Below are 72089 nucleotides of genomic sequence, written 5' to 3'. Positions count from 1 at the left end.
TCCTGTTTGGTATCCTTTTCCTTTTCAATTTTGCTTCTCTTTTCGATTCTGCCTCACTGGTACTTTCCACTTTTGTCAAGTCTTTTCCTTCACTTAAGGTTGGTACCACGACAGACACTTCCTTTCTTTTCTCTTTCACTTTTGGCCTTTCTCCGTCGTTCAAACTTTCTTTAGTCCTTTGTTTTATTGGTGATATACTTAGTCTCCTCTTTGCACCGTGTCCATTTGATGGACCTGCGACCTTTTCTGTGGAACCTTGAACTGTTTCGTTCTGTTCTGCCTTGTCCCCTCCTCCTGGGGAATCAATCACGTTCTCTTTTTCTTTTTCTGTATCGTCTTCTTCTGGGAAAGCCCTCCTCTGATCAGGCTCTCCTGCTTTTTCACCTTTTTTGAGCCCTTCGCCACCGTTACTTTCGTCAGGCTCTTTATCGCTTTCAGCTGCTTCAGGTTCTTTGTCACCTTCAGCTGCTTCAGGCTCTTTGCTACCCTCAGCTGCTTCAGGCTCTTTGTCACCTTCAGCTGCTTCGTCGCTGTCCGAGGTTTCTCCTTGGTCTTCCCCAAGTGAGTCTGTTTCTTCGTCCTAAGAGAATATTTCTCTCTCTTCTGTTCCTGCCTGTTCGCTTTCCGTTCCGTTTTGCTCTGTCTCAGCACTCAGCACTGTTTTATCAGGCACTGGCAGTTTCAGCGCTTCAACTTCCTCATCTGTGGGACACAACACTTTCTTTGTGTGACTGGCGTGAATCCAGTTGGGAACTCCCGCACACTTCACAGCGGTAGTTGTCGTCAGGATCACTTGGAAAGGGCCTTTCCAACGGGGTTCCAGACACGACTTCCTCACGTGCTTCTTTACCACGACCCAGTCACCTGCTTTCAGTGTGTGTCCTGGACCTTGTATCGGTGGCAAGGTGGTTGCTTCCACCTGGTGAGAGAAAGAGCGAACCACGTCAGCCAGACCTTTGCAGTAGTCTAACACCATATCATCTGTAATATTCAAAAGCGCGTTTGCGGTTACTGCAGGAAGTCTCATGGCCCTGCCCATGAGAATTTCGTGCGGGGACAATCCAGTCTTTCTGTCAGGGGTGTTTCTCATTGACATTAACACCAAGGGCAATGCGTCAGGCCATTTCAAATTTGTCGATGCACATATTTTCGCCATTCTTGATTTCAGTGTACCATTCATCTGTTCCACCAGTCCTGATGCTTCAGGGCGATAGCTACAATGCAATTTTTGCTCAATGTTCAGTGCTGCGCAAAGTAACTTTATCACCTCGTTATTGAAGTGACTTCCCCTATCTGATTCTAAAGAGATCGGGAATCCGAAGCGTGGTATCAACTCTCTCAACAATAGCTTTGCAACTGTAAGGCTGTCATTTCTACGTGTGGGGTATGCCTCAATCCAATGACTAAAAATGCACACAATCACCAACACATACTTTAGACCTCCATGCACAGGCATCTCAATGAAGTCTATCTGCATCCTACTAAATGGGCCACTGGCCCTGCCAATGTGGCTGGCGTTCACAACTGTTCCCTTTCCTGGGTTCATCTGCTGGCAAGTGACACATCGATGGCAAACTGCTTCTGCAGCTTGACGAAATCTGGGGTTAAACCAATCAGTTTTGAACAATCTTATCATGGCATCTCTCCCTAGGTGAGCTTGCCCATGATAGAACCGCGCAAGCTGCGATAAGAGACCATTTGGCAAAACAAATTTTCCCTCATTTGAAACCCATAACTCGTCGGGTCTTTTTATACATTGTGATTTAATCCAGGAATCTCTTTCATCCTCCCTGACGTTATTCTGTAATGCTTTAAGTTCATCTATTGTATCTACGACCTTCAAGGCAAATGCTTCAGCTGGTTCGAGTTCTGGTTCACTTATTGAATTCCATTCATCTCTGAATAATATACAGTTCAAGGCACAAAATCTTGCGACTTGATCCGCATATGCATTTCCCAGAGAGACATAATCCTGTCCTTTTGTATGAGCACTACACTTTACCACTGCAACTTCGGCTGGCATTTGAATGGCGTGTAACAATTCCCTTATTCTCTCCCCGTTTTTCACTGGGGATCCTGAAGAAGTCAGGAAACCTCTCTGTGACCATAGTTGGCCAAAGTCGTGCACAATCCCAAACCCGTACTGACTATCAGTGTAAATGGTGACTTTCATCAATGCAGACAGTTGACATGCTCTTGTAAGGGCTACAAGTTCTGCTACTTGTGCAGAATAGACTCCTTGAAGCCAGGACGCTTCCAAGACACCTGTTACAGTACATACAGCATATCCTGCTTTCAAAATTCCCATCCCATCTCTTAGACATGAACCATCAACAAAAACAATTTGGTCATTTTCATCAAGCTTAGTATCCTTAATGTCAGGTCGAGGTTTTGTGCAAAATTCAGTCACCTGAAGGCAGTCATGCTCGACGTCTTCTGCGTTCTCAACTTCAGCATTTTCACCAAGAAGCAAGGTTGTTGGATTCAACGTAGTGCACCTTTTCAGCTGCACATTCGGTGAGCCCAGAATTACCGTTTCATACCTTGTGAGTCTTGCTCCGGTCATGTGTTGCGTTCGGGAGCGGGTCAAAAGTATCTCAACTGAGTGAGGGACCATGACTGTTACTGGGTGTCCCATCACTATTCCTTCACTCTGAGTGAGGCTGATACCAACTGCTGCTACGGCGCGCAAACACCCTGGAAGTGCTGCTGCGACCGGATCCAAAGTAGCTGAAAAATACGCTACTGGTCTGTTTATGCCACCATGGGCTTGAGTCAAGACAGACAAAGAACATGCATCACGTTCATGACAAAACAATGTGAAAGGTTTTGTGTAGTCAGGCATACCTAAAGCTGGAGCCCTGCACATGCATTCTTTCAATTCGATAAAAGCATCCATCTCATCTCCTTTCAACTCAATTTGATCCAAGGCATCCTTCTGGGTCAGCTTCAGTAAAGGCTTTGCTAGAGTTGAGAAGTTGGGAATCCACTGGCGACAGTAGCCCACCATTCCCAAAAACTTCCTCACCTCCCTCCTTGTCTTTGGTGGACTCATTTGAAGTACACTTGTAATTCTTTCCTTCATTATTCTCCGTGACCCTTTCTCTATTTGGTGACCCAAGTATTTCACTTTCTTCTGACAGAACTGCAACTTTGAAGGAGACACCTTGTGTCCATTCCTTCCCAAATGGTTCAGTAGGGCAATGGTATCGGCTGTGCAGCCACTTTCTGTCTTTGATGCAATCAGTAAGTCATCAATGTACTGTACTAGGGTTGACTCGAATGGCAATTCTAATGCTTCCAAATCTTTCTTTAGAATCTGATTGAAGATTGACGGTGACTCAGAAAACCCTTGAGGAATTCGACACCAACTGTACACTCTGTCTAAGAATTTGAAACAAAAGAGAAATTGGCTGTCCTCATGAAGAGGCACCGAAAAGAATGCTTGTGACAAGTCGATGACTGAGAACCACTCGGCATCGCAAGGGACTTGAAACATTATCACAGCTGGATTTGGTACGACCGGGCAACACTTGACTATGATGTCATTTATTTTCCTCAAGTCCTGCACAATTCGGACTTTTCCACTTGGCTTTATTAGTCCCATGATTGGTGAATTACATGGACTGCTTAACACTTCTTTCAGTACTCCCTGTTTTACAAATTCGTCAATGAGTTGGGCAACTTTCATGAGGGTGTCTTGTGCCATGTGGTATTGTGGGGTCTGGGGAAAGATTGCATTGGGTTTTACAGTCACTTTCACTGGTTCCACTCCTTTCATCAATCCCACCTCTTTCCCTGTCATATCCCACACTTCCTTTCCGACTGTTTCCCGTAATTCAGCTGGAATATCTTCTTCAGTTATCATCGGGAAAAGACAAATCAGAGGATACTCTTCATCGACAGTTTCCATCTCATCCCCCTCTACACTGTCCTCTTCTTCCCCATCACTGCTCGTCTGAATTTTAATTCCCTCGTTCGAACACATAATCGAACATCCCAATTTGCACAATAGGTCTCTCCCTAACAGTGCTATCGGGCTTGAATCACATACCACAAATTTATGTAACCCTTGATAGTTACCAATGCTGACTGGTACCGGATCTGTTATTGGGTTCGTCAGGTGCCTGTTTGCTACTCCCACCACTTGAACTGTTCTCCCAGAGAGTGGCAAATTCGGTACTTCAATGCTCTTAACAGTTGAACGTGTGGCTCCTGTGTCAACCAAGAATGAGACACGATGACCCATTACTCTTCCCTCCACATACGGACCCTTTTGATCAACTTCCAAGGATGCTGCAAGCACACAATCTCCTTCCTCTCCTGAACTTTCACTCTCCCATACATTGTTTATTCCACTCTCACTGTGTAATGGGAACTGTTGTACGGTGCCATTTGTATTCATTACCTGACCCGAGACCTGTGGAGGAACCATCACTTGCTGCTGACTCATTGGTGCCAAAGGTATTTGCATTTGCTGATTAGGTACCATGGGAAACTGCTGTTGCATTGGCTGCATTTGCGTCATCTGCATACGGGGCATCTGCATCTGCTGCGGCTGCATAGGTTGTAATCCCTGCAGCTGATTTACGGTATGAAAATTTGGGTTTGGACCTCTCATTTTCGGTCCCCTCATTGTCTGAAATGCATTGACATCATTGTTTTGCTGACCAACACCTGCACCTTCCTGCACCACCATCGGGCACTCGCATTTCCAATGACCGACAATTCCGCACACGTGACACGGCATCACCTTTTTCAATGCCTGCACACCATTCGGAGTCACAACAGTGTTCAAATCCGGACCATTATTCACAAAACCCCCTCTGCCTCTGCCTCTCGCCTGGGGCTGAAATGCCATATTTCCCTGTAACTGCGGCTGCGGTTGCGGTACCTGCTGTTGGAACCCTTGCATCCCTTGCAAACCTTGCAGACCTGTCTGAGCTGCTTTAAGTTGCATCATCATCACCTTCTCTTTCAACTTTTTCTGTTTCACTTCAATTTCGTCGCTACAGTATTTCGCATAATTTAACACCTCATCAATAGGTTTCGATTGCCAACAAATCAAATGCGACTTTATCATCTGACTTAGCTCTGGTCTCAGCCCTTCCACAAATCTAAACACAAAATGAAGCATGTCCTTCGCCTCTATTGTCTCCGTGCCACTGTAGTTCTTGAACGCCTTCAACAACCTCTCATAGTAACTGTGAATCGACTCTTTAGCCTCTTGGGCAGTTCGATCTATCTTCTGCCAATCCACATTTTTCGCGGCCACCTTCGTCTTCAAATGCTCAATCACCTTATAGTACAGGCTCATCACCATAGGTGATGGTGCACCCGTATCTCTGTCTCTCTCTGGTTCACTTGTCGGCCAACCTACAGCTCTTTTGCAATCTTCCCACAAATCTGCCGGAACCACAATCTCAAAGAGGGTGTTCAGATCTTCCCAAAGACATTTTGCAAGCTTCACAAACCTATCAGTCTGTTGATACCATTCAATCGGTTTCTCTCTCAGTTTGGGGAAATCATCCGTAAAAGACTGAATGTCGCTTCTGTGCCATGGTACATGTATTAATTTTCCCCCTGCTGTCTCCCTCATTGGTAACATGGTTACTGCATCACTACTCTGCGGTCTTTTCTCGTTGAGCTCTGTGACACTGTCTTTCCTCTTTTCCTTTCTCTTTACCCACCTGCTTTCCCATTTGTCTAAGCACCTCCACACTTGTGCACTCTGCAGCAATTCTCTAAGGTGCGCCTTCATACCTGCTGACCTCATGTGTTCAAAATCTGTGGTCCCGAAATCCAACCTATAGCTCCTGCTCAAGTGTTTTGTCTTGTCTATATCAACCCCGTTTTTGTCAGCTATTTCCTGCAAGCTTCTATGTACCTTGTTCACTTCTTTCGTAATCCTTGGACATAGATACCTCAACTCTTCTTCCGAGTAGGACTCTAACCTATTCACACCCATAGTCCCTTCCACCAATTCTTGTGCTTCCATGTTCAACCTGACCCTATTCAGATAGTCTTCTCCCTTCCCACTGGCTGAGCTTTGTGTGGAATTCAGACTGTTGAACCACTGTGTCAGCTGTTGTGCATTCAACCCCATCAGTGTAGCATTCACATCGACTGCCATTGATGGTTGCGGCAACTTTTCAGTATTCGATGACAGCGGTATCACCAGTGGGGGACTCGACCTCACCAGTGTTGACTGAGCACATATGGGACTAAACTCCATCAAGGACCCAGATCCAGTTGGCTGAGCCGCTATCGGAGTTATCCCTGGAGTGTTTTCTATGCACCTCCTTTCTGTCCCATTCTGCAGCAATGATCCCTGACCGCTCATACCTAAGTTAGGCTGACTGTACAAAGGTACCGGTGGACCTACAGTAATGGGTAGCGATATCGCATCTGGATTTTGTCCATTTCCCATGCTCTGAGACATGTTCATTCCCACACTATGGGTCATCATTGCCGGCATGCCCATCTGACTCCCCGTCATCTGAGCATGTGCTGTCCCCCCCTGCATCTGCTTTTGAGGCATCAAAAACTGGGTTGATTCGGCTTGTGCCAATGTCGGGTTGTGACCATTCTGTACTCCCCTTACGGTTGGATCTAGAATCATTCCTGCACTGTTGTCACTGCTGTAGTACCCTGGGATCTGCGGCTGATAATTTTCTGCTGGTTTCAACATGGGCACGTCTGGATATATTCTCCTAACCTGCGGTATCTGCGGGGTGAACAGTAAACTCGGGTCCTTAGACCCCGATGATGCTCCTGAACTCTGAGTTTCACTGTTCTGTACCGATGCCGGAGGGGCAGAACTGGTACTTGGACCTTGTCCACTCTCTGCATAAGGTGGTGGACGGTCGTTCAGCAATTGCATAATTAACTCCTCATCCTCTAACTCCTCTTCTCTTCTCAACTTTTCCTCGTCCTCCCTATCCTTGGAACACCTCCTGTTTGTCTTACAGGTAGCTTTCTTACCTGTCTCCTCTTCTTCCTTAGTAATTGCAGGAAACAATTTTATCCCCTGCAATACATCTGACCTCCACACCTTCTGTGCATTATCCCACCTAGCGTCCGCTAGTGTCTTTTCTACCTTCCTTATCCTGGTCTCGAACTTATTTTGCTGTTGCTGTCTAGCCATCAGTTCCCAAATCGCTAGAGCCTCGAACTGTGCTGGCCTTGGAGGTACCTTCATGTCGTACATCGCGAATCTCAAATTCTCTAGGATCCTTATATTGAATGTCCCATGGATCGGGAACGCTACGCTCCCATGTTTCTCTGTCAACTTGTGCCATTGCTTTAGCCAAAGGCACGGAGCTACCCCCTTTTCCTCCATTACAATGTACGCTGGTGTGCCTTCGGGTGGCGTTTCCTCTCCTACGCTCGCTTTAATGTAAGACTCCCCCTTCATCGCACTCCTTAATGCTTTAAAAAATTTCATTTTTCTCGTCTTTTATTTCACAAAGTTTGTAATCAATAGGTGACTTTAATTCCCAGAATACTCTTCGCTTGCCTTTCCCCTTCCAATCGAGCCCCACGGACTGCGTCCAATCCGTGCGCGACCCTTCTCTACAACCAACCTATCCCAGCGCGGCTCCTAGTGATGTCACACTCACACACTGCGGCTGACAAAGCCTCGCGGTTTGTCCTCCTTCACTCAGCTCCTCTCATAACAACTTCTGGCATGTATCGCGAGCTACCAAAATAAAACAGATCTGTCAGTTTACTACAGGAAGGGTAACACAATCGCTTCAGGACCTTAGGGATTTTTCACTAGCCTCAGCAGTTATTCCATCTTTCTCGGTCCCCACTTTCGCAAGCAAATCTGACCCGCAGACTGCTCTCAACTTGTCAATGATCTATTCTAGTGCACTTAGAATTTTGTCAGAGCCCGAAGTCGAAGTTTCTTTCACTCCCTTAACACACGTACCGACTTGTTGACCACGCCCGATCAACCTACTAAACCGACCAGACCACAACATAAAACAACATACTCCGGAGTCTCTTGACCTCGCAGGGCCCGTCTCAACAACAACAACCACGTGGACCTTTTTATGCACGAAGCGCCCCATACACATGAAGTTCGACGACTTCCCTACTCTCACACTCGGAGTCGCACCTCCGCTATTTCTATGAAGTTCGACGACTTCCCTACTTCTACACTCGGAGTCGCACCTCCGCTATCCTCTAAAATCCTCGCAACCTTTTCACACAATCTGCGGCAATAAGCTGTGCAAGCGCAAAACCCTAACTTCTCTCATACCTTCACTAGTACCGCCAACGCCGATCTCACACCTCCATTCTCTCCATTCGCAAGCTCCGAGATCCCGGGAAAGTCGCGGTGGACCTAGCCCATCATCATTCTGTCAATCTATTTTACCCAAGAAAAATCTAATTCAACTTCTCGAGTGGAATCTCAAAAGTCGAAACCGTTAATTCAACACCATGTACTTTAACGGTACGGAGTCCCAAAAGGCGAAACCGTCCTCTGCTACCATCTACTGATAGAGCGTTCCGTACTAATAATTTACCTGTATTTTGGACGCTCTTTAGGCCGATGAATCTTTTGGCTAAGTGGGACTCTTCGCCCGAGATCAGTCAATTTAATGTAATCAACAATCAATAACGAACGTAAGCAATACCCTGATCAACATAACATTTAACAATTAACCCAGAATACATTTCGGCGAACCCTGACCTTTCAGTCAGGAATAACCACACCAGTTTATTCAAAGTTAGTGAATTTATTTCCCTATATTAACAAAGCTAGCACAATATATATGTGTCTCAACACCAAATGATAAACATAAATGAACATTAATAGCTGTCCATAACGACGGAACAGATGCAATCTATGCAGCATTTGAATAACGAGGCATTCGATAATAGCAATGCAAATCACTAATAGTATAATCTGTAATGAGCTAATTGCATACATTTAGTCAGCATAACAAGGTCTCAAATTGCATCGTGCAACAAAAGGAATCCTCATCTAACCTCAAATTAGCATCGGCATGTGGGACTTCATGCAAAACAATTTAGCAACATTAATTTGGAAAAACTCCTAGCTAGGGTTCTTATAAAAAATCAGCAGTTGGTCACCTAAAAGAAACACAATGCAATTGTACAATTTCCTTTCATATTTACCAATTACAATCAGCATTCAAGGAAGTCTTCGTCTCACAGGTACCGTTTCTCGATCAGCATGGGACGGGGCAAAGGGGCAGGGGTGGACGGGGCAATTGCCTCACGGCGGCAAAGGGACAAAACTATTACTTCATGCAAAGGGATCAAAGTTAAAGTCTCTAGGGCAAGAATCATTTAAAGTCTCTTTCTCTCGATTAGAGAAAGCATCAGAGTCTCTTTCAAAATGGCGTCGCAGCAAGGTGGGCCATAGTAGCTGCAAAGTCTACAAAATGGCGGTAATGTCCGATGGGTAATGGCTATAATGTCCGGATAATGGCCACTTTCTTCTCGAGCACCTGGTTTTTATAGACAACAGTTCAAATCCAGTAGGGTCTTCCATTGGAGGGTTCATAGGTTGACTTCAAATTGTCCAATCAAAAACAACAGTTCTCAAGCTTTTACTTAAGCATACATTATCCTTGGAGACGGGTACGCAAGTTGCAACATTTTATACTAATTAACTCACTTTCAGAGCTTCCATTGTCCGCACCTGCAGATTGACCTTGGAGCAAAGAGAAAAAATGCCAGGCTGGCACGAAACTTTAAGATAAGCATGTGAACGATCTCAGTGGAAAAGTACAGCTTCAAGCAGAAATACACGTTTATTAGCACATTGGAAAAATACGAGCATCTAAATCGTGAGACCAGGCAACTAGGCCGAAGCCTCCTCTAAAGTTATGCTAAGCTAAAACATTTCAAACAAGCAAATCGTGGTATACGTTTACGATTATGTCGGATTAGTGCACTTCTAATACATCACGTTATATAAAGCACGCTTATAATGTTGGCAAACTACTCTGAGGGCACATTTTGTCCCCGTACAATCTTTATTAGTTCGGTTAAAGTCACACATCATTACTTCACACTACGTTTATGCGCAAATAAATGAAAACCTTCATTTTCTGCTTCATCATTTGTGTATGTGTGTGTGTAGGCTGATCAGCTTGTGAATGCTACAAACAGACCATGGGGGAGAGTGGGGGAGCTTTTGTCCTTCTCTGTAAGAATTACATTAGCTTGTAAGGCAGCTAATTATCTCTGCTCAAACCTAAAGAGAGCTTGGCGGTGTTGTAACCCACCCCCTTAAACAGATGCCAAAGAAGAGGTTCAAACATGAGTTAAGTACGTATTGCATTATGAACTGGTATGACAATGTTTCTCATGCCTCAGGTCTGGCTCCAATTGTAGCAATAAAATTGAAATGGTGCTGTTGAACACAAGGTCTTCATCTTCACATACTATCCCAAAACCTATGGACTGGAGGAGAAAAGCAAACCTTATTTATTTTTATTAAAATGATTTAATGGTATGTGGTTGCTTTTTTTCTATCTTGGTGCACTTTAGCATTCTGTAATGGAGTGTTACTCTGGTGCTAAGGATACTTGACTCAGGATGAAACTAAACTACTAATTGAATTGAATTGGTTATTTGTGTAGCGCAACAGTAACTCTTGTGGGAGCAACCTCACGCTGTAACGGACAGAAAAACCTGAATGATGAGTGGATGGAGAAACGTGATCCCCAGATAACAAGGGGTAAAGACTCACAGGAAGAGGGAGTAGCAAAGGGAATCTAGGATACCAAAGAGCCAAGTCTTAAGCGGTTTTCTAAATGCTGCTTCCGAGTTAATAAGCCTTTAGTGCCTCTGGATAAAATTCCAGGCCTTAGCTCCGAGGACTGTGAACGATTTAACTCCTCTTGTTTTCATTCTGAAAAGAGGTGATTTTAATAAATTGGCCTGGGAGGACCTCAAAGTTCTACTAGTAGTATAGTGAGTGAACTTCTGGTAAGAAATTTTGGGCCAGTTTGATTGTATGCCCTAAAAGTCGTCAGGACAATTTCGTAGAGAACTCTCTTATGAATTGGACGCCAATGAAGGGTTTTCAGGGCTGCAGAAACCGACAATCTTACAGGGAGTTTAAGCATTACTCTGGCGGCGGCATGCTGTCCCACTTGGAGTTTATCTAACACCTGTTTGGACAATCCTGTGTACAAGCTGTTACAGTAGTCCAGCCTAGAGGTGATTAGTGCATATGCTACAGTTTTCCTAGTATTAAGAGGCAAAAGGTTAAAAAATGTCTTCAAAAAATGTATTAGTTTGAAGCAGAAACCTACAATTGCAAGCACCTGAGCTCGAAATTACATTTGAGAATCAGATTTAATTTCCATATTTCTAACAGCTTCTACCGTGGTAGGGGGAGGAGGCACTTTCTTTGGCCCAAAGGGAGGGAACAAAGTCATTGGCCTTGCGAAGTAGCATGATCTCAGTCTTATTTGTAGTGCACTTAAGGTGATTAGCATGCATCCAATGAATGATGGAAGTCAGATAACTGCAGTTTCTTTTGAAGAATAAGGACCCAGCTTAACCATCTGTTTACGACCAGTGAGGAATGATTTTAAGCACGAAAAGGCTGCCCCTTCAATCCTGCATTCCTTGATACAATATAGAAGTCTATCATGGTGGATGGTATCGAATGCTGCTGTTAGAAGTAATAAAATCATCACTGCATTTATCCCGACATCAAGGGCCATATTTATACTTTTTGACGCAAAACTGCGCTAACGCAGTTTTGCGTCAAAAAAATTAGCGCTGGCTAACGCCATTCTGAAGCGCCATGCGGGCGCCGTATTTATTCAATGACGTTAGCCGGCGTTAGCCGCCGGCGCTGCCTGGTGTGCGTGAAAAAAAATGACGTACAGGCAGCGCCGGCGTAGGGAAATATGGAGCTTGGGCGCCAAAAAATGGGGCAAGTCAGGCTGAGGCAAATTTTTCGCCTCAACCCGATTTGCGCCATTTGTTTCGACTCCCAACCCCCATTGAAATGACTCCTGTCTTAGCAAAGACAGGAGTCATGCCCCCTTGCCCAATGGCCATGCCCAGGGGACCTCTGTCCCCTGGGCATGGTCATTGGGCATAGTGGCATGTAGGGGGGCACAAATCAGGCCCCCCTATGCCACAAAAAAAAAAAAAAAAATACTTACCTGAACTTACCTTAATGTCCCTGGGATGGGTCCCTCCATCCTTGGGTGTCCTCCTGGGGTGGGCAAGGGTGGCAGGGGGTGTCCCTGGGGGCATGGGAGGGCCCCTCTGGGCTCCTTCCGAGCCCACAGGTCCCTTAACGCCTGCCTTGTCCAGGTGCTAAAAAACGGCGCAAAAGCGTCTGGACGTAATTTTTTTTGACCCGCCCACTCCCGGGTGTGAATTTTGCCCGGGAGTGTAAATACGGCGCACATGCCTCGGAGTCGATTTTTTAGACGGGAATGCCTACCTTGCATATCATTAATGCAAAGTAGGTGTCCACGCTAAAAAATGACGCAAACTCCATGGACTTTGGCGCTAGACGCGTCTAACGCCAAAGTATAAATATGGAGTTAGTTTTGCGTTGGAATTGCGTCAAAAAAAACGACGCAATTCTGGCGCAAACAGAGTATAAATATGCCCCCAAGTGTTAATTTTAAAGTGTCTGCAATTTCCAACAGAGCTGATTGCGTTGAGTGCATTGGGTGGAAACCTGATAAGAGGGGATGAAGAACATTGGCATTTTCTGTAAAGGCTTTTAATTGGATGTTGACCAGCTTCTGAATTATTTTACTCATCATTGGCAGTAAAGACAAGGGGTAAAAATTAGATAGGGTAGTGGTTTTTGCAAGAGGTTTTTGTTTGTTCAAGGGTTTAACCACTGCCAACTTCCAGTCTGCCGTGACCTCTGCTGTCACCAGGGAGTTGCTGAGGATGACGTTAATCACTAGGTTAACTACTTCCACCAACTTCTGCAAATTCGGAGGGGGACATGGGTTAATGGGTGATTCTGATTTACAGACCAAATAGGCCTGACGAGATGGAGCCAGTGAGATAGTCTGAAAAGTCGTCAGTGTACTCCTACTTTCTCTCATGGATTCATTTACCTTCCTACCACTGGTTGGAGACCCAAAGTGATGAAATTACTTCTAATGTTTTGCATCTTCTCAATAAAGTATGATGAAATCTGGTCACTTAGTGCCTGAGATGGTGGGATCTGTTATCCAATGCCTTCGATCTAAAAAAAAGAGTTAGAGATTTAAAAAATTAGCTTTTGAACAAATTTATCTTCCTCTATTCGGATGGAAAAATAGACCTTTTTTGCTATCTTAATCTACTTATGTTAAGTTTTTAGTGCTGTTCTGAAATGTACCAAATCTTCTGAATTATATGGCTTCCTCCATTTTCTTTGGAGTAGAGGTGGGTGGTGAACTCTGCTCCGCGTGCTGATTTTGCAGAGTTTTTTCTGCTCTGTGCTCCGCTTAGAGCACGGATTTCCCCAAAAATCTGTGTAGTGGAGTTTTTTCCATGTTCCCGCTCGCCAACGTTGAGTTTGCAAGCGCGAGTGAGGAAAATCACCACCTCCCAGCGAGATTTCCCAACGTTGGTGGTCACGGATGGTTGCTACTGCCCACATTGAGAAATCATCCTTTTGTGTTGAGAAAGTTGCCACTCAAGTAGAAAATCTACTCAAGTAGCAGAAAAGGAGCAGCACCTTTTGTGCTGTGTGTGGTGCAGTTTGCGCTGATTTTTCAGTGCGGGGTGAACACCCGGCGCTAAAAATCAGTGCGAACACCGTGACCTAACACACTCTGCTACTTGTGGAACTCCGCATAGCGTGGCAGAGTTTTTTGGTCACTTCGTGGAGTTCCACTCCACCCAGACCTACCTTTGACTTGCTTACAGAGCAAATGTTGCTTTCTTAGGGTGGAACTAAACCAAGGGGCTGAGGATAAGGACTTTGGGTTATTCTTGTGCAGAATAATGGGTTTTAAACTAGTGGCTGCTTGGTCTATTCATCTATTGAAGGAATCAACATTGTCAGAGATGCACCCTTGCAGCGTAGGAGTAGGATCAAGTATGAGATTTGAGAAGGTGGGATTCATCACCAACTTTCTCCAGCTGGAAATGGTAGTGGGAACTGTACCAGGTTCTGAGGGGGGTGGTTGCCCTGCTCACAAGTAATTTTAAAAGGAATTAGCATGTGATCTGACGAGCACATCCAAGTTGAGCCCTCGACAGCTAGAATAGGGTTATTGTTGCAGATAAAGTCAAGTGTGTGGCCACTTGAAACCAAGTTGTGTATCAATGCTCAGGGTATGAAAAAATTGCTTACCTCCAGATCACTGGCACTCTCAAGGTGGAAATTAAAGTCTCCAAGAATAGTGAAGTATAAATATCGAAGGACCAGAGGAGACAGAGCTTCATCAAGTTAGGCCAAAAAGCAACTGTACCATGACTATTGATATGCTTGAATTATATCACTTATATTATATTGTTTTAAATACTTCTGTAGAGCAGAATGTGAGTGTGAGAAAATGGGTTGTTGGTTGAATGAGAGTTGGCCCCTGTTCAAGCAACAGCCACATTCCCTGTCAGGGTGAACCACAAAAATCACAAAAATAACATGTGCTTAACTCTCTGGTAGCTGGGGGGCACAAAAACAGTCAGGCTCAACTTAGAAGCAATGTGTAAAGTATTGGTGCAGTACACAAACAGTAATAAAGTGAAAACAAAACCAAAGAAAACCCCCACACCAATTTAGAAAAATATAGAGAATTTTAATGAACAAAAAACGGTAGAACTGAAGTTATGAATTTTTAAAGTTTAAGGTAAAAGCTAGTGCTTAAAAGCTCACAGCTCCAACAATACACATTTAGTCACACAAGACTGGGACAAAGTCAGAAAATATGTCCGACCGCGATGCAGCTCAAGTCCATCAAAAAAAGTGGATTGGGCCCACTTGGTGCTTACCTTCAAACTTTCATAAATTTCAGAGACAAATGTTCTGAGAAGGTAAAGTTCTGCAGGGCAAGGGTGCACGTGATGTCTGAGGAGGGAGCATCATCTCTGGGTAGTCACAGGGCAAAGTAGCAGTGAAGAATTCTTCATTTGGACGTAGTCACTTTTTGGAAGTCGAAAATCTCCTACGGGACGAGGCTGGGGACTCTAGCCAATGAGAGTTCCATGAGAACGGATACCCCTTTGGTAAAGGTCAGCTGAACAGGATTTGCTGCTGGGTAAAAGAACATAGCAGGACCTGCTGAAAAGTTTGCCTAACAAAGTGATGCATCTTGCATGGATAGATGAGCAGACTGATCCTACTCCTCTCTTGGTTCTCAGAGCAGTTTTTAGCTAAAAATGTTCCAAGCTTCTGGTTTTGGATTTTTGCTATTTGAGAACCTTTAGCACCACCACCAAGGGTCCAGGTCTAGAGGAGGGGGTTAGAACGCACTCAGGCTGTGTCTAGGTGTGGGTTCAAGATGCCTGGAGCCTTTTCTACCCCTGAGACTCTGAACAGGAGGCCAGCCAATTAGCCCTTGGAGTCACTGTTGAAGTCCTGGGTTCAGTATTAAAGCAGGGCTCACATAGAAGGGCAGACCTCGGAAGGTTTCTTGTAGGATTCTAGCAAGAAGCGGTACTCCCAGCTGCAACAAAGCAGTTTTGTGTAGTACACAGCAGGCCACAGCAGTAGGCAGTCCTTTGAGAGTCCAGAAAGTGAACTGAGTGGATCTGAGTGTCCTATCTTCAGACCTGGTACCTTCTTTGAAGGAGGAGAAGTTTCTAGATTAATCCCTTTGAAGTGCTTGAAGTTTCCTGGTTCCCCTGCCCTGGCTCCAAGCTGACTGGCTGAATAATACAGTGATGACAAGTCTTTTGTGTGTAGGAAGAGCACAGCCTATTCAGTTGCAAGTCAGGCTGTGTCCAGTTGATGGCCCATCTAGGCACACCTAATCCCTCTATTGCATGGCAGTCTGGTAGGAATATAGGGATAAACAAAGTCCTATTGCCGACTACACCCAGTCATGTAACCCAGAAACAGGCTGAAGGATCCAAAAGGTTAGAACAGGGACTTTTTAATAGTGACATTTTCAAAAATTCAACTTAAAATCCAACTTTAATATTATTATGAAAGAGAATTTTTAATTACAATTTCTCAGACACCAAATGTTCCCAATCAAATAAATTAAATGTAATAAGGCAACCTGATGTTATCCTATGGCAGAGATAGGCCTCACAATGGTGAAAATGAATTTAGGAGTTTTTCACTACCAAGACATTTAAAACTTAAACATTTAAGTCCAACCTTTTAATTATAATGCACCCTGCCCTTTGGGCTACCTGGGGCTTACCTTATGGGTGATGTGTATGCAATAAAAGGGGAGTTTAAGGTTTGGCAAGGAGATTACATTGCTAAATCGAATTGGCAATTTAAAACTGCATTCAGGCCTGGAATATGTTATAAGGGGCTACTTAAGTGGGTGGCACAATAAGTGCTGCAGACCCACTAATATTTATTATATAGGCCCTGGGAATGTGGTATGCCACTTTACAAGCAACTTATAAGTAAATTAAATAGGCCAATCCGTTGTAAGCCAATTTTACCCTGGTTAAATGAGAGAGCACAAGCCTTTTAGCACTGTTTAGTCCTAAATCCACCAAAACAAATTTCAGTAAAAAGTAGAGGGTAAAGGCAAAAGGTTTGGGGGAAGAACACCCTAAAGCTGACAGGTCTAAGAGTGTGTGTTTTAGTTATATATTTTTTGTTGTGAATTGTCCTTTAATTAAATCTGTGCTCTTTCAATGTTAACATCAGGTAACTTTTCAGCATTAGAAAAATGTCCTATGGTCTGTTTTGTAGGTCTGGTGATAGCCAAAGCTATTTGACTTTACTAAAATTATATGTATAATAGGCTTAGCTAAATGGGCTTTAGGTCAGCTCTCTTCATCTGTTGGTCTCTTGTTGTGTCATTCACATGTATTTTCTTCTCACTACAATGTACTGCATGGACAATGGGTCAGCCATCTTCAGCCACTGGCTAACTTTACTATGAGTTACTGCATTTTAGTCTTTCACAAGCAGCATGTCCATACACAAGGTAGTTCCCTTCAGTACCAGTGCTTTTGTTTTTACTTTATTATTACTTAGTATTGCCTGTGTGTTCAAACCCTGATGTGATAGCAGGTTGAGTTCTACCAGCTCTTCATGCTACCTTTGATGTAATCAGAGAGTACATTCAAGATTCAGGAGTTCCTGTCTCAAGCTATATTGAAGTTGTGTTGTTTATTCAAATTTCTGTCTCTATCATTCTGACTGTCTACCTATCTACCTGCCTGTCTGCCTGCCTCTCTGATTATCTGTCTGTCTACCAACTTGTCTGTCTATCTTTCAGTCTACCCGTCTGTCTGTCTACTCATCTATCTGTCTGTCTACCTCTCTGTCTGTTTACCAGTCTGCTTGTCTGCTTGTCTGCTTGTCTGTCTAGCTACCTCTGCAGCCATTGCTCTCAGTGCAACTATCTACATATCCAGGTAACTTGATAATACTATCTATTAATACAAACGCCTCTATTTATACAAGTCTCTCTATTCAACTATGTATTTTTAATAAAAATTCACAAGAACATTACCAAAAAAACCTTACAAAAAAGCATTAGCAAAAGCAAGCGTCTGGCAGCCAATGCCTTGCAGATTTGATTTATTTAGGTCTGGTGTTAGCTAAAATCTTATGGGTTTACTATAATTATGTGTTTAGCATAGTTAGATAGGGGTTTTCTGCCAAGCTCCAAACTTGGGGCCAGATTTGCAAGAAAGTGGCTCATCTGTCCCTATGCATCACTTATCTTGTGTGCCCCTACCGCCACCTAACGACATCATGGTTGCACCGCATTTACAATATACTGCACCATGGCGCACGTTAGGCCAAGAGCGTCAACATTTTTGACTCTATTGTGGAACTTTGTTGCACTAGCGTCACAAATGTTGATGCTAGTGCAGGAAAGTGCAAAGAGGTCCATTGATTACAATAGGTCAGTGGTCTTCAAACTTTTTAATGCCGCACCCCCCCAGTTGAAAAATTAAAATCTTTGGGCCCCCCTCAGACTTTTTCACAATTATTTTAGGAAGATGGCAATGTTTAAATATTTCTAAACCTATTTAAACATTACAGTTAAGTACTGTTACCTTTTTTTTTAAACTGCAATAACATGATTCTTCTTAAAACTAAGGCATGTTATCTGTATAATAATTATTTTGGCCAGAGTTTGGCGCCCCCCCCGGGATCACTTGAGGGCCCCCTAGGGTGGGCCGCCCCCCAGTTTGAATACCTCTGCAATAGGTGCATCATTTTATTGCCTGCATTGAGCAGGCATTAAAAATGGCACAGTGAAATCTTGTACATTCCACTGTGCCATTTTGAAGGCCTACTAATGCTTGAACGTCCCCCTTGCATACATTATGCCGGACGCAGGCATAATGTGACGCAAGGGGTTGCAAAGTGGTGCAATGCATGCATTGCACCACTTTGTTAAAATGGCGCAGTGAAAATTGACTCGTCAAGCCACATTAGCATAAAAGAAAGGACACTGATGTGGTGCAAGGAAGCACTAGGGCCATGTAAATCTGGCCCTCAGTCTGTGTTGTGTCATTCACTTTTTCTTCCACTCACACTAGCATGCCTAAGTGGACAATGGGTCAGCCCACATTTGCTGACTTCACTGTGAGTTATGGGAAGCTGTCTTTTCACAAACAGGGCATTCACATACAAAGTATTTCCCTTCAGTACCTGGGACTATTAGTCAATGTTCTTTTTTTAGTTGACAAGGGCCTGGCTGCTTCCCCAACAATAAAGTTTATCTACAGCTATAAGAATTGTCAAAGCAAAAGGTTTATCAGACCATGTACAACCTATTCATAGGTATCACTTTCACAGCAGAGAGAAGAACCACAATTAGGTATAATCTCCAGTGAGAAGTTAAGATACGTTCATAGTGACCAACATGCATAACGTCAGACTCCTTCATGATGACAGCAGCTTTGTGAGGCTTGAAATACACTGTTAGAATGGTAGCCACCACGGATTACGGTCCATGGAGGGCTACAATAGGTGACATATGGGCTCATCTCCTTGACGAAGTAAGATGCTTGTATAACCTTATATGTTGACCCATTTAGAAGTATGTGTGTGAGGACATGATGCATGAGAGTGGCGTGTGCTCTGACTAAGGTCCATTGGCCACACTAAGGTAATTTTGCTCAAGATATCTACTGTCACTAATAAACTGATTGTTGACATTTTACTTGTGATTTCCCAACTGTTAAATGAATGAGCAAATCATACAGTATAGATGACTGTGGTGATTATCAGCACTGACTGGTTTGAAAAAAATAAATGATATTCCATTCTAGCAAAGGCTCAGTAGTCAGAAAAAGGGTTTGTTGAAAATGGGATCTCTAGTTGGCAGTAGTTTGCACCCTGTCCAAGTAGGGACCCTTACTCTATTCAGAGTAAGGGAGTCACACAGCTAAGATAACCCCTGCTCTCCCCCTTGGCAGCTTGGCACGGGCAGTCAGGCTTATTTCAGAGGCAAGGTGTAAAGTATTTGTACAAACACACACACACACACAGTAACTCAGTGAAATCACCATAAAAGTACTCCAAGGCAGTTTAGAAAAATAGCCAATATTTATCAGAATAAAACAAGACTAAAACAATACACATCCAACATACACATGCAAAGATGCAAATTTGTAAACATTAAATCTGAGTAAAGCACTTAGAAACACAATAACTCCAACTGGGGCTATTATAACATCTTGATAGAGTAGTTCCCAACAGTCTGACACCACTCACAAGGGAGTGCAGGCTGGTCATTGAGTCACACGGACCCCAGGCACAGTACCTTTGAAAACAATGAGGATACAAAGACATTGCAGGGAGTCACTGGAGCCAGTGAGGCATTGGATCCTTTTTGCTACTGTGAAGGTGAGGCATGGGTCTCTTACTGCAAGGCATGGGAGGTGAGGTGTCGATTCCACGGCTCCGGTGCAGGCAGCGGTGCAGAGTCGGACAGTGACGCTAGTTCCAAAGTCGCTCTGGAGGTTACACCAGAACTCACTCTCAAGGGCCCAGGAACTGGATTTGGCACCACTTGGCGAGTCAGGACTCTCAGCAAGAGAGCTCAGGTGCTGGCAGATGAAGTCTTTAATGTCCCTGAGACTTCTAACAGAAGGCAAGCTCAGTACAAGCCCTTGGAGAACCTTTGGAAGCAGGATGTAGAAAGCAAAGTTCAATCCTTTCACTCCTAGGACAGAAGCAGCAAGAAGCAGGCCAGCACAACAAAGCAACAGGCAGAATGGAAGTCATCCTACATCATCTGCCTTTTCTTCCTGGCAGAATGTCCTCAGTCTAGAAGTTTTCTAAAGTTGTGGTCTCAAACATCCAATAATTATACTCATTTCTGCTTTTGAAGTAGGCAAACTTCAAAAGAAAGTCTTTGTAGTGCACAAGGCCCTGCCTTTCCTGCCCTGACCCCAGACACACTTCAGTGGGTTGTAGACTGCTTTGTGTAAGGACAGGCTCAGCCTTATTCAGGCACAAGTGTCAGCTCCTGCCACCACTCTAGCCAAGGACGATCCATCAGGCTATGCAGGGCACACCTCAGCTCCATTTCTGTGACTGTCTAGAGTGAAGTCACAAACAGCCCAACTGTCATCCTCACTCAGACTTGTATTCCAGAGCCCAGCAGGGGTACAGAATGGTTAAGCAAAAAAATTACCACTTTCTAAATGTGGCATTTTCAGACTTACAATTTAAAAAACAACTTCACCAAAAGATGTATTTTTGAATTGGGAGTTGAGAGACCTCAAACTCAGCATCTCTATCTGCTCCAAATGGGGAATTGCACTTAACAGATATTTTGAGGCAATCCCCATGTTACCCTATTGGAGAGACAAGCCTTGCGATAGTGCAAAACACATTTATCAGTATTTCCCTATCAGCATATTTCCCTATCAGCACATGTAAAACACACAGTGCATTTCCTACCTTTTAAATAGACTGCACCCTTCCCATGGGGCTGCCTTGGACCTACCTTAGGGGTGACGTACATAAAGTAAAAGGGAAGATTTGGGCCTACCAAGTAGGTGCACTTACTAGGTCAAACTGGCAGTTCAAAACTGCACACACAGGCTTTGCAATGGCAGGCCTGAGACATGTTTACAGGGCTACTCGTGTGGGTGGCACAATCAGTGCTGCAGACCCACTAGTAGCACTTGAATTACAGGCCCTGGGCAGACATGGTACACTATACTAGGGACTTACTAGTAAATTAAATACACCAATCATGGATTAACCACTCACCAATACCATTTAGACAGAGAGCGCTTGCACTTTAGCATTGGTCGGCAGTGGTAAAGTGGCCAGAGTCCTAAAGCCAATAAAAACAGGTCAGAAAAGATAGGAGGAAGAAGGCAAAAAGTTTGGGGATGACCCTGCAAGAAGGGTTGTACTCGCGTTCCTTTTCTTTTTCTTGTTCTTTGTATGCTGGTATTTACTTATAGCTAGTTCTTTTACGTGTACATGTCCTGCTACTACCTCTGGTTTAGTTTGTACTGCCTACAGGTTTCGGACTACAGCATGTTCGATTGCAATAATTGCAGTTATTGACAGATTGAAGCACAGTAGGTCTCTTTAATATTTCTTTTATTATTTGACCTGTGAGACCCCTCGATACACGAAGAGGGAGATTGTAGCTACACAAGAATGTTTTTTTTCTGAGGCCTTCCTTTATAGCAATGGCATTAGGTTTTCGATGAGTACATCCCCACAGTACTACTATCATCATGATGTTCTCCCCTCTAAGTACGGCTTAGACATTATCCCGTTGTGCACGGACATATAAACTCATCGGTTCTCCTCTGGCCTATACTTAGGCGTATTAATTAAGAAGCTGTAGTGTCAGGGGTATACAAAGTTTGTTCAGCTTAGACAGCGGTCTCGAGTGACTCTATGCGGTCAGGAATCCGCAAGTGGCTCGGATTAACTAACAGCACACCTGACAGTGGAGCTTAAGATAACCCCGGGACACTTCCTTGTACCCACAAGTACATTATACTTATTGTGTGCTTGGGTTCGTCAGTGGAGGACGTATGATGGGTAGTTTGTCAGGTAATTTATGTCACACCAGTTCATGTAAAGAATGACTATACTCTTTATAGAGGATGTACAAATTCTGAAGCATTCTTAATGTGTGCACTGTCATGGTACTACTTGGTGCTGACTAGCCCAAGACTGCTCTTGTATTTTTTTTTTTTTTTTGGTATCAATCACTACTGTTTATTTTTGTGTCTGTTTTCCCTTTTTAAGATTTTTTGGTTTGGAAACTCAAAAAAAGATGCAAAAAGTGTGACACTGAAGGGAATGTAGCTGTTACCAATCAATTATTTCAGATCTCAAGGGCTCAACAGACTTGTAAGTCTAATGTAAAGCGCGGGAGTTGCCAGTGCGCAGAAAAAAACAAAGGCCACTCCAGCACTTTCAGTTCAGGTGAGCAAGGGAGAGTTTGAGTCCCAGGAAGCCTGGTTCATTTTTTTGTGAGTGTTAGCATAAAGAAATACTGAGGGAGGTAGCAGGATACAAATAGTTTTTATTTTCTATTCCATGAAGGGACAGACGGAAAAGGGTGAGGGAAACGACAATCCTCTAAGTAGCTTGTTAATAGAAAGCAGAGGCAGTTGAAAAATAAGCGCTTTTACCACATCTGTTTCCGTTCGTACTAACACTGAATTTGTTTGGTTTAGGAAAGCAGAGAGAGAAAGAAGTGAAAAAGTCAAGCAGCAGTAAATTGCACCTGCTCATTTGAGTGACAGCAAGACAATGAGGATGGAATTCAGCAAAGAAAGATAAGGCCAAAACATATTGCCATAATGCAATAGGCCCATTCAGAGAAAGAGATATAAGCTGGCAGGTCAGTACAGAAGACAAAATGCGAATATGATTCTGGACGGAAAATGAAAAAGTAATTGGCTTGGGGAGGAAATAGAAAACTGCTAAGGGTAGGGTGGCCAAGGAGGTCAATGTTATACACCTACACTGCCCTCTCGAGCTGACACCTCGTAGCTATGAAATATAAAAAAAGAAAAACTATGTGCAGGTTCCATTTTATTAACAATTTTCAGCATATCTCTGTATAATATTCTACAAATCCCATCGAATTGATTAAATACCCTTCTTAGCGTGTTAAATGACAGCAACTGCTTCTGTGAATTCCACTCTAACCGCCACTGGAAAAAAATTCTCAATATATAGTGATAAGTTGGAAATGGAAATCACTTAATACGATTTCCAGATATTTACCAAATCGTCTGTAAACTCAGTCACAAAAAACTGCCAAAGGACTCTGAAAATACCCCCTAAAATGCAAAAAACAAAACCCATTTCAATATTCACAGCCCCTTAAATTGTTCTTTGAAGTGCTTAAATCAATTACAAAGAATAATCGGCCAAGCCATTAGATTTGGCTTTTGTTTTTAACGAAAGTGCTTTTTTAACGATTCATCTGTGTTATTGTGTGGAACAGTCAGTGGGCGAACGAGAAAATAAGTAAATGGGTGGATAAATGCATGAATGAATGATAGATGAATAGGTCAGACAGTGGGTGATAGCAGGAGGTTATTCTCAGTTCTTGCCTCTCCTTCCTGCTCCCTCCTCTGCTCACCTATTTGTCCATTTCATGGGACATCCTTTCACGATAAATATCTGTCTGTGCGCATTCACTCTTGGCACGAATCAGTGTCAATGAAACTCAAACAACTTGAGTTATATAATCGCTGCTTGCTCACTGTCACTGCATTTCTAGTTCCATTTCTATTTACTTTGCCCTGAAAAAAAAAATCAGAAAAGGAATCAGACCAATAACGCCTAAGCTAAAAACAGCCTACGGACTCATACTTGGAGCAGAGGAATTACACTTTGGCTCATGCTAAAAATATGCAACCCATGCAACTCTACCATGGTCAAAACAACAGTTGAGTTCGAAGCAAGCAGAGCAGAAAAAAATCGTTTTATTTTATACTCAGGAGAGAAACACTAATTCCAAGACCATGCTCAAAGAAAACCTTAAGCACTAGCCATAACAAGCCTATGCGTATTTGCTTATTATTTCAATCTTTTTGGGACACCCCAGGGCAAGCCTTGTCAGTCTCTCACACCTTGATCAAAAAACTCTTAAAGGAGCATCCTTGTCTGCGAAAAGTGAAGGGTGTGAAGGCAGGGAGCCTAACAGCCTTTTTTCTTGTCATTAAGGTTATCGCCGCATATAATTTGCTGCTTTGATATTGTTCCAAAACGTATCCCTCTAAAACTTTGGCCCAGATTTAAGAGGACATAGCACCATTCTAACACCACATTAGCATCATTTTTTACGCTATTGTGGCGTCAGAAGGCCAAAAATGCTGCACCATATTTACAAAGTGGTGCAATGCATGCATTGCGCCACTTTGTAACCCTTTGCGCTACATTATGCCTGCGCCAGGCATAATGCATGCAAAGGGGGAGTTCCCCCATTAGGGGGGGTCCTAAAAATGTCACAATGAAATCTAACAGATGTCTTTGAGTCATTTTTTCCTGGATTTTTAACACCTGCATAAAGCAGGCGTTAAAAGGAGGCTACTATTGGTTTCAATGGGCCTTTGGCTGCCTTGCAGCATTAGGGTAAAAAATCTTTACCTTAATCCTGCAAAGCGCCGAGCTACCGGCAAAAATTCTGATGCTAGTTCCCTAACAACCCTAACTAATATTTTGTTTTTGCACTATTGATTGGAAAACTGTTGTGCTGGAGAAGAGCCACTTATATGTGTTTTTGTCAATTCAAAACCAGCTTTCAAATTGATCCCCTATCACAAGCTATGGGGTGTCTTCGGCCATATGGGGGTTCATGACAACATCCTAGCAGTCCTGATAAGACTCCATGAAGCTAGCCATTCCTGTGTAAGATATTGAAATAGGGGAGAGTTAACTGATTTATTCAGAATTGAGAAGGGAGGTTGCTTGGGCTGCGTACTGACTCTGTGTGGGGAACGAATATGGCGTAGAAAAGGTGAGAAGTATAGGCTTTATTAAAATCACAGACTGCCCACGACCAGTAATGACTGGTTGGCTCGGCTTCCTCCATTGACTGACTTGGAAGGTGGAATCCTCGCCTGCCATTCGACTGGCACTGGGCATTACATGTTTAATAATAAACATGGCACGCAATGAGGCTCATCGCGTGCCTTCATTATAGCACATCTTCCCTTCTAAAATAAAAGAAAATAACAACAATAAACCTCAAAACATTTCTAGATACCTCTAACACAATCTAAAAACCTAGTAAAATAAGCACATCACAAAGCAGAAGCGAAAATGCAATTCAGTACATTACAAACTCATAAAATTTGCAAGGCTTCTTAATTGTACGTGTCCTAGTGTGCTCAGACATGGAATTACCATCATGTTTTGTTAGCAATCAATCAATCAATCACTCACGTAATTTATAAAGCGCGCTACTCACCCGTCAGGGTCTCAAGGCGCTGGGGGGGGGGGCTACTGGTCGAGTAGCCATGTCTTGAGGCGTTTCCTGAAAGACAGGAGGTCCTGGGTCTGGCGTAGGTGGAGTGGTAGGGAGTACCAGGTCTTTGCGCAAGGTGAGAGAAGGATCTTCCTCTGGCGGTGGTGCAGCGAATGCGGGGGATGGAGGCGAGGGCGAGGCTGGCGGAGCGGAGCTGGCGGACGGGGGTGTGGAAGGTGAGTCTGTCGTTGAGGTAGGCCGGACCTGTGTTGTGGAAGGCTTTGTGTGCGTGGGTGAGTAGTATGAAGGTAATCCTCTTTGATACGGGTAGCCAGTGTAGGTCTCTGAGGTGGGCAGAGATGTGGTTGTGGCATGGGATGTTGAGGATGAGTCAGGCGGAGGCGTTTTGGATACGTTGCATTTTCTTTTGTAGTTTGGCTGTGGTTCCTGCATAGAGTGCATTGCCGAAGTCCAGTCGGCTGCTGACTAGGGCGTGGGTGACTGTCTTTCGGGTTTCGATGGGAATCCACTTGAAGATCTTGCAGAGCATGCAGAGGGTGTTGTAGCAGGAAAAGGAGACTACGTTGACCTGCTGAGTCATGCTGAGTGCAGAGTCCAGGATGATTCCCAGGTTCCGTACTTGGGTGGTGGTAGTGGGCGTGGCTCCAAGGGAGGTAGACCACTAGGAGTCGTTCCAGGTGGAGGGGTTGCTGCTGAGGATGAGGATCTCTGTTTTGTCTGTGTATAGCTTGAGTCGGCTTGATTCCATCCAGTTGGCGATGGCGTGAAGTCCATTGTGGAGGTTGTTTCTTGCGGTTGTGGGTCTTTCGTGAGGGAGATGATGAGCTGGGTGTCATCTGCGTAGGATACTATGTTGATGTGGTGGGATCGTGCAATGTTGGCGAGAGAAGCCATGTAAATGTTGAAGGGTGCTGGGCTGAGGGAGGATCCCTGGGGGATGCCGCAGATGGTTTTGGAGGATTCGGACAGGTAGGGCGGAAGGCGTACTCTCTGGGTTCTGCCGGAGAGGAAAGAAGAGATCAATCGAGGGCCTTACCGCGGATCCCAGCGTTGTGGAGACATGTTCGAAGGATGTAGTGACAGACGGTGTTGAAGGCTGCGGAGAGGTCTAGAAGGATGAGCGCTGCGGTTTCTCCTTCGTCGAGCATGGTCCTGATGTAATCTGTGACAGCAATGAGTGCTGTCTCCATGCTGTGGTTCTTGCGAAATCTGGATTGGGAGGAATTGAGCGCTTTGCTTTCTTCCAGGAAGCGACATAGTTAGCTGTTCATGATTTTTTCGATGACCTTCGCTGGGAAGGGTAGGAGGGAGATGGTCCAGTAGTTTTTGGGTAGTCTGGGTCCCCTTTGGGTTTCTTCAACAGTGCGTTGACATCGGCGTGTTTCCATCTCTCCGGGTAGGTGGCTGTCTCGAGGGAGCTGTTGATGATGGTGCAGAGATGGGGGGCGATGATGTCACTGGCTTTGTTGAAGATCTGGTGTGGGCAGGGGCCCGAGGGGGAGCCAGAGTGGATGGAGGCCATGGTGTTGATGGTGTCTTCATTCTTGACATGGGTCCAGGAGCATAGAGGGTTGGTGTTTCTTGGTGCGTTGGGTTTGTGGTTGTCGGGTGTTGGCTGGTGGGTCTGGGGTTTGAAGCTGTTGTGGATGTCTTCGATCGTTCGATGGAAGTAAGTGGCGAGAGAGTTGCAGAGCTCCTGCAATGGTGGGGGTTTGTGGGAGTAGGGCCTGGGGTTGGAGAGTTCTTTGATGATGCAGAAGAGCTCTTTGCTGTTGTGGGCGTTGGTGTCTATGCGGCTTTTGAAGTAGGTTCTTTTGGTAGTGCGGATCATCTGGTGATGTTTGCTGATGGCAGTCTTGAGGGCGATGTGGTTGGATTTGGTGGGTGCAAGGCGCCAGGTCTTCTCCATTCTTCGACATTCCCGTTTGGAGGCCTGCAGGTCGGGGGTGAACCAGCTGGCCTTGGGACTGTGGTGGATGTCTGAGGGTTCTTTGAGTGGTGCTAGGGTGTTGGCGCAGTTTTCTATCCATTGATGTAGGTAGGTGGCGGCTGTGTTGGGTCCCGGGTCCTGGGAGGGGGTGCCTGTGCGAGGGAGATCAGTTGTTCTGTTGAGATTCTGTTCCAATAGCGATGAGGGGGTTGAATGGTGAAGTGGTGAATGACCGGCTTCTGGAAGGAGAAGTGGATGCAGCGATGGTCGGTCCAGTGGAGTTCGGTGGTGTGGCTGAAGGAGACGTGGTTGCTAGCTAGGAAGACGGGGTCGAGTGTATGTCCTGCGGTGTGGGTGGGGGATGTGACGAGTTGCTTGAGGCTGAGGTTGGCGAAGTTGTCGATTAGGTTGGTGGTGTTGATATCATTGTTGTTTTCTAGGTGGAAGTTCAGGTCGCCGAATAGGATGTAGTCTGTTGAGGCGAGGGCTTGGGTGCTGATGTTGTCGGCGATGTCATCGCAGAAGTGAGGTCGGGGGCCTGGGGGTCTGTAGACCAGTGTTCCTCTGAGGGTGGTGTTGGCATTTATGTGGATTTTGAAATGGAGGTGCTTGGCGTAGTTGATGGTGTTGTGGGAGCTGGTGGAGACTCTGGTGGTGTTTTTGTAGACTATGGTGATTCCTCCTCCTGGTTTGTTTCTGCGGTCTCTTCTGGTGATCTTGTAGCCTTCAGGTATGGCTATGGCTATGTCTGGTTCCGAGGCTGTGTTCATCCAGGTTTCGGTGAGAAATGCGACGTCAGGCGGTGATGAGGTCAGTAGGTCCCAGAGTTCGATTGTGTGCTTGTGGACGGAGCGGGTGTTGAGCAGAATGCAGCTGAGGTGGTTGTCTGTAGCTTTGTGTTGGAGCTTGGTGGTTAGGTTGCAGGTGAAGTTGCAGGCTTTGCAGGAGAATGGTCCTTTGGTGTGCTTCGGGGTGGACTGGAAGCAGATGGGGGAGCGTCCTGGATTGAGGGCGTGGAGGTCGTTGGCTGTTTAACGGTGATTGGTGTTGCGGGTGGCGCGTGGGACAGGGGGACTGGCGCTTGGTGCGGTCATGGTGCGGATGGGCGCAGACGGGCCAAGATTTGGAAACACAGAAAAGGCACCTGGAGTGGCAGCTGCAGAGGCAGGGGTGTAAGGAGTGACCTGCTTGCCTGAAGCAGGGTCAAGGGTCGCTCTTTTCACCGTGCCGCGGCTGCCATAAGAGGGGAGGTGGGGGGAGTGGCAGCTGGGAGGAGGGTGGGGGTCCGCGAATGGGAGAGCAGGGGGGCGGGCCGCAAGGCTCAGCAGCAGGAAAAAGGAGGTGAAGACTGAAGTGGAGGGGGGGGCCGCGGGGACAAAGCGGCTGGGGGCAAGATAAAAACATAACTGGAGATCGGGAAACACAGAAAAGGCACCTGGAGTGGCGGCTGCAGAGGCGGCGGTGTAAGGAGCGACCTGCCTGACTGAAGCAGGGTCAAGGGTCGCTCTTTTCGCCGCACCACGGCTGCCATAAGAGGGGAGGTGGGAGGGAGTGGCAGCTGGGAGGACGGAGGGGGTCTGTGAATGAGAGAGCAGGGGGGGCGGGCCGCAGGGCTCAGTGCCGGGAAAAAGGAGGTGAAGACTGATATGGAGGGAGGGGGGGCGGGGCCGTGGGAACGAAGCGGCTGGGGCGAGGGAAAAAACACAACTGGAGATCGGGAAACACAGAAAAGGCACCTGGAGTGGCGGCTGCAGAGGCGGCGGTGTAAGGAGCGACCTGCCTGCCTGAAGCAGGGTCAAGGGTCGCTCTTTTCACTGCACCACGGCTACCATAAGAGGGGAGGTGGGAGGGAGTGGCAGCTGGGAGGAGGGAGGGGATCGGCGAATGGGAGAGCAGGGGGGTAGGGCCGCAGGGCTCAGCGGTGGGAAAAAGGAGGTGAAGACTGAAGTGGAGGGAGGGGGCAGGGCAGCGGGGACGAAGCGGCTGGGGGCGAGGGAAAAAACACAACTGGAGATCGGGAAACACAGAAAAGGCACCTGGAGTGGCGGCTGCAGAGGTGGCGGTGTAAGGAGCGACCTGCCTGCCTGAAGCAACAGTCTCAAACTACCTCTCCCTTCCTCTAGAGTCTCTTACAGGTAACCTCCAAATATAGTCCATTGCAGGTTATCTATCTTGTCCATTTTCATGGGTCTCCTAGGTCTCCTTGTTAGGTTGTACCCATTGTGCCGAATCTAAATCAACACAAGCACTTTCCCTTTTTCATAATGATCTCAACTTGTTCCTGTGTGAGTTTTACTAACCCTATTTTATTCCACCAACCCCTGTTTTACAGTAAAACTGACCCTTTACCAACTCTGCAAACTCTTGCTGGAGAAGAAAACACTGACTCCCCCTTTCTGACCATAATGGGTCTTTTGATCAGAACATAATCGCCAAACATTAAATCAGCAACCCTACTGTGATCATGACTCTTGTAACCTTTTCCTTCAAAGTAGCAGTTTTCTTTGTTTTCGTAATGGCCAGTTGATTCTTTTACCAAGTAGGAAACAAAGCTGGATGGTCTTTTCTCCCTCTCAACAGCAAGAATGGAGTGACCCTAGTGGTATAATGTGGAGTAGTGTTGTATTCCCAAACTTTTTGCTTGAAGAATTGTCCCACATCCATACCTGCAGCGAGAGCAGTCTCTACCCCTTCCTTTATCACTTTGTTCACTCTCTCTACTAGTCCATTAGATGAGGGTAAGTACAGAGCCATTTTTAGATGCTTGAGGTCAAGTGTAGTCAAAAAATTGTGCATTTTCTCAGACACAAAGTCAGACCACCACAACATGACCGTGGCAGTTGGGCCACAGTCGGATCACAAGCACCACCACTGTCCCTCCAATGAAGGGACTGTCGATGCTAGTGGTCCTAATCCATCAGGGTAGCGCTGCATGCAGCACCGCCCTGAGGATTACGACCCCTCTCTCCTCCAGCTTCTACATGGAGGTTGCACCGCCATGTAAAATCTAATGGAGACGGGGTGCATGGGTCCCAGTGGGGGCCCCTGCACTGCCCAGGGACAGCCCGCCACGCTTTTCACTGTCTGCATTCCAAACTCTCAATAACCCCCAAAGTGTGATCCGTTAATAGTAACCAAAGACTTTGGTGACCCCTCTAGAGAGAATACCTGCTCCAAAAATTAATTTGATTGATGAGTCTGTAAAGGGAGAATTGACAAATGAAAATTACAACCACTTGGAAAAAGTAGTCAACTAGAAGAATGGCATATTTCATGTTCCCCTGAAGTGATGTGATTGGTCCTGAAAAATCAAGGCCTATCTTCTCACAGGCTACATCAGGGTATGGAACGGGGTATAGAGGTGCTTTGTTGAGTTTCCAATGTTGAACAAAAAAGGCAAACATTCAGTACATTTGTCAACTAATTGCTTTACTTAACAGTCTAGGGCGGGCCACCAATAGTGCTGCTTAATGCGCATGCATGTTTTGGTGCTGTATAAAATGCCTCTGGTGTGCTTTCGAAATAATGGAATTATGCACCTTGGAAGAGGGAATATAAGGGTCACCTCTTAGGACTTGTCCATTGATCAATGAAATCTCACTCACAACCTGAGCATAAGTCTTTAAATTATCTTGTAAACATCTGACTTCATGCCAACCTTGTATTATGTACCGTACAGACCTGTTTTAGCATTTTATCTTCCTGACGTGCATTTAACCAATTATCCTCACTAAATGTGGAAGCACCTTCTTGAATAGCTTGAATGGCATCAATAGAAGCAACACATTCAATATCATCAATGTCAAATTCTTTATCTGCCTTTAGCAGAGGCATGCAAGATAGAGAATCGGCCCAGAAAATCTTCCCGCTTGTGATGTGAAATGTTAAAAGAGTACTCATGTAGGTTTGAAACCAATGTTGTCAATGCTGCAGATACATTGTTGTGAACACCCCATGTGAACATGTAAACTAAGGGCTTGTGGTCAGTATGTAGCTCAAAGCATCGTCCCCGCAAATACAATTCAAACCTCTGAACTGCCCAAATGCATGCCAAGGCTTATCGTTCAATCGTGCTGTATTGTTGGTCAAATTTCCTGAGTGACCTGAAAGCAAATGCTACAGTTTGTTCCTTACTTCCCACCCTTTAACTCAAGACTGCCCCTAATCCCTGGAGAGTGCATCAACCGTAATCACCAACGTGCAATCTTCCCTAAATGCACTAAATGCTGGTGCCTCTACAATTAGGTCTTTTACCTTGGTAAAACCAGTTTGCATTTCCTCTGACCAAATTAATCTTTGACTCTTTCTCAACAGAGATCTAACAGGCTCTACTATTAATGCATACCCTGACAAAGAACTAAAATGTAGCATAAAGCATTACGGTCAGTGGGTGCATTTGCCTCCTTGATTACATTTATCATGAAAACTTTAGCAATGCCTGAATCTGTGATAGCGTGTCCTAAATACTCCAATTCTTCTGTTGCAAACTTAAATTTACCTTTCCTGACAGCCATTCCCCTGTGCATCAAAAGTGATAGTACTTTGCATAGAACAGTATGTCATCCTGGTAGGCTTTTACCACTTTGAGGTTGGCAAACAGAACATCCATGAGTTTTTGAAACACACTGGCATCTGATGCCAGCTCAAACGGCAACCTCAGGTATTTCTATTCACCAAAGGGTGTGACAAAAGCCATCAGCTCTTGTGACTCCTTGACCAAAGCGATCTGATGGTAAGCCAACCTCAAATTGATGTTGGAAAACTACCTAGCATTACCTAAGTTAGCTAACATTTTTTTGTATTATGGGTAAGGGGTGAGAGTATACCAAAATGTTGGCATTCAAGATCTGAAAGTCAGCACACAGATGAGATGTTTTGACAGGTTCTATGATGCATTGGGTACATAAATCCTTTAACATTTGTTTGAGCACTTCTTTGACAGGCAAAGGAACTTCTTCTACTTTGTGGACAAATGGTTGTGCATTGGGCTTTACCTTAATGTGATGGTCAAAACCTTGACGGTCCCCACCTGTTCACAAAACAGCTCCTTATACTTAGACAGAAGTACCTCAATTAGTTCTTCCAAACTACAAACAGAATTTAGAGGCATATCACCCACAACCACAGGAGTGCTTGTACCAGGATTACGGAACAACACCAATTTGGGAGAGTCTGCCAACCAATAATGTCCTCACATTTGATGGCAACATATAGTTTAATGGTTGTCTCCCTATCCATGCATTGTACTTTAGCCGTATAAATATAGCCTAACATATCAATAGGCTTTTTAGGACAGATATCTGGGCTAGTGAGTAACTTACATTTACCCCACTTGTCATAAAATATAGTGTTCCGGAGTATGGCAATTGGGGAGCCAGAGTCTGCCATAAGCTGCAACACTAATGGCATTACATTTGTTATTACTATGTTATTTATTAAATCTGTACAGTAATCAAGCTCAATGTTGACATTGCTGATACGAACAGGAGTTTTGCTTCTCCTGCACACAACTTGAAAATGTCCTAACTTTTCACAAGCAAGGCAGCTTTTCCCTATTGCCAGACAACCTGGAAAGTTACTCAAATGATTCCAGGAACCAGTTGGGCCCAGAGGGCTTTAATTTTCCTCAGGAATGCCAATTGTGGTCTCTTCACAGAAAGGTGCTCCTTATCAAAGTGGACCTGAGGCTGGGGAACCTGACTTCAGTGGAGACGGGGCCTGTGGCTCAGGGGAATCTCTTCAGAGATCCTTTTATTAAGGAGTTGTCAAAATTTGTGGCCCCCTTCACATCGCTTGATAAGGCGCAATCACCCGTTAAGAAGATTTTTCAACCATGCCTTTTTATATTGGCCGGTCGTGGGAGAGGGTGCTCGGCCGGCTAATTCTGCATCCAAGGTCCCGCTAGAAATCAAGCCCCCTGCAGAGTGAACGAGGAACCGCGCTACAGTGAAATCTTCCCCACTCTGAGGGGTCCCGCAGGCAGAGGAGCCAAAGGATCCCTGCGAGGTCAGCTTCAAGGAGCTCCGTCCGGTAGGTGTTTTGTCAAGAGTATTTCTTCCAAATGGGGGGTGGTTGGCTCTTTTTGCTCACAAATGGGAAGCCCTTACTTCGGACACGTTGGTTCTTCAGACAATCAAAGGGTTTCACCTGGAGTTTTTTGGTTCTCCGGCACGGTTTGCCCACCCATGGTCCTTAGTATTCACCCATTCTCAGCAGCATTTGGTGGATTGAGAGGTGGTAGAGTTGTGCCAGAAGGCGGCTATAACTCCAACTTCCCTGCACCTATGGGATTTCCTCAGCAACATCTTCTTGGTGGACAATTGGGATGGGAGCCAGAGACCCGTAATCAATCTCAGGGAGTTCAATGGGTGGCTGCTGTATCACTTCAAGATGGAGGGTATCCAACTCTTGTACCACCTTTTGCGTCCCGGCGACTGGATGGTGCGCCTGGACCTCCAGGACGCATATCTGGCAGTGCCTATATTTCCCCTGCCCCGTCGTTTCCTTCAGTTTCAGTGGCGAGGCCAGGTTTACGAATTTACAACTCTGCCGTTCGGCCTTTCTTTGGCCCCCTGGTGCTTTACCAAGGTGTTGAGGCCGGTAGTGGAACACCTCCAAGCAAGGGGAATGTGTCTGATCATTTATTTGGATGATCTTTTGCTGATGAATCAGTGTCTCTTCAAACTGCGGGAACAACTGCAACACACAATCTCTCTTTAAGAGAGTTTAGGTTTCTTGATAAATGCCAAGAAGTCGCAGTTGGTTCCCTCCCAGCAGACCACTTTTCTTGGTTTTGTCATAGACTCGGTGAACAAGACTCTCAGTCTTCCCTCTCGCAAGAGCTTGAAGATCCATTGAGAGTTAAGGAAAACCCTTGCCCGCTCTTCCACTACCCTGCATCAGGTGGCTCAGATAGTGAGCCTTCTGTCCTCATCCATACAGGTGATTTTTCCGGGTACCCTTCATTATAGGTCACTCCAGCATTTGAAAGCCTCTCACTTGTGAGAGAGCCTCTCTTATTCCGATCAAGTGATTCTTGCGGAGGAGGCTAGAAACGAGATGGGATGGTGGCTTTCCCACATGGAGGTCTGGAACGGCTGGGAGATCTTCGGCTCCGACCCAGACTTAGTAATAGAATCCGATGCCAGTGGCTCGGGTTGGAGAGCTCGCTGCGGGGACTCTGTCACCGGTGGACGATGGTCTGGCGACGAGCGAGCCCTTCACATGAATTGCCTGGCCCTCCTTGCGGGTTCTTTTGCCATTCAGTGTTGGACCAAGGACAAAGTGAATTGTTCAGTCCTCCTTAAAATGGACAATCGGTCAGTGGTCCACTACATCAACCACCTGGGGGGCCCCAGATCCAAGGCTGTGGCCGACCTCACCAAAGATCTTTGGACGTACTGTCTCATGCTCAATATCTCAGTCACAGCAGAATATCTTCCAGGATCCTCAAATCAGATAGTGGATTGGTGTTCATGGGAGTGGCCTGACACAAGTTTATGGCGGTTAGATCCTGGGATCTTCGCGAGCCTCAGCGCAAGGTGGGGTCCTTTCTCCATAGACCTATTTGCGTCCAGGCTGGATCATCAAACTCCTCACTTTGTCAGCTGGAAGCCGGACCCGTTGGCAGTGGCAACGGATGCGTTTCTTCAGGACTGGTCGAAGGAGAAGGGTTACGCCTTCCCTCCCTTTGCCATAATAACACATCTGGCTGCAATGGTACGTCGTCAGGAGACGCAAGTAGTGGTGATCACTCCGATCTGGAGGTCTCAAGTCGGGTTTCTGGAACTTTCTTGGGATTTTGCAATCCTTCTCCCCCACAATCCAGATATTCTAAAGGATCCTTTGGTTCGGAGTCATCCATTGGTTCTCCAAGGCTGCCTTCCTATCATGGCTTGGAAGATTTCAGGGAAAGATGGAGAGTCCCAGGCCTTTCATCGGAGGCTGAGTGACTGTTGGCCGCACCCTGGGCAGACAGCATGGCTAAGAGATATAAATCTGCATGGACAAAGTGGGCACGCTGGTGTCTTCAACGTGAAGTGGATCCCATGGGGTGCAACATTATCCCAGTCCTGAATTTTCTGGCGTCCTTGGCTTCTAGGGGCATGACCTATTGTACGGTTAATATGTATCACTCTGCAATTTCCGCTGGCCATCTCCCGTTGCAAGGTACACCTATAGGGGAACATCCGTTGGTGTGCAAATTGTTACATGGCATTCGCCACGCCCTCCCTCCTCAACCCAGATGCTCAAATCTGTGGGATGTCAATTTGGTGCTTAATCTTTTTCAATCTTGGCAAGCAAATGAGTACCTTTCCAGGAAAGAAATCTCAGCCAAGCTCGCCATGCTCTTGTGTCTGGTTTCTTGCAGAGGGTTTCTGATGTCAGGGCCCTGGAGGTCTCCGGTAGGGTCGTTACACCTCAAGGAGTTACTTTTCATGTATCTCGGAGAACTAAGATGGATACTAAACTGATTTCTTATCCAGTCTTTGATGCGTCTCCTAAACTGTGTGTGGTGAGATGTCTCAAGGCCTATGAGGTTGCGACTGAAGACATTAGACCACCTGTGGAAACTCAATTGCTTATTTCCATTCGTAAACCCTTCAAAGCTGCCTCCTCTCCGACCATAGCCAGGTGGATAAGGTGGGTTATGCAGGAGGCAGGCATTAACGTGGCGCGTTTTGGTGCGCATTCTGTCAGGGGTGCAATGGCATCTAAGGCATTTTCACTCGGTCCTGCCTAGAAGACATTATCAATGCAGCTGAATGGTCTTCTGATTCCATGTTCAAAAGGTTGTAATTCAAGCTGGTCCTGGACATAGCATCTTTGGTGGTCAATAAGCTTTGAACATGCATAATCCTCGCCTCCGGTCCTGCCATAGAATGTCAGAGTCACCAGATCCTCGGGGTCTGCGCACGTTCCCAACACGTCCACCACTGCACAGCTCCAAGACTCTGATAGATAAATCACAGAGGCTAAGAGAGTTCAAGAGGGGAAGAGGGGATTAGGAGGGGAACAGCTGGGAAGGAGACCTGTAGTAAGAAAAAAGGTTAGAACTCACAATATGAAAATTATATCTCCTGAAATCAATACTAGACTATGATTCTAAGCCTAGTCATTCTGAAAACATGAACAATCTAAGAATTAAGCTTAAAATGACTAAGTTCCAAGATGGCCGGATACCTGTAAGGGAAATCAAGATGGATTAAATGAAAACTTTCTTATTCAAGTACTTTCCTTTACATGAGAATCAGAAAAACATTCTGACTAAATTTTAAACCAGCCATATAAATCCTTTTTTTGAGAATGCATACTAGGACCATACAATATTGCATCTAGAAACTCTGGCCTTCTGTGTACTCTTAAAATGTTTCAACACAAATTGCACATATTGCAGATTTATATATATATATATATATATATATATATATATATATAGTAAACACCATAAAAGGATTGTGCACCATGAATAACACAATATGGATTCAGGAAACAAATCACATAACTTGTCAACTAGAATATTATATAATAAATATCTTAGAATAGTGGCATACAATAAACAACATGAATTAAACTCGAGAAGAGAATCGTGCGTCTTGCCGATTCGAGTGTCACCATGTAAAATGCCAAGAAATGGTAGCACACAATGAATATCAAAGTCAAATCATCATTAAATGAATCGTGCGTCTTGCCAATTCGTAAATTACGATGTAAATGCCAAGAAATAACAGCTCACAATGAATAACAGGATGAAAGTGCAATGAAATGAATCAGTCGTCTTTTGCCGATTCTTAAGCCACCACGTAAATGTCAAGAAATGGTAGCGCGCAATGAACAACAAAGTAAAATCCTCATGAAACGAATCGCGCGTCTTGCCGATTCGTAAGACATCATGTAAATATCAAGAAATAGTAGCGCGCAATGGACAACAATGTTAAAACACCATAAAACGAATTGCGCGTCTTGCCGATTCTTAAGCCACCATGCTAATGTCAAGAAATAACAGCGTGCAATGAATAACTAAGTCAAATCATTGTGAAACGAATCACGCGTCTTGTCGATTTGTAAACCACCATATAAATGTCAAGAAATGGTAGCGCGCAAGTAATCTGTTAATCATTATAGAATTAAACCAAGAATATGAAAATTCTCGATAACGGTGTCGGGACAGTCCAACCACCGTCTTACCACCTGGAACAATGATCACCAATGAAGGATGAAGGGCAGAAGCCTGGAAGATCCAATAGGCCGCCGGGACAGGAGCTCAGGAAGAAGCTGCTGTTCTGCACTGGGACCTCTGAATAGTGAGCACTGGGAGTTGGGCTGGCTCTCTTTAATAGAATCTTGGCCCAGCCCACAACCACGCCCAGGCATGTTGCAGGGAAAGTCTCTGGAAGGCCCTGGAAAGGGGCCACACCCTAACACACTCTGAAAACCTGCAGCAATACATTGCAAAGGAACAGTATTTGTAAGCATATTAAAAATAAGTTTTCAGGATTGAAGTCTGCAATGCAAAAGGTTAAACCACAACATATCAGCACAATACATAAATTACGTTGTTTTGAGAGTGCTGGGTTTTTGCATTCTAGTCGCCAATAGAGCGCATACTGCTCTGGTGTTGACATAGAATGAAAAATTTCCTAGCTATCGTAACGGAAAGCTTAAATTCTATTAAGGACGCAGAGGCGAGGATTATTCACACCCGGATACTGTTTGTTTTTGCCCTACCCAGGGATGATGTTTGCTGTACAGAGCCTCTTTGTGAGTAAGTAAGGTTTTACAATCCTTGTACTACAGCATAAAGTTATTGCTAGATGGGATATTGTTCTAATGTCGTTTAACTTCTTTTTCTTACAGCTGATTTTCACATGATTGTAGTCTAGGTTTCTACTCAGATACAATGTTTTCTTTTATTTCTAGGTGTTGAGACAAGCAAAGTGGAATGATTCTTCCGTTATCCTTTTCTTGCGTCAAGAAAGAGGACATGCCTGAGGAGGAGCAGCTGGGTTATGCCCTGGATCGTCGTGGATTGGCTGTCCAAGTTTTGTAGTTCTATCCCAGAGGGTTCTGTGAAGTGCTGTTTTGCTTCCAACGTCTGCTCTTTAAATAAGGGAAAGAGAGAAAGGCATAATCCTTGAATCCATGTCCTTAATACAATTGAAACTTTCCATTACAATAGCTAAGACATTTTTCATTCTCTGTCATTTGGTAGGAAATCCATAAAAAGACAAATACATTTACTGCAGTGTTAGAAATGGATTCTCTAGTTGGCAGATGTATACACCCTTGTCCAAATAGGACCACAATCCTAGTCAGGGTAAGTCACACACAATCCAATTTACCCTGTGCCCACCCTGTGGGTAGCTTGGCACTGAGCAGTCAGGCTTAAAGTAGAAGGCAATGTATAAAGTACTTGTGCAATAAATCATACAGTAACACAGGGAAAACACCACAAAAATACACAACACAGATTGAGAAAAACATACAATATTTATCTAGTTAAATTAAGGTCAAAACAATAAAGGTTCAATAAGCACAAGTTGAGATATCACTTTTGCAAGATTAAAAAGAGTCTTAAATTTTAAAAGTCAACAGTTGTCTCTTGTTTGCACAAAGTACCTGGTTTGCATCAAATATAACATGCACAGAGACTGCAGTGGAGGAGATGTGTGGAACAATAGCATGTATGTCGGATTTTCCAGCATGGCACAGATGATGTGTTGTTTCTTTCCATGCTGCAAGGGGCTTTACATCGATTTCCGACATGCAGTCTGGGTTCCTCACTGCGATGCGGGGAGCTTTCTGAAACCCAGGGACGATGCTGGGAAATCCTGGACATGCGGGAAGAAGTCACAGGCATTGTGTTGATCCTGTGTGGCGATGCATCAAATTTTCTGTCGTACAGCAGACGCTGCTTCTATTCTTCACTCGGGATTTTGGGCTGTGACATTCAGATTCAGCTGTGCGTCGATCTGGTAGGCTGTGCATCAAATTTCTGGTAGCAAGGCAGGTGCTGCTTCGATTCTTCACTCAGGCTGCGTCATTCTGGCTGTGCAGCGATTTCTTGGTTGCAAAACGTCTGTGCATCGTTTCCCGCAGGCTGGGTGTCGATTTTTGGCATACAAGTCTTTTTGGCCCTGAGACTTCAGAATACAGGAGGCAAGCTCAGTCCAAGCCCTTGGAGAGCACTTTGCAGCAAAGTCAGAGGGCAGCAAGCCACCAGGGCAACAGCAGGGCAGCAGTCCTTCTCCGCAAAGCAGTTCAGATGAGTCCTTTGGGCAGCCAGGCATTTCCTCTTGACAGGTTGCAGGTTCAGGTGCGGAAGTGTCTGATTTGGTTGGGTCAGGGACCCAGTTTAGATACCTAAAAAAGCCTTTGAAGTGGGGGAGACTTCAAAGAGTGGTTTTGAAGTACACTAGTTCCCCTTTCAGTACAGACTTGTCTGCCAGGGTCCCAGTAGAGGGTTAGGTAGTCCATTGTGTGAGGGCAGGCCACTAGCCTTTGAAATGTGTCAGGCCCTCCTCCCTTTCAGCCCAGGAAGACCCATTCAGTATGCAGATGAGTGCAGGGGTGACTGAGTATCCTGTGTTTGTGGCTGTCTGGGTGAAATGCACAAGGAAGCTGTCAACCATCCCAGCCCAGATGTTGATTGGAGACAGGGTATGAGCCACAGATGGATGCAAGTGTAGAGAAATGCTCACTTTCTAAAAGTGGCATTTCTAAAATAGTAATATAAAATCAAACCTCACCAATAAGCAGGATTTTCTATTACCATTCTGGCCATAGTAAATATGACCTGGTTACCCCCTTTTTGTTCAGAATCTACCACTCAAACAGTATATGAGGGTAGCTCTAATGGTATCCTATGAAAGGAGCAGGCCTCACAGTGATGGAAAACGAATTTAGGAGCTTTCCACTATCAGGGCATATAAAACACACATGTATTTGCCCTGTCTTTTACCTGCCTAGCACCCTGCCCTATTGGTTACCCATGGCCTACCTTAGGGGTGACTTATATTTAGAAAAAGGGGAGTATAAGGCTTGGCAAGTACTTTCAAAGGCCAAGTCGAAGTGGCAGTGAAACTGCTCACACAGGCCTTGCAATGACAGGTCTGGGACATGTTTAAGGGGCTACTTATGTGGGTGAAACAACCAGTGCTGTAGGCACACTAGTAGCATTCAATTTACATGCCTTGGCCACATGTAGTGCACTTTACTAGGGACTTTCAAGTAAATTAAATATGCCAACTGGGAATGATCATATGTTGCCATGTTTTAGGGAGAGAGCACATGCATTTTAGTACTGTTTAACATTGGTAAAGTGTCCAGAGTCCTAAAGACAGCAAAAATGAGGTCAGAAAAAGAAGAGGAGGACAGCAAAAAGTTTGGGGGTGATGGGGGAGAGGCCATTTGCAACATGCAGCAAGAACAAAACTCCTGCAAAACATAAACAGACCCACCAACCTTGCGCATTCTAAAATATGCAGGTTCTGCTAATGCTAGACTGCTGGCTATAAGTCACATTAGGCCAGATGTAGCAAAGGTTTGTGAGTCGCAAATGGCCCGAATTGCTATTTGCGACCTCGCAAAATCCGAAATGGGATGCAAAAATCCCATTTCAGAAATACAAATAGCGATGCGACACAGCACCGACTCGCAAAAATTGCAACCTGATTTTGCGACCCACATATAGGAAGTCACAAATTGCGAGTCGTAAACAATATGCAAAAGGCAGTCGCAAATTGTGACTAGTCGCGAAAAACCCGTTTTGCACAACCAGATTACCACTGATTCAGAGTAGGTGGTAACCAGAACCAAAGTATAAAAGGAGACCCAGAAGGCATCTGGGTGACTCAAAATGGCTGAACTGTATGTGATAGCATGGAGGAGGAGAGTCCCGGCCGCCCAGCAGAGGAGGAGGAGGCAGAGACAGGAGAGGATATACCGAACCAGGCAGACACTATTTCAATAAACTGAGGAGGAGATATATGACAAATATAGACTGAGCAGTGCTGTAATCTAGAATTAATTGAACTACTGAATCCTCAGATTGAATGACCGACAATGTGCGGCAGTGCCATCCCTACACATGTGCAAGTGCTATGCTCACTGCACCTCTTGGCCTCGGATAGCTATCAGGGGGTGATTGCTGTGGTAGGTGGGGTATCCCAAAGTGCACTCTCACAATTCTTCAAATGTTTCCTAGATGCCATACTCACACACATGTCCATATATATATACCTACCCAGGATTGAGGCAGAAATTAACAGCACCAAGTTGGACTTCTACAGAATTGCCAACTTCCCCCATGTAATAGGGTGTGTGGACGGGACACATATACAAATTTGCCCTCCTGCATATCTGGAATATGTGTTCCGCAATAGGAAATGTACCCACTCACTAAACATCTAGGTGGTATATAACGCCCATAATGTAATTACTAACATTGTAGCTAAATATCCAGGGAGTACACATGACTCATACATATTCAGGCACAGTGGGATACACCGACGCCTAGAATGTGGGGAGTTTGGAGACGGATATCTATTAGGTATTGCTGACTACACCCTGAAGCCATACATACAGGTCACTGTGTAACCCACTGATGCCCTTCTAAATTTGCCTTTTTTGTCAAACAGGTGACAGTGCATATGCCCTGAGACCATGGATACTCACCCCGTACCTAACACCTGGCAATCAGAATGAGAGGCGATATAACAGTGCACATCGGCGGACCAGAACTGTGGTGGAGAGGACCTTTGGCTTGTTAAAGGCAAGATTCAGATGCCTCCACAAAAGTGGAGGTGCACTCCAGTATGCCCCAGAAACGGCATGCAAGATAGTTGCCGCTTGCCCCATCCTACACAACATTGCCACCAGACGTGGACTACATCTCACCCCTGAAGACACAGACACGGAGGTTGAGGAGCAAGAGCTACCACACCGACAGCCTGGGGATAGAAGCATCGCAAATGAGGGCAGACAAAGACGGACCCACATTGTAACCCAATACTTTGTCAGGTACGTGGCAACCGTGACCACACTCATCAATGTCAGACACACATAGCCCAGTTGTGTAGTCACACAAACAAAACCTTTTTATTTCTAAACTATGAAAAAATTAGAATTGTGCTGTATGCCACAGTCTTGAATTGTCAAAAGTCACATAAGACACATTAATTGCATGTGCCTTATTATGAGTACATTTTGATGGCTCACCCCCTCCTCCTACTGCGGCCACCATGGCTCATTCCTGGTGGGTCCCCTGACCCCTGCCGTGCACTGCTACTCCGCAGCACATGGGAATCGGTGGCAGACACACTGCTGATGGTCGAGCCCTCCTCGCTGTCCTGCGGGGTATGCCCTGTGCCCCTTGCAGCCTGCCTGGCATCCATAAGGTCTTCCACATGGCTGATGCGGCCAAGTCCCCGTGCTACATCCCCTGTGAAATGACCTAGTTCAACCTGCAGGCTGACAGTACGCCTTGACAGGCATGTGGTGTTAGTAGCAAGGTGCCCAATGGATGCTGCCAGTCTGTCAAACCGGGCGGCAGTGTTGCGCTCCCTGCGCCTTGCCTGTGCCCTGTCTGCCACAAGTTCGGTGATCAAATGTTCAATGGCCTGTGTCAAGTTCCCCAGATGTTGGTTCATGTGTTGGAGCTTACTGTCCACATTTGCCATCCCATGGGTCATAGTGGTTTGCAGTCTATAGAGATTCCTATTTATTGATCGGAACTGTCTGTTTTGCAGGCGCTGACCCTGAACCAGTGATGCCTCCAGTCCCGCAAACTCTACATCTGCAACATCATCCTGGGGCACAGACTGCACTCTGTGCCGGCGTCTGCGCACTGCTCCAGCTGCTGGCTCTGTGTGCCTCTCTGTGGGGCTGGGCCCTGGTGCTACCCCTGCTGCCTCCATGTCCTGCGTAGGATCTTCCATGGACTCTGGTGGTGTTCTGCTGGGCCCTGCTGTGTCAATGACAGCCTCCTGCTGTGGGTCTGAACCATGTTCCTCTCCCTGCATATGTTCGCTGCTGGGGGTGCCTTGTGGGAGACCTGTGGGACATAGGCGATACACTGTCAGTCTCGCACATCTGTTTTATGCCTCATAATAAACATTTGCCTATACATAAACCTCTGTACTACATAGCCCATAATGCACTATTCTAGATATTGCTAGACTGGAATGGAGCTAGTCTGGTGGTGCCTGCTGCTGTGTACTGGGATAGTGTGTATACTGCATTTGTGGGTGTCAAAGCATATCACATGGTACTCACTTTTTGATGTCCCAGGTGCTGAACTGTCCACTTCTCCCATGCCCAGTACGGCCTCTGGCTCTAGTGTCATCTCCACCATGGTTTCCAGGGCTGTGGGTGGTGGTACGGTGGATGGGCCTCCTCCAGTGCCCCTCATCTCCCTCATGCACTCTGCAACCCTCGCCTTAGTCCTGGAGCACAGGTCATACCACCTTTTCTGGATTTCCTCTAGGGTTCGGTGGCTTACCCCAATGGCACTGATTTTTTCTTGTATTTTTTGCCAAATTACTTTCTTCTGAGTGTCAGGGACACTCACTGATGCCTTGACGAAGAGTTTGGCATGGTGCAGGCAGCACTCTTCTGTAAGGACCTCCAACTCCTTGTCTGAGAATTTCAGTTTTCTCCTCCTGCCAGCACTGCCTGTCTCCTCCATGGTTGCTGCAGCTCCTCTCCCCTGGGTGTGGCTCAGCAGTTTGGGATGGGTGTGGTCCTCCCTCCTCCCAGTTCTATTTGTGACTTCCTGGTTCTGATGTCATCAACAAGAGCCAGGAAATGGGTTTCCCAACTGTTATGTTGCACCTGCAGGCAATTTGCGAGTCAGTCGCAATTTGCGACATCAGACTACACCCTTTGCGCAAATTACGAGCTAGCTTTTAGCGAGGTCACAAATTGCGACATCGCTAGAAATGGAGGTCACAAAATGCAGTGCGACACCTCTGCGACTCTCAATTTGGTATCGCGAGTCTTTCTTGCATTTGGTTTTGCGAGTCGGAAATAGCGATTTGCATGGGGTCGCTACTTCGAATCGCAAAATTTTACCTACCTACATCTGCCCTTTATTATTGACATTTCCTGGAACCAGGGAATAAGCTATTGTATCCACAGTGAGGGTGACTACACAGCATAGGTGTGTGTAGATTAATCACAAGTGAAGTCACACTAGATCTCGATTATTGCATATGCATGGTTTACAAATTATCCTGATTTCCTTACATCTACTTACTCATATAGTTTTGGACCTGAAACTAGCAAGATCCTTCCAACTGCCAATATTTCTTTGTAAATGTACCAGTTAGTTTTGAATGAATTCCTGTTAGCATGCAACTTAATTGTAATACTGTTTTCTTCATTACTCCAAAACTAGTTAAAAAGTGCTAAACTTATTTCTCTCAAATCACTTAAAACAGGGGTGAAAGTCCCCATTCAACTCCACATGCAGATAGTCTAGAAAATTGCGAACATTGATTAATATAGCATGTTTTTCTGTGTTATTCAACTTTTATAAGGACCATGGCATATATGAGTAATACAATCTCCTTGGGTCAGATTTTTGCCACACTTCCCAGGAAGTGGTCATCCAAGAAGGTAGTGGCCTGTGATTGGACAGTTTCCCCACTCCCCAGCTTTTCACCCCGGGAGCAAGGACACATTTCACAGAGCTGCACCCACACCTTAAATCCCTATAAAGAAAAATGGCAGAAGAAGAAGGACTGCCCTGCTGGACCCCTGACCTGCACCTGGACACTGCACTCTGCAGGACTGCACCAGCTGCACACTTGGGCTTCACCACTAAAAGGACTTTGCCTGGTTTCAACTGGATCAAGAAGGGACTCCCTGCTTGCTACAGGTGAAAAATAGATAACCAGAGTCCCCTGCATCAAAACCTGAAGGAACTGATTAGCTGACCAGTGGCTTGTGGTCATTTTTGGATTTGAACCAGGTGCATTTTGAGAGTTGGAGTCCTAACCCTTAAGGAGCAACTCAGAGCTTCTGGAGCACTGGAGTGAGCTATGGACTCCTAAAAGACCTTCTGGAAAAAGATCTAGAAGTTTGGAGAACTTTTGGAAAGAAGCTCCATAAAGGGACCGACCTGCCGTGGAGAATCAAGCCAGCTTATCTCAACCTTGACCTGGCCAGACTTGCAGGTTTGTCCTTCTAAAAAGCTTTGGAGCCACAGACTTACAAGATTTCACTAGGGGCTCCTGGAAAGGTGATCCGGGGACCTTGCATCGAAATTGGTTTGTTGTGGAGTATCGACCCCCGTCAGAAGGAAAAAGCTCCAAAAAAATGACAAAGTCCAAACGTAAAACATTGACCGGACCTTCTTGTGCAGCATATCAGAGTTGGGCTCCAGTGACGTCGAATCAAGATACAGCTTTGGCCCGGAAAAAGATGTTTGCCCTGAAAAATCATCTAAGTCCAAACTTAGAATTGTCCACCAAGGTCTCCTGTGAGGCGTATCTGAATAGGGCTCCAGGGAGTTCGGATCGGATTGGTGTCTTCGTCCTACTGAATTAAATCTTGAAGAAAAGACGAAGGCCCTCATTTCAAGTATGGTGGTATGTGTACTGCCGCAGTGAAGGTGGCGGTCGCACTGTCGCGGGCCCGGCAGTGAAAACCACCACATTACGAGTAGGGGGAAGGCAACTGCAGAACACAGCCAGGCTTCTGATCGAACCACCAGTGTGGACGGACTGCTGCAGCCGGCGGCAGGCATCTCCAGGCCAGCGGTCAGGCAGTTCCCCACAACCCTATTATGTGGCTACATACTGCCAGGATTTCAGGGGTGGTCTCACCACCATGAAAAGCATGGCAGAAATGAAAAACGTAAAAGGGAAGACTCAACTTCAGGAACACAGGCACATCCACAGGTGCCATGGCAGCAAATTGCAAGTCTTCCCAATACTCCTGTTGGCCATTGACTTCTAGGACCAGCGACCAAGACACCAACCGAAAGTATACCAGCCTAGCACACACTGGAGGGAAAGCCATTAGTACACACAAACAACACACACATGCAAAATGGCACATTCACCACACATACATGTTGAATGAAAGCATCACAAGGTTGTTACCATCAACACCAATGGTGCAGATATATTATAAAAGTTAAAATAGCACTAAAACTATGTACAAAGGGGCCTAAGGGCCAGATCCAAAGTTCTGCAAAACAATGCCCGAGCACACGGGGCCCAGTAGCACACCCCAACTTGACTCCTGACTGCAATGTGCTGGCCTCCACAGTGCAGGGACATCAATGGGGCATGCAGGCACCTCAGGGGCGTGTGGCAGGAGGGGTGGTTTAGGCTTGGAGGGGGAGTATTTTGGGCTGTTTAGGTGTACTTGTGACGCTGTGCTTAACCGCGGTGTCTCTTTTTCTGGGCGTGGTCGGACATCGACTCCAATTATTTGAGTGCGTCCTCCGCGTTTTTGCACATCATTTACGACGCGTTCCAGGAAGCATTTTTCATGCTCCCGGTGCTGTCGTCCTTACCTGTTTCTATAACATTTCTTCTAGCTTGTCAGTTGTGGACTCCTTTCCTTTTCTTTTCTTTTCTTTTCCTTCTTTTTCTGTTTTCTATGCACTTGTCTTTTTTCCTTTTTTCCTGGTTTCCATACTGTTTTCTTGCTGGGTTCCATGTTGTCTTCTTCTATTCTTTTTTACCAGCATGCCTTTTTCTTCTACACTGCCTTTTTCCCATTCTTTTCTATGGGCCTTTCCCAATCCAAGATGGTGTTTTTCTCTTTCCTGTGTTGTCACTTCCTGTCTTCCAGTATATAAATCACTCAGTCCTGATCTGCTTTGCATTGCAAACACTTCCTCTTGGTGGAGATCTTCGCTCCTGTTCGTCATGCTTTTTTGCATTTCTTGTTGCTCTGATTGGGATTTTTGAAGTTTTTTTCCTTTTTTCACTCTTGTCTTTTCCTCTTTTTTAAGAGTTCCTGTTTTTATGTTTTTTCCCTTATTTTTGTTTTTTATTCTCTCTGGGACTCCTTCTGGATGGTACAGTCTGCTTAGGTGTTTTCCTGTCAAGCAGCACTGTGGCTACTAGAAACAGTCGCTCTTATGTTGGTCTATCCAGAACCAGCAGAAGACCGGGTGCTCTTTCAAGTTCTTCAGTCAAAGGAGAGAAGCAGCATGCGGACCATGGCAGTACTGGGAGGAGGAAGGGGGAGGAGATGCAGTGGGATCGCTGGGGTGATGTGTGAGTGAATGTTGAGGTGGTGTCTGCAGGTACGGTGGATTTGCTGCATATGGGGGTGTTGATAGTTGCGGTGCATATTAGGGGTCTGATATTGTGGTGATGGTGCAAGTGAGGGCACCTGTGGCAGGATCTGGGACTGATGAGGTACTGACTGCAGGTATGAGTGGTGTCGTGACTATCAGAAGAGGTGGTGGGGGAGTCGGTGATGGGAGTGGATGTTGGCATTTCTGCATCTGAATGCGGTTTGTGTGCATGGCAGTGGTGGCCTTTGTGGTGCTTGTGGTCTGTCCTTGCGTACCGTGTCTGTTGATGCATGTGGGTCAGTAAGTGTGCCTTGGATGGGTGAGAGGAGAGGGATGTGGGTTTGGTAAGAGGTAGCTGGAGGGGAAACGGAAGAAGAAGGGACACTGGCTGCCATCAAGGAGGCGGGCAGAGCCTGAAATGATCTCTGCAGGACAGACAGAGCACTTTGAATGCCTTCCAGGAAAGCAGTGGTCTGCTGCATCTGGGATGACAATCCCTGGTTCGCATTCACAATGGTTGTCTGCCCCACAAAGATGGACCTCAGGAGGTCAATAGCCTCCCCATTGAGGGCAGCAGGGCTCACTGGGGGAGGGGCAGAGGTGCCTGCGGTGAAGGAGACGCCCACCCTCCTGGGTGAGCAGGCACGGACAACTGGGTGAGGAGCTACAGGGAAGGCTGTGCTGGTAAGGGGGTGGTGGACATGGATGGTGCTGGGATGGTCCTAAATGGGTCCTCCAGGGAGCATCCATCAGAGGAGGAATCTGAAGATGTTGCTGTCGATCCTCTCTCCCCAGTGGCACTCCCCTCGCCTTCCATCCCACTGGTACACTCAGCTCCACTGGTATCAGCCTTCTGAGTCCCGTGGGCTGCAGCATCTCCACTCACCGGTGCCCCTTCTCCTTCACGAGATGATGCTGATGCACACAAAGACAGAGAAGGACAGGGAGGGAGGGTTGATGGGAGAGAGAGAGACAGGGAGCAATCGGTCAATGCCAACACAACAGTCACACAGAGTAACTACATCACCTTCTGATGCCATTCTATGACATGCCATGCCCTCACTAACACATGTTGCAACAATGGAACACCATGGGGGTTACTACAGCAATGCACATTAAAACTGCTGAAGCTGATACAGATGCAATTGTGTATATGATGAGAGGCATACTCGCCACACCTACCAAGGACCTGTCCTCTTCACATGCCTGTGGAGACACACTATTCCTGGACTACAGAACCAACAGAATCCAGCATGGCTAGTTGGCATGCCAATTAGACCATAGTCAAATTGGACAGTGACATCTTGGCCCACCTTGCCTCACTACACATACAGTGCCTGGGAACAGATTGAGGACCCAACATTCACCCCTGGCATAGCGGTTGGCATCAACTGACTACAATGCCTGACACCACAGATGCTCAGATCCAGTTGGCTTGTGTTGCCTAGCACATCTTGGGAGTAGCTAACAACACAGATACCACTCTGGAACTGACTGCCCCTCCATTCACTGACTGCATGGCCCCACATCTATGATGCCAATCCTGCCTGGATGTCTAGTACCCATAGTGGACATGAATCCACCGAATGCCCACGCTTCTGCTTCCCAACAGTGCACAACTAGAGCCACTATGGCAACGCATATCGTAAGTGAGAGTGTGTTCTCACCCCTTGTGGCTGATGTGCTGCCACCCTCAGCGCCCATCCACCTCAGGGTAGGCCACCACCAAAATCCAGGCCACCATGGGGTCAGGGTCTGAAGGGCTGCCCTCCGACAATGGGAGGACATCCCCACCTGGGCTTCTGTGATCTTCCGTGCCAGCGTCCTCCCACCTCTTTCTGCAGTGGGTGCTCTGATGGGCATGGAACCCAGGGTCCGCACTTGCTTTGCGATGGCACTCCATATTCCCTTCTTTTGATGGATGCTGACCAGCATGGGTGGCACAGACAGATTGTCACAAACTGCACACAGCTTCTCACCTCTGGATGCAGGATTGGAAAAGACACCCGGTCTTCTACTGGTTCCGAATAATCCCAGATAAGGGCGACCCTTTCTAGTAGCCACGGTGACGCTTGACAGAAAACGCTTAAGCAGACCGTACCCTCCAGAAGGAGTCACAGAGGAAAAACACCAAGAAATGGGGAAAAAAACCTCAAAACAGGAACTCCTGAAAAGGAAGAAAAAACAGGACTTGAAAACAGGACAAAAGGCAAAAATCACCAACAGCGTAACAGGAACGATGAACAGGAGCAAAGAGCACCACCAAAGGGAAGTGTTTGCAACGCAAGGCAAAGCAAGACTGAGTGACTTATATACTGGAAAACAGGAAGTGACCTCACAGAAAATGAAAACTACACCATCTTGAATTGGTAAAAGCCCATAGGAAAGGATAGGAAAAAAGGATGTAGTATAAAAGAAAAGGGGATGCTGGGAAATGGAAACAGGAAGAAGACAACATGGAGACCAGCAGGAATACAGAGAAAATGAAGTACACAGAAACCAAGAAGAAAGGAAAGAAAAAGACAAGAAGGAGACCACCACCGTCAGAAGAAAAGAGAATCCCCTAAAATAGGTAAGGGCGACACGACTGGGAGCACAAAACATGCTTCCTGGAACGCGTAGCCAAAACAGGAAAAAACGCGGAGGACAGTGCGGTCGGAGCAAAAGAGATGCCGCGGTGAGGCGAGGCGTCACAACATTTCATGATCACACTCACATGTCATCAATCCACATAGGCTCAGACTTCTCATCCATGTCTAAACTCCAGTCACTCAGCCCCTTCCCAAGGCCCCCATCCTCATACACACCACTCACAGATAGGGCAGTGACAATGGCATGACCTATTGCTCTGGTGCCCAATACAACTGTCCATACAAGAGAAGGACCCCCTCCACAAGCTTCTCCAATTACTCCTGGGTGAAGGCTGGTGCTCTATCTCCTGCAGGATGTGGCATCTTGGTTACCAGAGTCAGGACACAGCAGCACTCACAGTGGAGATCTTCTGTGCATGAGTTTCAGGAGTCAAGGGAGCAAGAGCACATTAAATGGTGGTCAAGGCCGCTGTGGACTTCACCATCAACGTCAGAAGTGATCATCATTGGCTCCTGTCTCTTATAGGCAACCATGTTAACCAATGAGGAGATGCACAGTGATTTAGACTGTCTACCGCCATGACTTGTTACGCCGGCAATGAGCTCACTTCCATCTGTCCATTGCATGCAGGACAGGTGGATGCCATTTTACATGTCTAATGTGTATTGAGGGTGCATTCAAGGTGTGAAGTGGTTGACATTTTGTGAAATGTGCACAGCTCAACTATGTCCACACAGTTAATGCTGCACATTATGATTTTGACTCCCTCCTATTTGCAGGTACAGTGGAAGGTTGAGGATGAGGATGCTCTGGTGTACAGGCCGGTAGTCAACCTTGCCACCCTGGGAGAGCAACATGTCATACAGACCTATAGTCTGAACCGTCAGACCATCATGGAGTTGGTGACCCAGTTGGAACCAGATCTATTGCCTGCCATTCGTCATCCCAATGCCATCCCTCCCGCAGTACAGGTGTTGTCAGTCCTCCTATTCTTTGCCTCTGGGTCCTTCCAGATGACAGTGGGTTTGGCAACAGGGATGTCACAGCCCATGTTCAGCAACGTCCTGAGGGATGTCCTATGTGCCATGCTACAACATATGCGCAGCTACATCAGGTTTCCACATCATGGTGATTTGGCCACTGTAAAAGCTGCCTTCTATGATCTGGCACGTGTCCCTCATGTGATGGGGCCATAGATGGCACCCACATTACCCTGGTGCCACCCAGGAGGAATGAACGAGTGTATAGAAACCGTAAGAACTTCTATTACACCAACAGCACCATCCCACACATGATGGCACCAGTACAGAGGGTCAGGGCCAGGCTCATAGGTATGTATCCCTACATATGTGTGCTCCTCTGCTCTCAACATTCTTCACAACCTGTACTCCACACACCTGCTCTTGACATGGGCCTTACCTCTGTGCACACAGGTGACTCTGACTACCCCAACCTTCCCTGGCTACTGACACCCATAAGGCATCCAACTACAGCTGCAGAACACAGTTACAATGAGGCCCACGGTAGGACAAGACGGATGGTTGAGCAGACCCTTGGCCTACAGAAGGCGAGATTCCGGTGTCTGCTCATCTCCAGAGGTGCCCTACTCTGCGCACCACAGAAAGTGTCCAGGATCATTGCTGCTTGCTGCATGCTACACAATCTGGCCCTAAGACATCACATCCCATTGATGGATGCAGAGGAGGTGGCAGATGTACCAGTGGCTGATGAAGGGGGCATGGGGAGTGATGATGATGAAGATGATGAGGCTGAAGCTGTTTCCAGAGCAGAGCTGATACAACAATACTTCAACTGAGTTACGGGTATGTGTCATATGTATGGTATGTGTCCTGTTCCACTGTCTGCCTTGTGCCATGCTATCACATGCTGTGTGTAATAACAAGGGATATTGGAGCTCTGACTCTGGGTGGGTTGGGGGGTTACATGTGGCCATGAGTTGAGTTCTTACTGTGCACAGGTCGGTGCTATCCTCTTCCAGTTGTTGTGTTGCTGCACATGTGACATACATGTGCAGCCCCATTGTTCCCTAAAGGCCAGATCCAGTGCATTATGTGTGCTACACTAGGTTGTTTCCTCTGTATTGAATCCTGTCCAGGGATTCAGAATTGGGAGGTGGTGCTACATCACTGTTTGTGGTGGTTTGCACTGCCTAACGTGTGGTTCTGTTTGCTGTGAGGTAGGGACCGTTTGGGTGGTATGATTTGGTTAAGTGGGTTTGTAATGGCCATATGTTTTGTGGCTTGACTTGCCATCTCAGCCTTGGCTTCCTGTAGTTACAGTGCATGTGTGTTGATTTGGCATTTGTGACTGCTAATCATCAGAGTACTTGGCCTAGCTGTGGGTAGTCGAGGCCCAGTATGGTGGCCATGGAAGAACAGAGAGATGACAGTGGAAAGTCAACAGGGTGCCTCAGTGACACACAAAGGAGAATATTCAGGAGAGGGTCACTACCTGGCGGTGGTCTTGGTCTTGACATTAGTAACGGAAGGATGTCTGGTTGGACATCCTCGCTTCCGTGGGGGCTCGTCGGCTATAGGGGTAAGAGGGCTGGTGTTCTGAGGGTCTTGTGGCAGGGCCTCCATTCCACTAGGTGCCACAGACGTGGAGGGCTCAGATGGGTTGTGGCTAATGGAAGGGGCCTGCTGGTGGGGGATGGACTCACGCAGAATGGTGGTGAGTTCCTTCAGTACCCCTGCCATGGAGGCCATGGTGGCATTGTGGGTCTGCCACTGCTGCATGGCCTAATGATGGTATTCACTCTGCAGCCTCAGGGTCTCCTTCACAGTGGTGAGGACCTGGCCCATGGTGTCCTGGGTTTGGTGGTATGAATCAGGATTTGGGTGAAGGCCTCCGGGGCAGTCAGTTTTTTGTGGCTGCCCGACCCTTGGTCCACTGATCCCCTCCCATTACCTCTAGCCCCCTGTGCCTGTGCCATGGCAGAGTGTGCTTACTACCAGTAGCTCCAGGACCTTCCTTGTGTAGGGTAAGTGCCCTTGTCTCTGGCCCCTGTACTGTGTGGAATACTTCTGATTGTGAGGTCCCTGGGGCACAGGTTTGGGGAGAAGGGGCTGGCTGAGGTGTTGTGGCCACATGGGAGGAGTCGAGTGCATCCAGGGTGGGGATGCTGGAAGTGTGAAGACCAGTCACCCCAGATGGCCCAGGCAACTCATCCCCATCCAGACATCCACGGGGGCCTTCATCCCGGGGAGGGCTGTCTGCCCCTAGCATCCTCTGCTGGATGGCAATGCAGGGTTACCTGTGGATGGAAAGGTGGAGAGTTTGCATGTGGATGTGTAGTTGCCATTTGCATGGTTTGGTGCATGCAGTGGCTCCATTTGCTTCCCAGTAATGGAAATGACAGCAGCAGCACGGCAGCCATTGATTTGGGTATGGGTATAGTGCCATGGTTTCTATGTGCCAATGTAGGTTGTGGATGGTGGTTGGCATTGCTGTCACTGCCATGTGTTGGGAGGCAGTTATAGCAAACAATAGGTGTGGGCTGTGACATGGTTGTCCTGGCAGGTGTTTCACTGTGAAGTGGTACAGTGAATTTTGGCTGTGTGGGGTATGATACATTGTGGGAGTTGTGGTTCTTCACAATGTGATTGTTATATGTGCATTGGGGGAGTGTGTGGGGCTGGTGTGAGAGGGGTGGTGTGGCATGCAGGGGAGGTGTTTGGGGTGATTGTGGGGTTGCAGTAGTGTTGGATGGGGGATAGCAAGTGGGGGTGGTGTGTAGGCAGGCTGAGTAGGAGTTGTTGGTGCCTGGGGGGTGGTGTTGACATACCAGTGTCAAGACCTCCGTTTATACCAGTGATACCCTCCAGACGCATGATTTCCAAGTTCTTCTCCTCTTAAGATGTTAAGTCAAGGGGAGGAGGCGGGAGCCCACCGCCAATCTTGGGCGATCTGGTGCCTGGACGCCATGGAATGGACCTTCCCCCTGAGGTTGTTCCACTTCTTCCTGATATCTTCCCTTGTGCACGGATAGGTGCTGACTAAATTTACCCTATCAATGATCCTCTGCCATAAATATGTTTTCCTGGACACTGATGTTTGCTGGACCTGGACTCCCATCAGTTGTGGATCTACTCTAACGATCTTGTCCACCATGACCCGCAATTCATTGTCTGTGAAGCGTGGGTGCTTCTGGCATGACAAGTTGTGGGGGGATGCTGTGTGGGTAGGGTGCGGTGTGGGGTCATTGGTGGTGGGGCATTTGGTTGTGGGTGCTGGTTGATTGTGGTGGTAGTGTGTGCAAAGTGTACAATGTGCAGGTGTTTGTCAGGTATGGGGTGTGCTTTGTGGCTCGTGCCTCTGTGGCTGGTCGTAGAAGTCATGAGGGATGGTGGGTGTGTGTGGGGCTGTTATATGGTAACGTGAGCAGGTGTGTGTGATGTGTGTATGTGTTTCAGGTGTGGGGAATTCAAACTGTCCAATGTGGTGTTCGCTACTGTTGGGGGTGCCTTTTTGTGCCGTGGCGGTGCTGAGCGCTGTTAGTTTACAGCTGTGCATGTTCCACTGTGTTGAAAACTGACTCGTAATAGGGTGGTCGGAATGGGGTCGGCGTGGCAGGCAGCAGTAAGTCACCATTTTGCAATCCGGTGGCCTGGCAGTGTTCGTTTTGTTGCTGTATTTGGACAATTTGTTCTTTGTGACTCGTAATACGACGGTCGCTGTTCCGCCACCACTGGCGGTATGGTGGCAGCATTTCGCATGGCGGTCTTGCCCGAAAACCACCAAAGTCATAATGAGGGCCTAAGTCTGAAATTAAACTTTTGACCGAAACCTTCCGCTTGCTGTAGCCAAGCAGGGCTCCATTGCATTAGGCCTCAAACTTTGACTTTGCCCTGGTCTAGCGCGACCAGATGACAAGGTTGGTGTTTTCAGTTTTTATGCGCCAGAAAACATTCCATTCTTTAAAAATTCATATCTCTGGTTCCCCTTGTCCGATTTTAATTATTTTGTTGTCATTTTAAAGGGACAAATATACTCTATTTTGATAAATTGATGTCTGATTTTTATTGTATTTTGTGTTTGACTTATTTACTGTTTTGTGATTTTTAAAGTTAAGCTTTGTGGCTAGTTGCCAAGCTACCAAGGGTTGGCGGGGATTAATTAATTGAGACCTGGCTGTACCTAGTGGGGGTTAGTGGTCTATTACTAAGGGTAGTTACTTACCTGTGATTACCAATAATCCACTTTCCAACACTTATTATTTTGTAACATAAAATTAATTCATGCATACCAAATGGCCAACCCACCCACTGAAAAGACTTGTGAGACTGTGGCTTTGCACTCCCCAGGACGGAACAGTGGGCAACCCACCCACTGAAAATACTTGTGAGACTGTGGCTTTGCACTCCCCCGGATGGAACAGTGGGCAACCCACCCACTGTATAGACTTGAGAGACTGTGGCTTTGCATTCCCCAGGATGTCACAGTGAGCAACCCACCCACTGTATGGACTTGAGAGACCGTGGCTTTGCACTCCCCAGGATGGAACAGTGGGCAACCCACCCACTGTATAGACTTGAGAGACTGTGGCTTTGCACTTCCCAGCATGTGGCCCCCTCGTGGATTTGGCGTTGTGCACTCAACCGGCTGAGGTGCCCCCCCTTTCCCTCCCCCTGAGGTGCTTGTTTTCTTGCTCTCTGATGCCCCTGCAGTGTTCTCTCCATCATGGTCGGGGATCTTGTGTGGGTCTCGCCCATACCGTGTGGGCCCAGTGTTCCACGGACTTCATTGGTGCACTACCTGGACTACTAAGCTTGGTGTATATTTTGTTTATGGTGTATACATATATATATTTTGCGTACTTGATTTATATATATTACAATGGTTACGCTCATTTCCTTTTGTCTTTGCATTCTTCCGGGGGGGGGGTTGGGGGTGTAACTATAATGTATAAATATGTATTAGTGTGTGTGTTGTAGTGGGTGAGGGTGGGGGTGGGGGTGTTGCGTGTGTGTGTGTCCCTTTTTTTCCCCTCCCCCCTCTGTCGTAGGTGAAGCACTCACTGTTGTCTTCGCCGCCGGCGTTCGTGCTCCTGGTAGAGGAGCAAGAAGAGGAGGGCTGGCAGGATGTGGAGCTCTGGTTCCATGGCTTCCGGATTCCTCGTGGGGTGTGTAGAGGTGAGTGTTTTCCCTTCTCCCGTGTTTTTGTCCGTGGTGAATCCGCCCCAGAAAAGGTGGCGTATTAGTAGGTTGTGATACTGTGGGCGGTACTTTGTCTTCCGCCTGTCTGTTGGTGATGACCGCCAAGCTGTTTGTCTGGACCGCAGTGGTGGTCGGAGTGTTAAAGTGGCTGTCTTTGTTGGTGGTTTGCGCCACTGTCGTAATTCCAATTCTTTTTGCACCGTCCTGTTGGCGGTCTTACCGCCGCTTTAACACCGTCCGCCAGGGTTGCAATGACCACTTTTGTTTTAATTAATATAGGTGGTCATTACAACCCTGGAGGTCGGTGTTAAAGCTCCGGTACAAACAAACACCGCAGCGGTAACCGCCAACAGACAGGCGGAAGACAATGTGCCGCTCACATTATTACAACAGTCCAATCTGCCACCTTTTCCGGGGCGGATTCACCGCGAACAAAAACACGGTGGAAACAGGACTTGGAGGGAAAACGCTCACCTCTACACACCCCACGAGGAACCAGGACACCATGGAACTGGAACTCCAGATACTCCCTGCCTTTGTCTTCCTGCTCCTCTACTAGGAGCACGAACGCCGGCGGCGAAGACCACGGTGAGTACTGCACCTACGACACAGGGGAGGGGGCAGGGAAAAAAGAGTGACACACACACGCAACACGCAACACCCCCACCCTCACCCACAACAACACACACACAAATACATCATGATACATTACAGTTACACCCCCCAGCCCCCCTGGAAAAATGTAAAGACAAAAGGAAATAAATTGAATGTTTGTAATCTATTAAAAATCTATTAAAATCCAGTACTCAAAAATATATATATATATATACACTAAAAACAAATATATACACCAAGAATACAAGTCCAAGGTATTCCACCATTAAAGTCCATGGACCACTGGGCCCAAAATGCATGAGCGAGGCCCACACTCAATACCCAATCAAAACGGAGAGAACACTGCTGGGGCATCAGTTTGAAATACAACAGGCACCTTAGGGGGAAGGGAAGGGGGGTCACCTCAGCCGGATGAGTGCACGCACTAGATCCACGAGGGGGCTCCATGCCCATTGATGTATCCTGGGGAGTGTAAAGCCACAGTCTCACAAGTCTCTCAAGTGGTTGGTTTACCCACTGCTTTATCCTGGGGAGTGCAAAGCCACAGTCTCACAAGTGGATAACAGTCTCCACTGGTTCTGGAGGGGGCTTGGTGCCCAGAGTGCTTCATCCTGCCAAGGACTGAGGTAGTGGAAGCCTTTCTCCACTGGTTCTGGCGGGGGCTTGGTGCGCAGAGTGCTTCATCCTGCTCATGGGGGCCCCAGTGGTGTCAGAGTTTTTGGTGATAATTGGCCTGCGGTGCTGCTGGTGGCGGTGTCCTGTGAAGTGGTGCTTGTGGTGGCGGTGTCCTTGGCAGCGGTGCTGGTGGCGGCGGTGTCATTGCCAGCGGTGCAGGTGGTGGTCTTGTCAGCCATGCAGGTTTTCGGCGACCTGCCTGTCTTTCTGTGCCCCTTCCCCACCTTGGATGGTGGCGCAGCTGTCTTCCCATTCCCAACTGTACTCCTGGGAGAGGCTTTGGTAGTAGATGTTTTGCCTTTCTCCCGCCGGGCACTGGCCAACTTTTTATGCTTTTGAGGTGGGGGACTGTCCGTGGTCTGGCTCCTTGACACACTGGCTGCCCTGCTGCTTGGCGCACTCCAGAAGCCGGTTACTGCTGGCACCACTGTTCCCGCTAATGTTGTGGCTGAGGTGCTGGGTTGGGACCTGGAAAGGCGGGCCCTAGGGGACTGAAGGGGTGGGGGAGGTGAGGGGAAGAAGTTAAGGTTGGACAGGAAAGGTTTTTGGGACACACTGGGATAGGTAGATGGAGGGGGTTTGGGAGTGGAGGAAGAGGTAGTGGTTGTAGGAGGTGTACGTTTGCTGACTTTGGGTGAAGGTGCATGGGCTGGAGGCTGTCGTGAGGTGGATGGCTGTTGGGTGGGTGTGTGGCTGCATTTGTTTACCTTGGGAGGTGGGCTCACAAACACACTGGGAGAGGACACAGGAGATGTGTGAATGGTAGTGGGGGTGGTGAGTGCAAGTGAGCGGGGTGTGGTGATGGGTGTGCTGGTGATGGACGTAGTGGATGAAGATGTAGTGCATGCAGGTGTGAGTGGAGATGAGACAGGGAGGGAGGAGGGAGACGTGGAGGAGGGGGACACAGTGGAGGCAGTGGATGTTGGTATGTGTGCATGGGTATGATGCCTGTGGGATGTGTGGTGCTTATGTTTGCCAGAGCTTCCCTTGTGTGTTGAGGTGTGTGCATGCTGGTCTGATGGTGTGCTTGGGATAGGCTGAGGTACAGGGGTTTGGGTCTGGGTAGAGGAAGTTGGAGGGGGGCGGCTGGACACAGGGTCAATGGCTGCCATCAGTGCTGAGGCCAGAGTCTGAAAAGCTCACTGTTGGGCTGCCTGACCAGAATGAATGCCCTCCAGGTATGCATTGGTCTGTTGGAACTGCCTCTCTACACCCTAAATGGCATTCAAAATGGTAGACTGCCCAACAGTAAGGGACCTGAGGAGGTCAATGGCCTCCTCACTGAGGGCAGCAGGGCTGACAGGGGCAGAGGTGCCTGGGGCGAAGGAGATGCCCACCCTCCTGGGTGAGCGGCCACGGGGCACACGCTGAGGGGCTGCTGGGAGGGCAGTGCTGGTAGGGGGGTCGTGGCTGTACCTGCAGATGCGGTGGGCACGGAGGGGCCCGCCACCGCAAGGGAGCGCCCATCAGAGGAGGAGTCCATGTCGCTGGTCTCAGCTCCTGTCCCCGCCGTGGAGCTCCCCTTGCCCTCCGTCCCACTGGTGGCTTCAGACTCTGTTGTCTCACCCTCCAGGGCCATGTGGGATGCAGCTCCCTCCTGCTCCAGTGCCTCTGCTCCTCCGCCTGATGATGCTAATGCACAAAAGAACAGGGAGAACACAAAAAGTGGGGAAGACAGAAGAAAGACATATTGAGTGCATGCAATACCGCTACCGTTGGTGAACACTACTGACACAGAAGCCCCCTGCAATATGCCGTGCACTTTGAGTTCCCTAATTAATCACAGGGACATGGATTACAAGGCCTATGTCCGATTGCTGCACACATGGAAGTCACAGGAGCCTGACTAGGTGTAGTTGGCTCTGAACACAGGTGGGGTGGGTGCCACATGGCCTGCCTTATGACGGGACCTTGCCTACTGTATAACCCTGGCCTAAGGGAACTCACAGCCCACCTCCCCCACCCAGACACCTCCACTGCGCGCAGAATCAGTGTACTCACCCACTTGTGGCTGCTGTGATGCCCTCAAGCACCCATCCAACTCCAGATATGCCACTGCCAGGATCCGGAACATCAGGGGAGTCATGGTGTGACGGGCACCCCTCCCATGTTGGGAGGCCATCCCAAGGTGGTGCTCCGTCGTCTTCTTGCTCCAGTGGCGAATGTCCTCCTATCTTTTCCAGCAGTGGGTGCTCCGTCTCTGGTGGACCCCCAGGGCCCGGACTTCCTTGGCGATGGCACGCCAAATATCCTTCTTCTGGTGGGCGCTGACCTACAGGAATAGTACAGGGGAAAAGGAGAAGATATAACCGTCCGCACCGTCACAGTCATAGGCCCGTATCCCTACCCTTGCCTTGACGCATTTGCACTCACCATTGTTTCATGCACGCCTCATTCTCCCCCCCCCATCTTCCATCCACACCACTCCACACAGGCATTGCCCATTCGGCATGCTCACAGTGTACTTACCTGTTTGTCTGGAGGACCGTAGAGTAGCGTGTACTGGGGGAGGACCCCATCCACTAGTTTCTCCAACTCCTCCGTGCTGAAGGCTGGGTCCTGTCCTGTCGAAGAGTAGGTATCAAGTGACTGAACAGAGAGAAAATGGTGGTCACGTCCACAGCGGTGCGTACAATCACTGCCGGCGTGCATCATCATTGGCTCCTCTGACCCATAGTGTCCAATGTAAACCACTGCAGGTTTGCGGCGCAGCCTTCGACCGCCTACCGCGATGGTGTAAAACACCAGCGCGGTTACCTCATATCCCCTTGTCCCACACTACAGGTCAGGCAGACGCCATTTCAGGGGGCCACATGGCATTAATTTTAAATGTGTCACACATATTTAGGCCTTGCATACACACTAATACAGGCACATAGTGGTTTTAAAAAATTGAGGGATAAAGTTGTGTTAACGTACCTAAGTGTTGGTTGACTCTCTGCTCGCTGTTCTAATCCATAGAGCACGTCTGCTGGGGCAGATGAGGAGGTGGCAGCATCCTCCGGTGTACAGACCGCTGGTGGACCTGTTGATAATGGAGGAGCGACATGTAATTGTCACCTACAGACGTGATCGTGCCACAATCCTGGAACTGTGTGCCCAGTTGGAGCCAGACCTAATGTCAGCTATCTGCCATCCCACAGGTATCCCCCCTCTAGTGCAGGAGCTGTCAGTACTCCATTTCCTGGCAAGTGAGTCTTTTCAGACGACAGTGGCCATAGCATCAGGGATGTCCCAGCCTATGTTCTCCAACGTTTTATCCAGAGTGTTGTCTGCCCTGCTGAAACACATACGCAGCTATATCGTTTTCCCTCAGGTGGAGGATTTGCCAACAGTGAAAGGTGACTTCTATGCCCTGGGACATATCCCCAACATCATAGGTGCCATTGATGGGACACATGTGGCCTTGGTCCCCCCCGCAGGAGTGAACAGGTGTACAGAAACCGGAAGAGTTACCATTCAATTAATGTGCAGATGGTGTGTTTGGCCGACCAGTACATCTCCCATGTGAACGCCAAGTTTCCTGGCTCAGTGCATGACGCATATATTTTGAGGAATAGCAGCATCCCTTATGTGATGGGGAAACTCCAGAGGCACTGTGTGTGGCTATTAGGTGAAGACATGGACCCTATGCAGTGTGACTAGGTGTCTGGGTCTGGGGATGTCCCTAAGTGTTAGTGTGTGTCTAACAGATTTCCCTCAACATTTGAAGGTGACTCTGGCTACCCCAACCTGTCATGGCTACTGACCCCAGTGAGGAATCCCAAGACAAGAGCAGAGGAACACTACAATGAGGCCCATGGGCGAACTAGAAGGGTTATAGAGAGGACCTTCGGTCTCCTGAAGGCCAGGTTCAGTTGCCTCCGTCTGACAGGTGGTTCCCTATTCTACTCACCATAGAAGGTGTGCCAGATCATCGTCGCCTGCTGTATGCTTCACAACTTGGCTTTGCGACAACAGGTGCCTTTTCTGCAGGAGGATGGTCCAGGTGAAGGTGTTGTGACAGCTGTGGAGCCTGTGGACAGTGGAGAAGAGGAAGCAGACGAAGAGGACATCCCCAACAGAAACACAGTGATTCATCAATACTTCCAGTGAAACACAGGTAAGAAGACATCACTACCTGCTACATCTGATATAATTGTTCTACCTCTCATCTGTCTGTCACTTTCACCCAGTGTATGGACCCTGAGTTGTCACTTTCCCTTTCAGTTTCACAGATGTGGGTCCCACTGTGTGACATCTGCTTTGTTTCCACATGGACTTGAGCTGTGTGACATAGGTATGTTGACAATAAAATGTATATAGCATTTTTACAGAGTTATTGCAAATACACATTTTTGAAAGCATAGACTGACTCCAGATTGTTTTGTGCTTTAAGGATGTTTATTTAAGTGCTAAATATTGGAGGGTGTTGGAAAATGGTCAGGGGTGATGGTGGAGGAATGTCCATGGCAGAGTCCAGTCTATTAGTCTTACAGGTGCATTGTCCAAAGGGGCATGGGAAGTGGAGCTGGGGCAGTTTAAGGATGGACAGGGTGACAAAGTGGGATAGAAGGATGACAATCAGGGTGATCTCATTTCTTGGCGGGGGTCTTGGCATTGTTCTCTGTCTTTGTCTTGGATCTCAGGGACTGCTTGCGGAGTAGTTCAAATCAAATCAAAAACATTTATAAATCGCGCTACTCACCCGTGAGGGTCTCAAGGAGCTAGGGGGAGGGGGTTACTGCTGCTCGAAGAGCCAGGTCTTGAGTTGCCTCTGGAATGCGAGTTGGTCCTGGGTGGTCCTGAGGTTGGTGGGGAGGGAATTCCATGTATTGGCCGCCAGGTAGGAGAAGGATTTCCCACCTGCCGTGGTTCAGCGGATACGAGGGACGGCGGCGAGTGCGAGGTTGGCGGAGCGAAGTTGACGAGTGGGCGTGTAGAAACTGAGGCGACGGTTGAGGTATTCGGGTCCCTTGTTGTGGAGGGCTTTGTGTGCGTGGGTGAAGAGCCGGAAGGTGATCCTTTTGTTGACGGGAAGCCAGTGCAGGTGTCTCAGGTGGGTGGAGATGTGGCTGTTGCGGGGTATGTCGAGGACGAGGCGGGCGGAGGCGTTTTGTATTCGCTGCAGACGTTTCTGGAGTTTAGCGGTGGTTCCTGCGTATAGGGTGTTACCGTAGTCCAGGCGGCTCGTGACGAGGGCGTGGGTCACGGTCTTTCTGGTGTCGGCGGGGATTCAACGGAAGATCTTTCGGAGCATGCGGAGGGTGAGGAAGCAGGAGGATGATACAGCGTTGACTTGTTTGGTCATGGTGAGAAGCGGGTCCAGGATGAATCTGAGGTTCCGTGCGTGGTCTGAGGGGGTTGGTGCGGTGCCAAGGGCCGTGGGCCACCAGGAGTCGTTCCAGGCGGACGGGGTGTTTTCGAGGGTGAGGACTTCCGTTTTGTCTGAGTTCAGTTTCAGACAGCTGAGTTTCATCCATTCTGCGACGTCTTTCATTCCATCTTGCAGGTTGATCTTGGCGCTGGTGGGGTCTTTGGTGAGGGAAAGTATCAGCTGAGTGTCGTCGGCGTAGGAGGTGATGTTGATATTGTGTTTGCGTACGATGTCGGCGAGAGGGGTCATGTAGACATTGAAGAGTGTCGGGCTGAGCGAGGAGCCTTGTGGGACGCCGCAGATGATCTCGGTGGGGTCTGAGCGGAACGGTGGGAGGTAGACTCTTTGGGAGCGGTTGGAGAGGAAGGAGGTGATCCAGTCCAGGGCCTGTCCTTGGATACCGGTGGAGCGGAGGCGGGATATTAGGGTTCGGTGGCAGACGGTGTCGAAGGCAGCCGAGAGGTGGAGGAGGATGAGGGCGACTGTTTCTCTGTTGTCCATCAGAGTTCTGATGTCGTCTGTGACTGAGATGAGGGCGGTTTCTTTGCTGTGATTGGCTCGGAATCCGGACTGAGAGGGGTCGAGTAGGTATTTGTCTTCAAGGAAGTTGGTAAGTTGCTTGTTGACGGTCTTCTCTATGACTTTGGCAGGGAAGGGGAGGAGCGAGATGGGGCGGAAGTTCTTCATGTCGCTGGGGTCCACCGTAGGTTTCTTCAGTAGGGCATTGACTTCTGCGTGTTTCCAGCTCTCGGGGAAGGTGGCAGAAGCAAACGAGCTGTTGATGATGGTCTGGAGATGCGGGGCGATGATGATGTCGGCTTTGTTGAAGATGAAGTGTGGGCAGGGGTCAGAGGGGGCACCGGAGTGAATGGAGTTCATGGTAGCTTTGGTCTCTTCCGTGCTGATGTGAGTCCAGGCGTTGAGGGTGATGGCTGGGGTTGTAGGTTCTGTGGTGGTTGGCTGGGTCTGGTGTCCAAAGCTGTCGTGTAGGTCGGTGATCTTACGATGGAAGAAGGTGGCGAGGGAGTTGCAGAGGTCTTGTGAGGGCGTGATGGCGTTGGCGTTGGCGTTAGGGTTGGATAGCTCTTTGACAATGTTGAAGAGTTCTTTGCTGTTGTGGGTGTTCTTGTCCAGTCTGTCTGTGAAGGAATTTCTTTTGGTGGCGCAGATCAGTTGGTGGTGTTCGCGGGTGGCGTTTTTGAGGGCAGACATGTTTTCTGCGGTGTGGTCCTTGCGCCAGGCTTTCTCGAGGGTGCAACAGTTTTTTTTAGATTCCTTGAGGGTGTGTGTGAACCAAAGAGGTTTCCTGGTGTTGGTCTGTCTTGGGAGGCGTCTGAGGGGTGCGAGGTTGTCTGCGCAGTTGGTGATCCAATGCGTGAGGCTGAGGGCTGCGTCATTTGGGTCGGTGGAGAAGGTGGGTTGGTTGTCGCTGAGAGTGGAGAGAAGCTGTTCCCCAGGGATTTTGTTCCAATGTCTGCGTGGGATGGATTGTGTGCGGAGGTGGCGAGTCTCACGTCGGAAGGTGAAGTGGACACATCTGTGGTCGGTCCAGTGTATTACGGAGGAGTGGCTAAAGGATACGTGGTTGCTGGCGGAGAAGATGGGGTCGAGCGTGTGTCCGGCAATGTGGGTGGGGGTGTTCACCAGTTGCTTGAGACCGAGGTTGGCGAGGTTGGCGAGCAGGGCGGTGGTGTTGGGGTCGTTGTTCTGTTCCAGGTGGAAGTTGAGGTCACCGAGGAGGATGTAGTCCGGCGAGGCAAGGGCGTGCGGGGAGATGAAGACAGTGATGGAGTCGCTGAAGAGGGCGCATGGTCCAGGGGGTCTGTAGATGAGAGTTCCTCTGAGGGTGGTCCTGGGGTCTGTGTGGATTTGGAAGTGCAGGTGTTCGGCGGTGAGGGGGGTGTCTTCGGTGGAGGAGGTGACGTTGATGGAGTCCTTGAAGACGATGGCGATTTCTCCACCGACTTGGTTGGTTCGGTCTCTCCTGGAGATCTTGTAGCCATCGGGGATGGCTATGGCGATGTCGGGGGCCGAAGAGGCGTTCATCCAGGTCTCAGTGATGAAGGCGACGTCCAGTGCGGTGGAGTCCAGGAGGTCCCATAGTTCAATGGCGTGCTTGTGGACGGAGCGTGCGTTCATCAGGATGCATTTGAGGTGGTTGTTGGTGCGTGGGCTGGCGGGCGGGGTGGTTTCGCGGTGGAAGGTGAGTTTGCAGGTGAAGCATGCGAAGGGTCCATGGGTGCGTTTAGGGTTGGCTTGGAAGCAGGTACTGGAGCGCCCCGGGTTGAGGGCGTGGAGGGTGTTGGGGTCGTAGCAGTGCTGAGGGGTTTGGGAGTGCTGGGGGCCAGGGGTCGTGGCGCTGGGCGCGGTCCAGGCACGGACGGGCGCAGACGGGCTTGCCTTTGGCGCGCCCTCGGCGTGCCAGCGGTGCGGCTGCCATAAGAGGGAGGAGGGGGGGAGGAGGGGTCAGCTGGGGGCGGGAGGGGGCCGACGAATGGGAGCAGGGGGGCGGGGCCGAGCAGGAGGTGGCGGCGGGAAAGCAGAGGGTGGGGGGGTCAGGTAGAGGGGAGGGGAGAAAAGATAGGGGAGGGGGATTACAGAGGAGGAGGGGAGTCAGGAAGAACAGAAGAGGAGAAGAGAGAAGAGTCCAGAGAGAAGAGAGAAGAGTCAAGAAGAAGAGTAAAGAAGAAGAGGAGAGAAGAGTCAAGAGAGAAGAGAGAAGAGTCAAGAGAGAAGAGAGAAGAGTCAAGAAGAAGAGGAGAAGAGTCAAGAAGAAGAGGAGAAGAAGAGGAGAAGAGTCAGGAGAGAAGAGAGACGAGTCAAGAAGAAGAGTCAGGCAGAAGAGGAGAGACCTGAGAAGCATAGGGGAAGCGTCCAGAAGATGAGGAGAGGCCACAGAGGAAGAAAAGGAATACGCAGAGAAAAGTACAGAAGAGGAGAAGAACACGCAGGTCGGGGTGCAGAGAAGAACACAGATGAAGAAAGAAGAAAAGAACACGCAGGTCGGGGTGCAGTGGAGAAAGAAGAACACAGATGAAGAAAGAAGAAAGAACACGCAGGTCGGGGTGCAGAGGAGAAAGAAGAACACAGATGAAGAAAGAAGAAAGAACACGCAGGTCGGGGTGCAGAGGAGAAAGAAGAACACAGATGAAGAGAGAAGAAATAACACGCAGGTCGGGGTGCAGAGAAGAACACAGATGAAGAGAGAAGAAAGAACACGTAGGTCGGGGTGCAGAGAAGAACACAGATGAAGAGAGAAGAAAGAACACGCAGGTCGGGGTGCAGAGAAGAACACAGATGAAGAAAGAAGAAAAGAACACGCAGGTCGGGGTGCAGAGAAGAACACAGATGAAAGAAAGAAGAAAGACCACGCAGATCAGGGTGCAGAGGAGAGAGAAGAACACAGATGAAGAGCAAAGCAGGAAGAGAATGCGGTGAGGAGGAGGAGAAAAGAAGAACACAGATGAAGAAGGAACACGCAGCAAGTGGGCTGCTGAAGAGGAGCAGAGAGCGAAGGGAAATGGACAGCAGAGGTGCGGAGAGAGGTTGGAGGAGAGAGCGGAAGGCAGAAGGCAGAAGTACAGGAAAAGAGAGGTGAGTAGTGCGGGGCTGGGCGAGGGGCTGGGCGGGGGGAGTACTTAATGTTTTAGTAGGTCTTGCTGGGAGGTGTCAGGAGCCTGGGCTGGTGGAGCTGCAGCGGCAGGGGGAGCGACCTACCCTCGGGTCAAGGGTCGCTAACTTTGCCACGCAGCGGCTGCCATAAGAGGGAGGGGTCAGCTGGGGGTGGGGCGGGAGGGGGGCGACGAATGGGAGCGGGGGTGGGGCCGAGCAGGAGGTGGCGGCGGGAAAGCGAAGGGTGGGGGGGTCAGGTGGACGGGAGAAAAGATAGGGGAGGGGAGATTACAGAGGAGGAGGGGAGTCAGGAAGAACTGAAGAGGAGAAGAGAGAAGAGTCCAGAGAGAAAAGAGAAGAGTCAAGAAAAAGAGTAAAGAAGAAGAGGAGAGAAGAGTCAAGAGAGAAGACAGAAGAGTCAAGAGAGAAGAGAGAAGAGAGAAGAGTCAAAAGAGAAGAGGAGAAGAGTCAAGAAGAAGAGGAGAAGAGTCAGGAGAGAAGAGAGATGAGTCAAGAAGAAGAGTCAGGCAGAAGAGGAGAGACCTGAGAAGCAGAGGGGAAGCGTCCAGAAGATAAGGAGAGGCCACAGAGGAAGAAAAGGAACTTGCAGAGAAAAGTACAGAAGAGGAGAAGAACACGCAGGTCGTGGTGCAGAGAAGAACACAGATGAAGAAAGAAGAAAAGAACACGCAGGTCGGGGTGCAGAGCAGAAAGAAGAACACAGATGAAGATAGAAAAAAGAACACGCAGGTTGGGGAGCAGAGGAGAAAGAAGAACACAGATGAAGAAAGAAGAAAGAACACGCAGGTCGGGGTGCAGAGGAGAAAGAAGAACATAGATGAAGAGAGAAGAAAGAACACGCAGGTCAGGGTGCAGAGAAGAACACAGATGAAGAGAGAAGAAAGAACACGCAGGTCGGGGTGCAGAGAAGAACACAGATGAAGAGAGAAGAAAGAACATGCAGGTCGGGGTGCAGAGAAGAACACAGATGAAGAAAGAAGAAAAGAACACGCAGGTCGGGGTGCAGAGAAGAACACAGATGAAAGAAAGAAGAAAGAACACGCAGGTCGGGGTGCAGAGAAGAACACAGATGAAGAGAGAAGAAAGAACATGCAGGTCAGGGTGCAGAGATGAACACAGATGAAGAGAGAAGAAAGAACACGCAGGTCGGGGTGCAGAGAAGAACACAGATGAAGAAATAAGAAAAGAACATGCAGGTCGGGGTGCAGAGAAGAACACAGATGAAAGAAAGAAGAAAGAACACGCAGATCGGGGTGCAGAGGAGAGAGAAGAACACAGATGAAGAGCAAAGCAGGAAGAGAACGCGGTGAGGAGGAGGAGAAAAGAAGAACACAGATGAAGAAAGAAGAAGGAACACGCAGCAAGTGGGCTGCAGAAGAGGAGCAGAGAGCGAAGGGAAATGGACAGCAGAGGTGCGGAGAGAGGTTGGAGGAGAGAGCGGAAGGCAGAAGTACAGGAAAAGAGAGGTGAGTAGCGCGGGGCTGGGCGGGGGGAGTACTTACTGTTTTAGCAGGTCTTGCTGGGAGGTGTCAGGAGCCTGGGCTGGTGGAGCTGCAGCGGCAGGGGGAGCGACCTACCCTCGGGCATGGTTCTCCATCTGCAGGGGGTGGGGTGTTGGTGTTGTGGTCCTGTGGCGGTTCCTCCTGTCCACTAGTGCCGGCGGAGGTGGTGGGCAGTTCATCATCGAGGCTAGTGCCAGGGGCCCCTTGTTGTGCCACAGTGTCACTCCTGGTTTTGACGAGTTCCTTCAGCACCCCTACAATGGTGCCCAGGGTACTGTTGATAGATTTGAGTTCCTCCCTGAACCCTTTATACTGTTCCTCTTGCAGCCGCTGGGTCTCCTCAAACTTGGCCAGTACCATTGCCATTGTCTCCTGGGAATGGTGGTAGGCTCCCATGATGTTGGAGAGGGCCCCGTGGAAAGTGGGTTCCCTGGGCCTGTCCTCCCCCTGTCGCACAGCAGCCCTCCCAGTTCCCCTGTATTCCTGGGCCTCTGTCCCCTGAACCGTGTGCCCACTACTACTGCCCCCAGGTCCCTGGTGTTGTTGGGGTGGTGGGTTAGCCTGGGTTCCCTGTAGTGGTGGACACACTGCTGCTTGACGTGTCCTGGGGACAGAGGTATGGACCCGCTGGGTGGGTGTTGTGCTGGTGTTTCCAGAGGGGGGAGGCTCTGTTGTGGCTTGTGCCAGTGTGAGGGGAACCGACTGTCCCGAGGTCCTAGATGGGCCGGGCTGGTCATCTAGATCCAGTTGGACAGAGCTGGTGTCATCACTGTGGGCCTCTTCTGTGGGTGGAGTGGACATGTCTGGACACTCCTGTCTGGTGATGTTGGGTATGGGTCCTGCAAGGGTGCAAAGGCATGATTATTGCGTCTGTGTGGGCCATGGTGTGCAATGGGTGGGTGACCCTGTACCCCAGTGCTTGCATTCTTGGGTAGGACCTTGTGTGCTAAATGTTTAGGGGTGTGTGTGGTTATGTGCAGTGGCCATGCATTGGTGATGGGTGTCCATGCTTTGGTGTTGCATGCAGGGCTTGGTGTTGGGATGGGTGGGTTGTGATAGTGGGACATATGTGAGGAGTTGAAGTGACGGGGGTGAGGGTGGGGGTATGTGATAGCATGCAGGTAGGGTGGGGATGAAATAGTTAAAATTTGACTTACAAGAGTCCGTTCCTCCAGCTACTCCTGCGAGGCCCCCAGGATGAAGTATATCCAAGACCTGCTCCTCCCATGTTGTTAGTTGTGGGGGAGGAGGTGGGGTCCGCCGCCAGTCCTCTGAACCGCGATGTGGTGTCTTGAGACCACGGAACGCACCTTCCCCCGTAGGTCTTTCCACCTCTTCCTGATGTCATCCCATGTTCTTGGGTGCTGTCCCACTGCGTTGATCCTGTCCACAATTCTGCACCATAGCTTCATCTTCCTAGTTATGGTGGTGTGCTGCACCTGTGATCCGACTAGCTGTGGCTCTACCCGGATAATTTTCTCCGCCATGACCCTGAGCTCCTCCTCAGAGAACCTGGGGTGTCTTTGCGGTGCCATGGGGTGGTGTGGGTGATGTGTGGGGTGGTGTTTAGGGGTGTGTGGTGTTTTGTGCGTGGATGTTGTGTGAGTGATGGTGTTGAGTGCCTGTGGATGCTAGTTTGTAGATGGTGGTGTCTCTCTCTGGCCTTCAGTCGCAATTGTGGCCGTAAGGGTTTGTGAGTGATGTGTGTGTGTGTTTTATATTGTATTGGATGTGTGGGAGTGGTGTGTGTATGTGTATCAGGTGTGTGTATTTCGAATTGTCCAATGTGGTAGCATTTTGTAAATGTGTGTGTATTTTGTGTACGGCGGCGTGCACAGCCAATGGAATACCACGGTTGAAAGACCGCTGCGTGGATTCGTGGGTTTTGATGGTGTGGGCGTATTCCTGGAGGTTTTGTTATTGACAGTTTATCACTGACCTTTCGTGTGGTGGACTTGTGTGGGTGTCTAAATTTTGGCGGATTCCGAGCTGTGGGTTATAATAGCTGTGGCAGAATTCCGCGGCCGCAGCGGTGTGTTGGTGGTCTTCTGCACGGCGGTAAGCGGTACTTACCGCCAATGTTGTAATGACCCCCATAGTCTCCAATGGAGCTAGATATGGCAAGTTTGCTCTCAAACTGATTGTTATAATACATGCAACAACTTGCCTTTGTTGGATTTAATATAGCTAGTATGGGGGCAGAGTTTTAGAACTCTTTCTAAAAGTTACCAGTTTCAACTCTGTAGTATACTTCTCTGATTGGCAGTCTCTGGCCAGGCTGCCTTGATGAGATGTGAAATGGCATGGGCTGAACACAAAGGAAGTGACTGGAAGAGGAGATCTGCCTCATCAGATGTTGAAACAGGATGGGAGGAGAACAGCCAAGCTGTTCTTCAAAGGAGGGAAGGACATTTGGAGCGGCTCAGGACCTCCCCCATTTCCTGGGGCAGGAGAAGGGTGTGTTAAGGATTCTTAGCGCCACCAGTGGGTGGGCTCAGCCAGCCCTAACCTCCAAACTTTAGTTTCTGCCATTTGGGATTTTTAAGGAATGTTGCTCCCTGGGATTAATTTTTGCCACACTTCCCAGGAAGTGGTGATCCAAGGGGGTAGTGGACTTCCTGTGATTGGACAGTTACCCCCAGCTTTCCACCCCAGCAGCAGGATAAATGTGGCAGAGCTGCACCCACACCTCATATCCTTACAAGGAACAACATCAGAAGAAGAAGGACTGCCCTGCTGGACCCCTGACCTGCACATGGACTCTGCACTCTGAAGGACTGCACCAGCTACACACTTGGGCTTCACCACTAAAAGGAGTTTGCCCACCTAAAACTGGTCCAAAAAGGGTGAAAATAGCTAACAAGAGTCCTCTGCATCAAATCCTGAAGAAACTGATCAGCTGACCACTGTCCATTGTCATTTTGGAGTGTGAGCCAGATGTATTCTGGGAGTTAGACTCCTAGCTCTCAAGGAGCAACTCAGAGTATCTGGAACCTTGGTGTGAGCTGTGGACACCTAAAGCACCTTCAAAGTCCTTCCGGAAGAAGATTCAGTATTTAGGAGAAGATGCAAGAAGTTTTGAAAGTGGTCCATAAAGGTACCAACCCGAATTCGAGGGTCAAGTCGGCTTTCCTCGACCACGACCCGGCCTGACTTGCAATATTCTCCCGCTGAAAAGCTCCAGAGACCCAGACCTCTAGGATTTCACCGGGCGCTCATGGAAAGGCAATCAGATGATGTCAACTCGAAAATTGGCTTGCTGTGGAGGATCATCTGACCTCGGTGAGAAAAAGCTCCAAAAAACTGACAAAATCGGAACTTAAAAAGTTGATGGGGATTTCCCGCACATCGTGTCTGAGGAGGGCTCCAGGGACATCAGATCATGTTTCAGCTTTTCCTGGACCAAGATTTCCATCATGAAAATTCATCTAAGTCCCAAGGTAGAATTCTTCCCCGAGGTCTCCTGCGACTCATATCAGAAGAGGGCTCCAGGGAGGTAGGATCGGATTGGTGACTTTGTCCTGCTGAAGAAAATATTCAAGAAAGACTAAGGCCCTCATTATGTGTTTGGTGGGCAGAAAAGGCCTCCCGACAAACTCCAACGGTAAAGTCACTGCCAGTGTGGTGACCTTACTGCAGGCCCTATTACAACTTTCCCGCTGGGTCTGCGGAAGGAAACAGAATTTCTGCCTCTGGCCCAGCGGGAAACAGCCCACAACATTGACGCTGGCTCTTAAGTGAGCTGGCGGCAATGTTGTGGTGAGTAGGGTGCAAAAGCCCCCTGT

The sequence above is a fragment of the Pleurodeles waltl genome, chromosome 12 (genome assembly GCF_031143425.1).
Source record: "Pleurodeles waltl isolate 20211129_DDA chromosome 12, aPleWal1.hap1.20221129, whole genome shotgun sequence".
Taxonomy (NCBI): Eukaryota; Metazoa; Chordata; class Amphibia; order Caudata; family Salamandridae; genus Pleurodeles; species Pleurodeles waltl.
Note: the sequence above shows the minus strand (reverse complement) of the source record.